Source organism: Numida meleagris, chromosome 5 (assembly GCF_002078875.1).
Source record: "Numida meleagris isolate 19003 breed g44 Domestic line chromosome 5, NumMel1.0, whole genome shotgun sequence".
NCBI lineage: Eukaryota > Metazoa > Chordata > Aves > Galliformes > Numididae > Numida > Numida meleagris.
The window spans coordinates 18,643,703-18,714,991 of record NC_034413.1 but is presented as its reverse complement, the minus strand read 5'-3'; the positions used below and the strand labels follow the sequence as shown (position 1 = coordinate 18,714,991).

The window sequence follows — 71,289 nt, the reverse complement described above, 5'->3', positions numbered from 1 at the left end:
TAACTGGTGCTGACTTTAGAAAGGCTTTCTGTGCCAGGGAGCAGCACTACCTTGCACCAACACTTCCACCTTCTCTGCTGATGGTACCTCATGAAGGAAGAGAAGCAGGGGGAGGAGGAAAGAGAAGTGTTTTTTTTAACTTAATTTAAAGCTTTTTATGAGATTTTCACAGCTGTGATCTTATCAGGATTTGGCTATAGAAATTAAAGCTGCAATTATATTTTCCCCTTCCTGGAATGTAAAATAAAGTCTAGTGCAAAATGCATTAAAAACTGGAATGTAAAAGTGTAATTAATGTGGAGCAAAAAGCACATTGCGTCATTAACTTTTTTATTAATATTCTCACGCAGTGCAATTTCAAAGCTCGGTGCCACTCCATTTCCCCCAGTGAAATATCTCCCACTCTTTCATTGCTGCTACCTTTAACCTCATCTTTAATGGGATGACAGCAGCTTTCCTCTGGAATTACTTCTCTGCTCATCCATCTATCCCACTCGATCTTTTCCCTTTCCATTTAGGATATCTGTGCTAGGATACAATTTAGCTACCACTGGAAGGAGAGAGGAGCAAACACTCGAGGCATTTATTTGGCATCTGCAGAGGAACAGAGGAGATGCTTATCTGGAGGAAGGCAGGGGGTCAGCGTTCTTTCTTCAGCTGAGCTTGAGAAGCAAGGCTTCGTCTTTGAAAGGCATTGTGAGATGACTTGTTTGCACTCAAATCTCTAGAGTTTGTAAGCAACGCTCATTCTAGATCTGTTTACTCTTGCTGTGTTAAGGCCTAATCCTATAAGTAGTAGTTGCTAGGCACCATATGGGTACTGACTTCATTTCCCTTATTTTGTTGTCTCTGCATGCAGCAAGTATTTTTCACTTGCTGCTGTGTAAACCAAGGACCCCTGCTTTCCATGAGACGTCAACCCAGACTCTGTACTACCCATGTGGCATTGATGGGAAGGGTAATAGATAGTCTTTTTCAGTGTGCGACATTTTCCCAATGCCAGCCAATGCAGCAGAAGGTAGAATAGGGCCAGAATCAATTATTGCTGAAACCACTGGTGCCCTGAGTGACAGAACAGTAGTCCTATGTGCAGAAAGCAGACTAATGGCTATACTGCAGTGAAATCAAATGCTCAGCAGTCTTGGTGTGGTGTGTGCTTGCATCATTTTACAGGAGGGGACGAAAGATTAAAAGAACGTAAATTCACCTCTCAATTCTTTCTAATTTCCTAGAGAGTGTCATGGTTTTATGATTTTCGGTTATTGGTATTCCACATCATAACATCATGTAGTGAATGTACCTGGTTCTCAGAAGAGAAGGACTACTACAGTCCCCACGGCACTTTGCTCCTCTGTTACCATTTTCCAGCCGGAGGGAAAAGATAAAAGCTCGCAGTATAAAAACTTGCAGATCACGAGACCTCGTCCCTTTTTCCGCCGTCTCTCGTCTTGGCAGTACCTCGCTCTCCAGCCGTCTTATCGTCGGTAGTAGAGTAAGGCCTACCTTGATTTTGGGACATTCTCTCTCTCTGTGTTGGATTTATCAGCTTAAATTGTAATTATATTGTATTATAGTGTGTTGTTTTGCATTCCGATATTTTATTTAGTAAATTAGTTTGTTTCTCCTCAGATTGTTGCCGCTGTTCTTTGCTCTCAGGGCCATCTCCCTACCCTTTTCCCCTTTCCCCTTTTCCCGGGACGTGGGCCCTTGGGTCCCCCGTCCCCTTTGTCACGGAATTGGGCCTAACGCCCGTAAACCGTCGACAGAGAGTCAGCTTTTCTGGACACTGGTCAGTTCCACAATGGGCACAGACCGCTCAAGCTTGGCCTACGAAGAGCCCTGACAGCTTGTCTGTCCCAGGTAGTGCTGTTGTGGTAGACACTTTGTTTTCTGGTTCATAAGCTCATCACGTAACTTCCTCTCCTTTCATTTTCGTTTGATGTCAAATTGTAACTCCCTGTAGTTATTACTGGGCTTGAAGAAGAAGCAAGACTTCAAGTGCTGCCAGCTACTTGCTTAGTTTTGAAATGCCTATAGGAATTCAGCAAAGCACTGCGTGTGCCAGGTGTATATATTCACAAGTGACCTGCGGTGTCAGATCCAAAGGGCATGACACTTGAATTACACAGAAAAGCTGGGATGTAAACAAAGCCTAGACAGTGTTGAGAAGGATCGGACACTTACTGCATTGGATAATTTCATCAGATCCCTGATGAATACTGTAGAAGGGGATTATATGCTCACCCATCCATCCGTGTAGAATTCCAGAACTCAGAAGTTGTTCTGACCTTATCCTGATCCTAGGAGGTGGTTAACAGTTTGCTTGCGTTTCATCTGATGGGCTCACAACTTGGCTGTGGCACTCTAGTAGTTAGAGCATGGCCAGTGGAAGTGAAAGTATATTAGTCACCCTGTGTCAGGAAGAGGAGGAAGGATTTTTGGAGAGGAACTGGGGACACCACAAGTCAGCGGATGCTGGGTACAGAAAAGAGAGCCTTGGGGAGTCTTCAAATGCATTCTCAACTATGCTGTTATGAAAGGCTGGGTTGCAGAGTCTTGGTCATGGGTTCCCTGTTGCCAATACTATTTGGAAACAAAATGAATGTAGAGAGCCCGTGATCAGTTTTTTACTGTTAACTGCACAGTCTCCAAAGGTATAAGTAGCTAAGTTCTCTATGTAAGAGAAGTTGTCTTTGTCTGCCTAGGGTAGAATCCTAAAACCCACTGGGTATGAGCTGATATTTGTTGTGATCTGCTGTTTGTCTGAATAAGACATCTGATAGTGTCAATGAAAGTTCTCATTTATTGATTTTTTTTTTGGCTGCTTTCTTAACAAACTGATGCATTTCACAATGCATTGGCAGTACTGTCAGCACTTTTGTGTAAGCTGTTGTTCACATTTTGATTGAAATTATTATTGAAATTGCTTTGAAATTATAAAAAAATTCATTTAATGAAAACCATCTCCCTGGAAATCATACTGGGTTTCAGATTAATTATATATGTATTTCACACATCTGTGATTCTGAGGTCCTGTAGTTATCAATTTCATCACTCATTTTCTTAAGGCTTTCTTCTGCATTAAATGTCAGGAGGTAAAATGCCATGTTTACCAGTGCTATCTGGTAACATACCAAAGTTAAATATAGGCTGGTGTCAGTCTCTTCACTCCCTTTTTCAATAGCTGTGTGATTAGGTTAACGGTGTTTTCCGCCGGGACTGGTCCAGGGATGAGGACGATGCGTTGTGCTAACATGCCTGGCACTTCTCTGCAAAGTGCTTGAATTCTTGCAGTTTCTAGTTGATGAGTGCCAGCTAATTGTCAGATGTTGCTATGTCATTGGGATTAGAGAAATTACTTACGGCATCTGTGTTTAGTTTTGGTACATTCTCATACAGCTAGGCTAGGAAAGTGGAAATATTTGTCTTTAAGTGCATAACTCTTTCAAGATAGAAAAGTTCTTCCCTATCATCTCCATGAGCTCTTCTGCTTGTCACAGCTTTTTGTCAGGAAGTTCTACTCACCTGTGGCTGATAGATAATAATCCAGAGCCTTCCTCAAGATTATTTTAATTTCTCGATGACCATTACAGTCCTTACATTGTGAAGAGAGCATCTTGGGAATCATCATTTTTCGAGAATCTCCTCTAATGCTGGAGGTGCTCCACTTAAACTGCTAGTGGTTGCAGGTGTGCTTCCCAACCTCTGTATTAATGATCTCAGTCAAAATGCAGCCTTACTAGCAGTCCTGGAAGTAATTGTCTAAAATTCGTTTGAGATGATGTTGTTAATTTTAAAACGAGACTCATCAGCAGAACTCTCCACTGCTTTTGTTTGAATGCCTTTATTTTTAAAGGTTTTCCCAGACAATGACAATATGGAATTATTGGTTATTTCAGAGAATGCACAGGTCTATTAAAAAAAAGAAAAGAAAAAAGGGAGAAGAAAACTCAGCAGCATGAGTGCAACCTGTCCCATTGTCCCTGTGTTGCATGCAATGTAGTTTCTGTTGGTGCCAGAGGTAAATGCTGCCCCTTTTGATTTTGAATGTTATTCTGTAAAACAACAGCCATTACCATCTTTGAAATGTCCACTGAGATTAATTCTGTGCTCACTGTCCTCGTGCCTAGAGGTGCATTTTCTTTAGCTCTTTCAATTTCTCATCATTTTTATTGAGATTTGCACCCTACGTTTATTGGACATTTTTGCAGCTGTAAGGTTGCTGGCTTAGACAGCAAGTTTAGGCGTGCATTCCTTGTACAGCTTACCCTGTCAAGGGATGTTGGTACCCCTTCTTTGTATGCTGAAGGGTGGATATTGATGACAATTTCGACATTATCGTGGCCTACCTGTGTGCTTTCTGCATTAGCTTTTGCTGGAGGGTATGTTCTCTCTCTTAAAAGGGATTTACATATTTCATGCCCATTCAGCCCAGCAGCTTTTACTCTCTTCATAATCGCCTTGAGCCTTTGATCATTTTCTTCTGCTGTTCTAGCCCAGCTTAAAATGCCATCTGTATCCATACCATCAACAGTTTGTTGTTCTAGTAACAACCCAAATGGCAGTCTGCAGAAACAGCATTTCTCTAAAGGACTGTGCAGTCTGTGCAGATGAGAGCACTGTGTTTTGAATCCTGCTGATGTAGCCACTGTAGAAGATTTGGCAATCTCTCTTCAGTATTTTTCCTTTTAAAGACAATAAAATATGTTCCTTTTTACATTGCTAGTTACCTTTTAGCTCCAGTACATTAGTAATACTCTTCATCGTTTTCCTGCACTAGCCAGTGAGTTCCTTCATTTGGATGATTCTTGTTTACATTATGTTTTGCAGTTTATTTTAGCTTTTGATGCCATGAAATCTGAGACAGTTTGGCTTTTTTGCACGTTTCTTTCTCTGTTCATTCTGACTCTTTGTAATACATCTTCAGACCTTCTTCGGTAGTTCTGGCCTCCTGATTCCCCAATGAATAGGTTTTCTTGATGAGACACAGAGCATAACACTTTTCCTCCAATGTCAGTTACTCATTTCCCTTATAGCATTACAATTATTACTGCAAATTGTTTCCCCTTCAATTTATGTTTTTTCTTTAAAAAATCTACCTTCACTTTTTTCCCTCTCTTACTTCATGGCTTTTAAAAGGAGTTATCTGTAGTGGCTTTGACAACGTATTGGCTTAAACCCAGACATCCAACTGAAGATTATTAAATTGCCTCCATTGTTGTCAAGCTGGCAATGCATTCATTTAAATGTCCGTACCAGCTTGGAGGAGTTTGTTCTGCTGGTGGTGCTGATGGCTGCTTGCCCTCCTGCAAGGACTGATCCAGGGCCACAAAACAGTTCTGTGCCTTGGGAGGTAGCCTGGAATCTAGCCAACTGTCCCCAATACTTGTGGCTTTAGGTAGGCATCTGGCTGTCACTTGCAGGAAGGCAAGGTAGACAGAGCTCATCACAACAGAATCTGATCGCACCTGCCTGAACCAGCATAGCAGAACTCTTGGTGCTTGTACTGGGATGCGGTGGTGACCAGCTACTCTGCCATTCGTTCTTCTTTCTCCTCCTATCCATCACTGGAAATCACTTGCTTAGGTAGAGGGCTGTCCAAAGAGCAGCATAATCACCTGCTTTAATTGCATATCACACCTCCACTGACAGCCATACCCAGTGGGTGTAGAGCCTGTACAAAGGGAACTGTTCTGACAAGGAGAGTAGTTGGGGATGTGCTAGCAGAGAGGTGGCCTTTTACACAAGTAGTCTCATGCTTACTACATGAAGACAACCACCTTCAGATGCACTTGGGAGCAGATGGGAGGCTGGTGCAGTACCCAGAGCACAGGTGGCTGTATTTGTGCCAGCCTGCTCTTCGAAGCAGATGAATTGCTGAGGTGTTCCACTGTTTCCCTTGTAGCAGGAAGGAAATAGAGCCCTGCACATGCAGCGCAAAGCTGCAGTATCAGCTAGGCAGGCAACTGCCTGTGTTCAGCCTAGAGCTGGCCTGAATGTATTGGTACTGTGCTTCCAGTAGAGCAGCTGGCCATGGAAGACCTGGTGCTGCCGAGTGCCTCGTTGGAAGTGCTGTGTGTCCATACTTCTTTTGCCGGGAGGTAAGACAAGAACAGCAAAGGCCTTGGAAAGAGCCCCTCTTTTCATTGCATGAATTTTCTGTGTAATGATTTATCAACTGCCAACATTTAGGGCCTTATTCAAAATCCACTAGGACTGTAGGAATCTCGAGCATTTTGAACTCAGTTTTTATTCTTCCTCCTACATGTGAAGCTTCCCTGGGGAGAAGCAGAAGTGGCTTTCAGTGTTCCCGTGTGCGGGCAGTGCATTGGCTGCAGAGCTGCCTCCTGCAATGTGCCCAGGTAGTTCCGCATGCAGTGCTCAGATGGCCCGGGGGTGTTAAGCAGAGCACCATCAGCGGTCAGCACAACCCAGATAAAGTGGTACCTCTTGGCCAAATCACTTGTAGCTAAACCTACCCTCTGTTAGGAAATACATAAACTTCTGAAGCCAAGTGCTGGCTTCTGAGCAAAACCTATGCTCCAAACATTTGAAAAATGCCTGGCACCTTGTTTTTCATTAGTAATGGAGTCATAATCCCTTCCCATTTATACCATGCTGAGAGACATATGCTCACTTCAGTAGCCTTATGAATGAGCGTAAGAGATTTAGAGGTGAGGAGAGATTTGTATTTTCCTCTTCTGCTGCATCTTCCCCAGAGAACCTTCAAACTGGTCCAGGTTATGCAAGAGAGATGAAGAGATTCACAGAGAGGGAGCTGGGTCTCTTTATAGACTCTGCTTCATCTCTTTGTAAAAGATTGCTGAAGGCTAGGTCTTGTTTGGGGTGGAGGGGAAGTAAATGTCCCCACCCTCCTGTCACATTCAGATCTACAAGGACAAATACTAAGATGCTATTTCCCTCAAAGTCTAGGGATGTCAGGAAAGGAAAGGCACCCATTAGACCAGTTCATTTAAAATGGCAGCGCTGTGGCTTTTTTATGACTATTAGCCACACTCTGGTAAGTGTCTGAAAACATTTTCCTTGCTTGACTGCCATTACTCTCTGAAACTCACTGGATAGCCTTTGAGAGCAGACTTGATACATTGATCTGTTCGGAATCAGACCAAGTTACTGCCTGGCCCTCTCAGTGCTCACCATGAGGGTCCACTGCATCATCTGCTTGACCAGTGATATGAATGAGAGAAACCTGGGTGCAAAATGTGATGCAAATCAGGGAATTCTCTTTCGAAGAACTTGAAATAAGCTGCTCTGCTGAATCTTCTATCTGTTCTGGCTGAATTAGTAGAGCCAGTATCTTCTACACTTTTGAAGGAAGGAGATAAACATTGTTAACATATCATCTCTTTGATATCTGTCTCTAGTTGCTTCAGAACAGCCTTTAAACTGAGGATTAAATTCAGTGCACAGGATGGAGAGCTTCTAATGGCTTTCTCCTGTGCTACACTTGCTAGAGTGGTAAGTAGGAACTTTAATCACGCCTTCATATTCTTACAGAGAACAGGATGGCTAATGGATCTTCAGGTCAGCCTGTTATTGGTCACAGACACATCTACCTAACCTTAAAATAGCCTATAATCTGTGTGGAGACACAAAAAGTAAAATAAAGCAAAGAGAGTTTGGCTGAGCAATTGGCGTAGCCTGTTCTTCTCTTGCCCCTCCTCAATCTCAGCTAGGCGTCAACAGTAATACCCCTTTGCTGACCACTGCTTGTTCTCCCATCTCTTTTTGTACTTCCCTTGTTCTGTTCTAGTATTTTCTTCATTTTCCTGTACAGAAATGAACTTTGACACTCTGAAGGCAAAGGATTGCACCTCATTCTTTGCAATAGCTCTCTTGATTGTTGTGTTGTGTTTTTTTTTTTTTTCTTCCTTTAACTCTCTGCTGGAGTGGAGTAGAATTTGTATTTGGCCAGACTCCAAGATCAAGTCCCTGGTGAATGTGGATGGACAGAGATTGGAAGGACAGAAGGAGGGACAGAGGAAAGGAGGAAAAGGGAGGCACTGTGACCCCTGTGCTGAAGCCTTGTGAGCATGGCAGAGACTTCTGTGTGTTTGTGTGGAAAGGGGGCTGTTTAGATAAACAGATGGCAACAAATGGCATAAAATTATATACCCATAATGTCAGTTCATAACATTTTGTTCGACATACTTGATTTAATCGCTTAGCTGACGATTTTGCTTTTGGGCCCATATGGTGGCAAATGGCAAATGAACCCTCTTTACACAGCAACTCCAATCTGGCACTTTTATCACCGAGACTTAGAGAAGAATCCAGGAGGAGAGAAATGCAGATGGAAAATGAATGAGCAAACAGGGTGGGGTGCATGTGTGGGAAAAGGAGGTTTTGAAGGTGCAGCCAGGGGAGTGTTCTTGGGACACAGAATTTGGAGGGGATTGAATTGGAGAAGAAAGGGCTGGGACAAGAGGAATCGGGATCTTCTATTTTTTTGTCACCATCTAAGGGATGAAAAGGAATTTCTTAGCAGCAGGAGTTTGAGAGAAACTGGAGAGAAAACAAATACAGGGAATGGTACTAAGGGGGAGGGAGAGAAGAGGACACCAATAGGCAAGGTGGAGATGGTAACAAATTTCAGAGAACTCATTCAAATCTGATTTACAAATAGGGGGAAAAAATGTGAAACCAGAAATAGATTGTTTCACTGGTTTCTTCAAAGGTCCAAGGAACCTCGTGTGAAATGTACCAGATGAAAACTAGGCTCTCCTGTACTGCTACAGTGTGGTGGTGCTTTGAGAAGTGTGTAAATTGAAGAGGGCAACATTTAAAGTGATGACCATGCTCCCATGGAAGATGGCTTTATTGTTACCAAAATTTTGATAGCATCTGACAGGACATCCTGGTGGTGAAACTGCTTCCTACAACCTCGCTTTTCCTAAAGCTGGGAAGAGGCTGGACCTTCACTTTGGATAATTTTTTGGCTAGGATGTGATCTTGCAAAATGTTGAATCCCCTAGGTTTCTCTGGCAGTCTGTGTGCAGGCCAGTTCTGCCAGACACATACAGCGTACCTCCATAGATGTTCTGTGGTTAAGCACAGTCTTTGCATGTGCCAAGGAGAGCACAGAAGAGGCAGCTGCCAGGGAACACCGTTTCAGAGATTAGGACTTGATCCTCAGTAGGATGGAGGTAACAAGTTACGGCACAGCCGTATCATGGCTGAGGCCATATCAAAGCTTGGCAAGGCTGAAAAGCTGCTAGGGGAAGATAGGAGCTGCAAAAATGCTTTTTGGCAAGATATTCCTCCTAATACAAACATTGCCATCCTCATCACTTACAGTTTGGACAAAAATATTCAATAAAGCACACAGTCAGTTGAGGTCACTGAAGCTAGGGAAATGTATTACCTGTGATTCTGAGAAGTATGTAGCTAGTGAAAAGTCATCATGACAAGATGCTTTGTCTCAGCTTGGTAATACTAAGCCAAAGTCATGGAGAAATTTCTCACAGCTTATGCAAGATTTCTCTAACATCCTTTTCCCCTTCAGGCTCTGCTTTTTGTATTCTTTTCCCTGCCCTGTTCAGTCAAGGAATTCCAGGCTAGTTCCTATGATCTCAGTGTGTTGGGCAAACCAGCAGTTGAAGTGAACCTGATTTGCATTGTGCTGAGGATAATGAAGACTGCCATGCAAGAGTGCTAGGTGCTGGGTACTTCATAGCTCTTCCATGGAAAAGCGGGGTCTCTCTCACCTGCCCTTATGAATCTCTAATTATTGGAAGATCCAGCCATACAAGCAGAACTAGGTTCTCGTTTCCTCTAGGATATCCCATGCATGCTTTTGGGCAGAGACGGTCCTTCCATTAGTGCATGGAGCTGTGGCTGGGACCTCCTCATTGTGTGGCTACTATAGTTTCTGATAGACATGGCTTAAGGCTAGCACAAGAGTTAGCTATCTCCAGTATTTGTGGTGCCTACTAACAGTCCCTTTCTGACATAAGCACTGCCCCTTTGGAATAGACCCTTCTTCCCGGCTTTCTTCCTTTCTTCTCCTGAACAACTGTTACCTCCCAAATATCGCAGCCCAACAGGCAACTGGCTGGTAACAGTTGACCGTGGTCTGTGCTGTTCCCTGCCTTGTGATCACACTGCCTAGTGCCGAGGGGTGCTAGGTCGGTCCGAAGGTTGCTGCCAGAATTCACGTGGCAGGCTGTGGGGTGTCCAGGGTAAACCTCAGGTTGTGGTGTCCTGACCCTCTCCAGCTCTTATTAATTCAGTTTCAAGACTGTGTTTCATGAAACTGACTTGAGACAGCTCTCTCCTCCTCCTCCCTCCCCCATCCGCACCCCCCAGGCTCTTTACAACTAAACAGTTTGTCCTTTTCCCGACGTTTGGGAGAATCTGGGAATGTAAGTGCTCCAATAACTCATGTCTGAGCTCTCATTTACCCCCTGCTGGCATGGGGATGCTGCGCACCAGCCTCTCAGAATGCCAAATGAGTTGTGGCTGCTGCCTTGTCCCTGTGCTCCCCGAGGCCAGTGAGAGGGACCCTTGGTCTTGTCTGGGGCTGCTCAGAGGGAGCTGGCCAGGCATCCTCACCTGTTCCTAAGTGCAACAGCTCCAGCAAACCTCTGGAACTGGGGGGGGCAGGACAGGTGGCTCTGTTTGTTTGTTGTTGTTTGTTGTTGGTGTTTTTTGTTGTTGTTGTTTGTTTGTTTACATAGTAAGGGGGAGGGAGAGGGTCAGATCTCAGAGCTTAAGAAATGTGTAGCTTGGGTCATGAGGAAAATCTGCCTTCTAACTTCAGCTTTGCCACAGATATATTGCATTGTTTTAGCTCAGTCGCTTACCTTCTGCCTGTCTCAGCATTTTCTTACCATCTCCGGGCAACTGCAAAGTTCAACTGCTGGGAAATGGTGCAAAATGTTTTGAGATCCTTGGTTTGAGCAGAGCAGCTTGTGATGAAAACCAGGGTGGTAAAAAAGATCATCAATTCCAGCCTTTGGAGAAATGGAGATTCTTCTCAAGTTCAGGACTTAGCAGTTACTGAGATGGGCACCTCCCAGATACCCTCTCAAAAGAGCTGTTGATGATTTAGGGTTCAACTCCAGTCAGGGCAAGGCCTATTTCTAAGCTGCAGGAAAAGTTTGTAAAGTTGTCACGGGTTTTCCTGAACACCCCCTCTCCCCCCTGCCTCTGTGGCTACATCTGCTCATTTCGTTGGCACGGTTTTTGCATGCTTCTGCTTCCCCTTATCCTTGATTCTCTTTCCCCGCACTGTAGTTGTGTTCTCTCAGATGTTTCCCTAGTATAACCAGTATGGTTTCACTACCAGCCCAGCTCTGTGAGCCTGCGCAAGGGCTGTTATTCCCATTCTGCAAAAGGGAGCGCAGCACAGTGAGCTAGGGCCAGAAGTCTTTCCTGGTGCCAGCCCAAAGACAAATTGATTTGATGTCAGTGCTGATGGTGCACAGCTCTCATTGGTGAAGCTAGAAGCTCATGATGGTGTTACCTTCATTTGGTGACTGGGAGGGGCAGGACGGCTGGGGCTCTCCTAGGCAGAAGTGAGCTCTTGCTGGGGCCTCAGGAGAGAGCAGCCCACGTCCCTCGCTCCCTGTCTCCCGGCAGTATTTCGGTGAACAGGGTGAAAGGCCCCGGCCCTAGGCGGCTGCAGGCCGTGTTAGGCTCTCTCCTTCCTCCCCCTCCTGCTCTGCCCGTGGGTCTGGCAGGCGGCAGGAAGCGCCGAGGCTGAGAGCAGGTCCCCAGTGCCTCCTTTAGCTGCCATTTCAGTTAAATTAGAACAGAGACCTGCAAATAGAGCCCCCCCCTTCCCGCTGCCAGAAGCTCCGCATTTCACTCAAGTGCCCCCCAGGGACTTTGCCCATTTACTCTTGTTATTTGCATGATAAAAGCTGTTCCACTACCTTCCCGCAGCCTGCCGCAGCGGAGCCGGGAACTACCGGGGTGCGGGCACCCGGCTCGGGGCTCTGCGGTCCTGCTTCCCGAGCCCGCTCTCATCAACAGCTCCATGCCAGCCTTTTGCTCTGCGCAGAGAGGCTTGTTTTGGTACTGGGGTTTGCTGAGAGAAAGCAAAAGATAGGGGAAAAGAGATGTGCAGATAGACAGCGGGTCCTGGTTCTGTGCGGCGTCCAGGAGGCGGTAGCTGCAGCTCAGGGTGTGAGCATGGAGGTGGCTGGGAGCCCTTCAGGCTGCATCCGGGCCTTGGTCCCGCATCAGTCATCTGCAGGAGCTGCTGGGCTTCTCGGGCTTCAGCCTGGCACCCTCTGCCTGAAGCTGGACAGAGTGGTTTTGATTAAATCCTATTTCCTCAAAATAAGCTGAAGTGGAAGTATTCTGTAGCAATAAACAACTTTCAGTCCAGTTTTCATCCTGGTTCTGATTTAAATTAAGAGCCCAATGTACCCATTGACTAAAGAGAAGATCACCTGAATGAAAACATGACTTCTTTTTTTGTTATTTTTCCAAATGACAATTGGATGTTTCTATTTGGGATGAGAGTAAATAAAAGTCTCATTCAAAAGGTTTTATTTTCATTCCTGGGAAGTAGAAACACGTATTTTGAGATCTTGAAAGCAGTCAGGAAATTATTCTCTGGAAACCTTCTATCTCCAAGTAGTGCCCTACCGGGTGAGGATGACTGGCGCTTGGCTGTTTGGGTTTCCCAGCCCAAGGGGTCTCCTGGTATCATTCACCAGGAAGGGGGGCACACAGGAGCTGCAGGAGTGCTCCCGTGCTTCTTGCTGTTTGCGATGGGAATCCTCTGCTGACCTGCTGAGCTCATGTTGCAAGTGCTTTGCCACTGTGGAGCCATCTTAGCCAGGCCCAGGTCACCCGCCGAGGCATCTGTGCTAGTCTTTGTGTCCCTCAAACATCCCATTGCAACTAACTTGTCTAGTTACCTTCCTATCAGCAAGCACTGCCAAGGCCTCTGAAACATCGTGTTGGCAACAGTGGTTTTCTGCCTGCTCCCATGGGTTGCAGAATTTGGGCACTCAGCCTTTGCAAGCAACAGAAGGAAAGGAGAGAGGAAGGTGAAACAAAAATGTCCAGAGATAGCAAGCCCCCTCTCTTGAACTATGTCAGATGCCTTTTACGGTGGGGTTAGCTTTTGTTGTTGTTGGGTTTTTTTTTTTTGTTTTTTTTTGGTCTTGTATTTTAAGTGGCTTCTCTGTACAGTTTCATTGCTGTGTGAGGGTTAAGGATGTGGTGAACTTTAAGTAGGCACAAGCAATGGTGTGTACCGTGGCAGTGTCCCCCAGGAGAGGTTTTCTGAAGAACTAGCAAGAAAAGCTTGGAAGCCATTCCCATTGCCGTGCTCCCTGGGCTTGGATGGAGTATTCCTTGATGGGTAAGAATGTATAATGGGTTAGGATGTAGGACTTCTTATGACTGGTGTTGGATCAGAAGGGTGCATAGGGGAAAAGACAATAAATATCCGGAGTCTTGGGATGCAGATGCAGTAACATCTCTGCAAAGAGACTAAGCTGTAAGTTTCAATTTTTGTGCTCTTTTCCTTTTGTCCTTCTTTTCTCATGATGCTTCTTTTTCCCAATGCACATATCAGAGAGAAACCAACTGCCCCGGAGTGACAGGCCACTAGCCTCTGAGGATTTCTGATCTGCGTGCAGACTCCTTTTTTAATAGACTTACACCTCATTTGGTCTCTAAAGCCTATTGAAGAGGCCCCGAGGGCTGGCAAGCCGGGTACCTACTGGAGCAATGCAGTCTGCTGTTCTCTCCTTTAAGCAAATTTAAAGAGGCAGTTGCAGATATGTATGTGAGGTTCTCCCCTTTGACCTCAGCTGGAATACTCTACTGAAGGAAGAGTCACTGGATCTCTAGATTTTTGCAGTTTCTCTTCAATATTGATAAGGAGTGTGGGGAAAAAAATGCACTGCTGTGTATTGCAGCCTCCTAGAACTTCTTGGAAATGTCTGGAGATGGATTCCAAAATAATGATTTTGCTGAGTGTGGATGTCCTCCTCTGTGTGGAGGGATTTTCTGATACGGGATTTTACAAGCAGAATTTGACCTGTTTCTACATTTCCCAGCAGAATACACTCCGCATCCACAGCAGGCTCAAGAACCAGAATGCTGCTGGTGTGTGGCCATGCTAGAACACAAGAGTGGGACAATGATGTTATAGAGCCTGGCCCTGCTGCAGTTTCTGGCTGTTGCTCAGGATGGGTTCCAGAAACAAAACTCGACAAGCTTGCATTAAATTAGGGAAGCAGGTTTCTGCAGGCATGTGGCAGGCTGCGCAGCCAGGATTCTGGCATTCTAAGCGAGTTCTGGTGCCAGCAGTCTTGGAGCTTGTGGCAGCTCCTGGCTAGTGCTTGGGAAGAGTTCCAGGACTGAGGACTTAGTGGCATCCTATTTCTTCAGTCTTGATCCACAAGTTCGGAAGGGTTGTTCTCATATCTAAACTCCACTGTCTCTGAGAGACCGTTTGCATTTTCAGCATGAGTAGCAATAGTGATGCCATCCTCTCTTGCCTGCAGGAAGCCAGATCTGCAGCCCTACCTGTTATCTGCTCTTTTGCTTCCTAGTTGCAGAGCTGTGAATCCTCTGCCAGTCTGGAAACTTCTGTGCTCATTGTCATTGTAGCTTCTCTGCTGCTCAGGCTTGGTTTTCTGCTGTGTTGATGCCAGCTCTGCATCTGAGAATAAACATTCCTTTTGAGATTTGTAACTTGTTTTCGATGGTATTTGCTGCACTGTTGACCTAATGGAGGCATTGTTTAACAAGCAGCTCTTGAGTAGCAGGCTTCTGGGAGTCCTGTCTGTCTCTTCTGATGGCTTTCATCTTGTACTGTTTGTAGATTAAAATTCATTTGAGATGGCTAGCAGGGGCTGTAGTCACTTTGAAAAGGCATGATTTACTTGTTGGGCTCCCTTGGCACCGAGAATGAAGAAGGCTGCATATAGAGAGCTTGGCTGTGACTGCTCACTGCATCTGAAATGCATTGCGGTGATGAGGAGAGGTGTCTGGCGGGCACTTTCAGTAATACCCGTAGACAAGCTTGGGTCTTTCAGTTTGGTGCTGTGGCTGAGAGAGGCACCCCTGAGTCAGGCAGGTCTGACTAATGACATCTAGAAAGATGGAATCAGAAGGCAGGGATTGAAACTAAACAACTGGCATCTCCCGCTATGTGCTGGGGGCCAAAGAAGAAGGTTAGCTGTGGTCAAGATGCTATTTTCGGGTAAAGAGAAGCAATTCTCTACTTGAGCACAGACTTGCTATGCGATTTTGAGAAAACCCCAGCAAGTTTTTTCTCACCTTGCTGTAGGTATGTGGGAGTCATTCTTTTCTAAGACGCTTACCTCCAGTAAATACAATAAGTTACCATCATTGCCCTGTCTGCAGGGGGAGCCTGTACAGATGAGATTATGGCTATTTTTTGTGTGGCAAAAAGTGAGTGAGATAAGTCCCTTTCAGCCTCAGTTCTTCTTATGCAGTGAGATGACCACAGGGTTGTACAGTGTCAGGATTCTGCACTGGTGGAAGAGGCAGGCAAGGAGCAGAGAAAGAGATGTCTGACGAGTAGTTTACCTGACAGTGTGTTGAGTTCTTCTGGCGTTTGGCCCTGTGCAAATGGAAAGGTGTTTAGATTATTCCAGTATGCTTCACAAAATCACTTTCTTAGAAAGCCGGGTTCGTTGTTTAACTTTCATTAGTCCCAAACTACCTGATGTCTTATCCTGAATGATAGACATGGTTATATTGCTCGTTGTGGAAGAATAAAGTATTTCCATCATCTCTGTGAATATCGGCGTCATAGATAGCTCGGCTTCTGTTTTATTACTGTTTTATTAGACATCTCTGAACCATTCTCTTGGGTGATTTTTTTTTCCCGGATCTTCTTGAAGTTTTCTTTGCTCAGATGTAACAGTTCTGGGCTTCTGCTCTTTGTCCTGCTTTTATCTGTTTAGATGGAAAATGTAAAAAAAAGCAGAATGAAACTAAGAATGAAAGCATTTCTAAGAGCCTCTTCCTCGTTGCATTAAGATTTTGCAAGGGGAGTTTATGCTGAAGAGACTCTTTGCAAGCTCTCTGAAGCAAGCATTCTGCTTTTTATTACTAGTTTGAATTAAGATTGATTTTTCCTGGGAATCTCGGTCTCCCCCTTGGGACCAGCTCCAGAAACCCTGAGGCTCAAATGAAAGTGGAAGGTGCTAATTAAAAGCACCGTTTATCTCTCTTTGAAAATAGACCCCAAGAGTACGTGGGGATTGGTGAGGGCACTCCTGGAAATAAGCTGCTCTCCTGCTCGATGTTGAAGATGTTCAATGCCAGTGGTGTAGTTAAGTGATATGCTCTGAAGAGCTGCTCTCACTGGGAGAGAGATGTAAACTCTGTGTGAGTTCTGCTTCTGTCCCAGCTCACCCAGAGATGTGGGGCCTGGGGCACTTGGGACCTTTGGCCTGTTGGGCAGGAAACACAGGCACGGTCTGCATATGTGTGCAGATGAGTACTTGTTATGAGTTCCTCGCTCTACTTATCTGTCAAGTGTCAAGAGTTGAACTGGGTGCTTTCAGTCCAATTAATTTGCTAGGGTATTGGCCTAATGAGGCTGTTGCACACTGACATCTTAGGACTGAGATATTCTCTGTCGGCCTGCCTTGTTGTTTTCTGCCTTTCTCAATAAGTTGGGTTGGCACACTGGTGAGGAGAGGGCATAGTCAGGGACTGATAATGGGGGAAACTATCCAAAAACTTCTCCTTTGCACAAAGCTGAGTGCAACCATATTGGTCAGTTCACTTATTCCTCTATCAAGTAGGCCCGATCGAAACCACTGATCAGGATTAGGCTGCTATCACTGCACAAAGAACATAGCTCCAGGGCCATATTAAGTCCTCATTAGTAACAGGAGTGGGAAGCCTACTATGTACTGAAAAAGATGCATGGGAAATTGATACAAATAGGAGCAAGAAGCCAATTTTACATTCATTTTGCTTACTCTAATTCACATTTTATGTACTCAATATTAAGAGACAAGAGTTTGTTAGAAGGGTGAAAACAATAAAGTCTCTTTCTAGCCATTTAATGGTATTTTCAAAGGGAGCTCTTAAGGTTAGAAATGAGAATTCCACAGGAGTCCAAAGGGGATCTGTATGCTTGCATATCTTTGGCTTCATGGATATTCCTCAGGATAAAGTTTTGGATCTTTTGGGTTTTTTTTTCAGCAAGTGCTTAAAGCAAAAATTCTGTGCTTGTGAAGTTCTCTGCTCAGTTAGAAAGGTTTGGAGAAAATGTTGTACACTAAAGGGGAAATACCATCCTTTACCTTCTGCCATCTGCTTCTTACCGTAGGTGCTTGCAAGTCTCCTGGAACTGGTGATGGGATAAGGAGTTTTTTGGTTCTTTTAGACTTACAAAATATCCTGAGCTGGAAGGGACCAATAAGGATAATCGAGACCAACTCCCTCTTGGAAAGGTAATGTTAATGAAGAAAAGTTCCCCGTTTCTGCAGCCTAATTGTTGAAGTATGAGGAATAAAGACCTAGAAGCCGAGTTTATTTTTTTGATAGATAAACACGACAAAACCCATGTTTTTGCTAACTACCATAGAGGACAGGCTGAGATGTGGATTACCCAATATTCTGCATCTGAGGGGCCAGTATTGTATTCCAGGTGTAGGAGGAACCATATTCTCTGTCCATGCTGGGCCAGTGACCAAGCAACCAAGTCAGTGTGTCAGTGACCAAGAGAGAATTGGAAGAGCTAACCAAAAGGAGTCCTTTCACCACTGCAAGGAAAAGCTTCTCTCTAGAAATGTGGCAAGGTGGTCGGAGGAGAAGTGAAGCGAAGATCCCAGTACCTGTGAGATTTATGTCAGCAGTCTCTCAGGTACAAATGGCACCCTGCAGGTGATGCTGAGATGCCATATGCCTGCTGCTAGTGGCTGAGCTGCAGTCACCACCTGGATACATGGCTGCCCGCATTTCCCAGGTCTCCACCAGCAGCGGCACGCTCGGCACTGACCCTGTTGCTGCAGAGTTGATGCAGAGTTGATGTGTTCCCAGAGTATGGGCGTGTTCTCCAGCAGTTTTACCAAGACAGTCCAGTGTCAGGTATCAAACTATCCACCTTGTTTTATGCAGTTTATTTTTCCTACTTGAAAGCAAGGATAAAGTTACTGTTGCTCTTTGCAAAGCTGCTTCTTGTCCTGTGGTGGAAGGGCTTTCCAAGAGCCCCAGGGAGATACAGACCCTAGATGCAGGATGCACACCCCAGGGTCATCGGCAGCTCAGATGCCATGGGAAGCACCCTGGAGAATTCCCTGCCTGGTGCCAGTAGGGTGACACAGGTGGATGACACAGGTGGCACTCGGTGAACCAAGTTTCACGGTGGCTTGGCATGGGGCAGCACAGGAGAACGCTTCCTTGGGTGCGCTCCCTGGTGCTGTACCTGAGTGCAGACCTTTGGCTGTAGAAGGCAGGTCTGGGCAGCACCATGCAGCCAGCCAGGAGGTGGCAAGGGTGGGAGGAGATGGGTGCACGTGAAGTGCCCATGGGGCTGCCAGGCACCTCTCATTAGAATGCATTTGTTCCACAATATTACAGCCGGCTGGTTCATCCCTCAGACTCTTTGCGAGGCTGTCGCATACAGAAGGTAGAGGCAGGGACTTGGGCAGGGTCCAAACTCTGGTGCAGCTCTGTCTCTCCTCGCCTCGGTGTCTCGCTGTGCAAAGAGCCGGGCCCCCTGCTGTGCCCTCGCCAGCTTTTACAGCCACCCTGCCTGTCAGAACAAATGGTACGGCTCAGAAAATAAACTCATCTCATTTGTATGACAACACAGCCCCTCCGGTTAGAATGCTGCACCATTGCTTTTAACAAGGCTTTAAGCTGTTCAGTTCAGAGAGTGTTACAGCCTCTGGTTTATGGAAATAAAAACCTTCTCCTGCGCAGCCATCCTAGGTGCATTCCCTAGTCCCTAACCTACACTGCGATGCCCCTGGTACCCTCTGCCTTCTTTAAGGCTGACCAGGCTGAATTATGCCACTTTTCTTCCCCTATGAGAATCCTGGGTCCTGCATGCCATGTACTATTCCCTACTATGGAGAAGGAGAGAATCAGAACTGACCTTTATTCCTAGGTTGTGGACGTTGCTGTGAATTTCTTGCTGTGCTTGCTACATTGCAACTTGTTCATTGTCAGTCAGTGGTAGCTTTTCCAGGGAAATGAGTGTCACGTATGTAGAAAGAATAGTTGTTTGTCGGGTAGAGATCCACATGTGTGCCTGCAGACTGCTCTGTGATCCTCCTTTCAGCCTTGCTACAGGCTAAGGTTTCTCTGCATCTTCATACTCTTTTTAACTTGTGCAGGACCAAACTTGCAACTACTTCATCTGCTCATTGGAGCAAGTACTTAGAACTAGGATGCCTGAACCCTTACTTTGTCACTGGTTTCCTGCATGACCTTGTACAAATTGTTGAGTGTTTATCTCTGTTCCTTCATTTGTGCAAAGGGCAGGTGACAGCAGGTTACCTTTCAGAGATGCCACAGGGCTGGCATCGCTAATGTATTTTGAGACCCCTGGCTTAAAGTGGTTCTGGAAATCAAAAAATACTGATTCTTTAGCAATATTAGCATTACTAATAACCGGACATGCAATTCATCCTTAAGCATGTGGCGGATTTCCCTTAGATTTGAGAGCGTCTCTGGGGATCCCAAAAGCAAAACACAGGTTTCCAGTAAAGCATGGGGTCTAATGGTAGGCTCTGCTCTCCTGGCTGGACAATAGACAGTGCCTGCTGCCCTGCCTGATGGGCTGGGCACCGTGAACCCAAGCCTCTGACCGCCCTTTGTTTGACTTGGGGTTGGAGGTGCCCTTTGCATAGCCTCTGCCCACGAGCAGGGATCTCCTCAGCAAAGAGCCAGTGCTAATGGAGTGCACAGCCATTTGTTAGCTGAAGGCTTGGGGTCTGCAGGGCTGTGCACATTCCTGCTGACGAGCACATAGACAGGAGTAAACAATGGCAGCCAGATTTACAGCTGCAGCAAAAATAAGCCATTTGTCAAAGAGAGGATAACACGGGGATGCGAACAGCTTGAGGCCACGCCACCTTTAGATGTGCTCTGGTTAGAGCTTGCAAACCAAGCAGGGTGGGACAGAAGTCTAGTGAGATTTGGCTTAGAGTGCGTTCAGAAGAGCTGCATCTAAGGCTGTAGAGGAAAGTGCTGGGGAGTCAATGGGGGTGCACGAATTATTTATTTATACAACGTTAACAGGTCCTGGCTAGGTGAAAAACAAACAGTACAGGTCTGGGCTCTATGCTCCAGAGCATTACTGTCCCATAAATCTGCTGCTCCCAATTATAATGTCAAAAGAAGATACCTTTCAGTATATGCAGAAGATGGTCTCAAGGTTTAGCTGGACACTCTAGGCTACGTTAGAAGCACTATTCTTTGCGTACAGAACAGGAGCATTGATCGGGTCATTTGTAGTAATGACAAATTTCATGGTGAGTTTCATCAGACAGGTCGGCTGATTATTTTTAGGAAATGAAATTCCCTCTTCAATTTTAAACGAATTTTATATTCCTTTCTCTCTACAGATAAAGTAAAAGCAAAATTCTCTTTTCTCAGGGATGAAGATGGCGTTGCCATTAATATATGCTTCCTTTGATATTCAGCCAAATTTCAATGTGTAGAGTCATACAGTATACATTATGTGTTTATTTGGTAAGAAGTTAGCAAAAATTTGTAAATAATTATTTAACCTGGAAAAATGAAGCCAGAACTACTGCAAAGGGGAAGTGAAATTTAACTGAAACCAGAATTTTTAATAGCAGGACTAAGTCTGGAAAGAAGCTGTGTGTACCAAGATTTGTCCTGAACTGAGGAGGCTGAGGCCCACGCTGTCCTCCCCTTACAGATTTGTAATGTTTTATATATGAGTGGCACAATATTGCAGAAGAAAGATTTGTCTACTTGCTTTTTCCCTGGAGTTACTGACTCCTACGTTGACAAATGAACGAGGTAGAGGCCCCGTGAAGGACTGGGCTGCTCGCCGCAGGGTGCTGATGTAATGCCCACTCCTTGCACGGTCCTGGCAGACCCAGCATAGCTGCAGGACAAGTGCAGAGCAAGGTAGAAGCAGTGGTGCAGGAAGCTGGCCTGCAGTCCATAGTGATCCTTGGGAGCACCGCAGGCATGCAGACGGTCTGTCTGCATTAAGGATGAGCTGGTGTGGGTGGCCCTGGCTGACATGCCATATAGCCCATGAGCGCTGTTGGAGGGGTGGCTGTTGTCAGCTCCGTGCAGTGACCTTACATGGAGCACCAGAGACCTGCTGGCACCACAGGCGCTTCCCACCTGATCAGATGCTGGCGGGGTGCAGCGCTTGCTGCTGAATCGTGCGGCTGTGTCCCAGTTGTCTGTCATGCCCAAGGTTGCCACGTTTGGTGCCATAGCATCCCCTTTCACTGTAGACAACCTACCACCTCTACCAAAATCAAGAAGGAGAAAAAGCCTAAAAGGGTGAAGAAGGATTTTCATTATGAAGTTAATTAGCTTCTGAGCCAAGCTGCACCTTTTCAAGAGTAGGAATTAGAGGGATTTAATTGCTTTATCAGCCTTCTCTTTGATTTTCAGCAATCAGGCCGATTCCATTTAATTTAACTGCCACAGATGAGAAGAAAATTGATGCACTCACCTGCCTCGGAGCAGAAAGAGAGAGTGAGAAAGAAAAGTTGGAGAAATTGGCAAATATAGTGTCTGCAGATTAATGAAAACCAACAGCATTTGCTCACAATTGGAAATGATGTGCCTGCCCTGAGGTGTTTGGAGCTGTGCGTGTGCTGCTGTGCATGGTGATGTGAGAGCCATCTTAATGGCAGAGTACAGGGAAAAGGGGGTGGACCTGCCCTGGGGAAAGAGGGAGATATATTCGTGAGATGATCAGGGATCAATTAAGGAATGGATAAGCAGAGGGGTGATGAAGAAAGGGGGAGGGAAGCGGACAAAGCCTCATGCTGGCATACGAGCAGGCAGAAGTCACTGTGCTAGGTGGGCTTGGTGTGCTGTTTTCCTCTGCTAGTGGGATGTATCCTGAACTTCTAGGGATGAGGTTTGGTTCATGCTATCAGTAACTGATAGTCTGTTTGTTTTGTCTAGGTTGTTTTGTCTAACCTCTCTAGGGAGAGGTTGGGAACCGCAGTGCAGGCTTTTGCTATATAGTGTGTCTTTGTTGAAATGCTTCCCCTTCTGTCACAATGAGATCTGCTGTTGCTTCTTTCCATTTTCATAGAGATATTTAATGAGGAGAAGAATGACAAACAAAAACAGCTTGTTGAAGAGGAAGAAGGAAATTAGAAGTGAATGAGAATGGCTGACGATGGCCCAGGAAGAAGTGATGAGGAGAAACTGCTGGTGGGAGGGAAGGCTGGGACCCACACAATAATGGGTTCCTTTTAGTCCTCTGGCTAAGGGTTGGCTTTGCTGGGGACCTGGTGATTCTTGGTCACTTAGCAGAATGTTCATCTGTCTGTAGTCACATCAGCAGTCTGAAAAAGCTGACTGCCCCTTGCTCCTCAAAAATGGGGGCTTCTGAAGGGGTCTGTAGACAATCCTTCAAAACTTGCCTTTGGGGATACATGAGCCAGCCCCCAGGTTAAGTCAGGGTCTTTCCTCACTTACCCAGGACCTTCATCTGGCATCATCTGGGAGGCTTCACTGCCCTCCTGTTCCATCCTGAGTCTTCAGGGCAATTCTTTGTTTGAGTGAAGATGATGAGTAGCTGGATAAACGAAGCATTCAAGAAGGTGGCATTTTTAGTCCAGTGTCTGCTCCAAAAAGATGATGTGTGGAATCGATTGTTTTTAATAGTGTTGTCCAACAGAAGAGATTGTTTAACTGAAAACAAACTTATTGCCAAAATGTCAGTTTCACTGAATTTTTTTCACAAGTTTTTGACATAAGCCACTTAGTAAGATTGACACCTTCCATTTCACTACTTCAAATGTGAATTTTTTTTTTAATTTCAGAGTACCTTTTATTCAAAAACATATTTAATTTTATAATATTCCTTACATTCTTTAATCAAGAACATTAAAACAATTCTTTCGATTCTATTGGAATAAAGCATGTTGACTGACCCAGATTCATTTCTGCCAGGTAACTCATTCTATGACAAATTTATTTCTGCGTAGATTATATCCAGCTCTCAGTTAATCAAATTTCAAAAGGGGAAGTTTTCGAAAAGTTGGAATTTTCAGTTTCTCCACAGATCTAATAAATCCAGCTCTGGGATTCTGAGTGGGTTTTTTTTTTTTTTTAATTTTATTTCAAGACTACATGTTTAACAAATCTCTTATCAAATGGTATTTTTCACGTTATTTAGATTTCATATCGCCTTTGGCAGAACCTGACTCTGACTATGAAAATGATCCCTACTGAATTGCAGAAGGTCATGAAGGTTGTGAAGGTTAGATCAGGCTTCCTACATTATTCTAAATACTACTAAAAATGCATATTGAGGAATGGCTCTTCCTCAGACAAAAGAGGGAAGATAGGGAGAAAGCATGGGAAGGGAGGAAGAGGCACAGAAGGTCGATTGGCTGGACCGGAGATGGGGACCAGCAAGGAGCAGAGCCACGAGCTCGGTCTGCGGCTCCCAGCATGCAGAACAGTGCTAAAGGCATCCACCAGCACTGCTCCTGGGTCAGATCTCTGAGCTCCTGACCAGTGACCAGCCTGGGGTAGAGGCAGGAGCACTCTGAAGCCGTCACCTCAGTCTGTAAGTCTTTAGCAGAGAGCCAACTCCATTTCTTGAATCCAGCACTTTTAGTTGTGGACTTAGAAAGGAGCGGCTTTGTGGACTCTAATTCAAACTCTGGAAGGGACTTTTTCCTGGTGATTCTCTGCTTGCCCACAGCAGGTTAGATGAAGGGGTTAATAAGATATTATTTCCCCAGAAAAGCCCTGACGGTGCATTTCCTCACAGCTTGCCTGCCAGGCTTGGCCCAGCTCTGTGGATCAAAGGCTGGTTATCACTAATATTGAGCTGTTGTAACCTCTGTCCCCTTTGATTAAAGCGGCGCTGCTGTGAATTTCTCAGTTAATCACGCCTTGGCTCGTGGGGTCAGCTTGCAACTTGGCAAGTTCAGAAAACTACAGCTGAGGAGAGAAAGGTAAAATGTATTATGCAAATGTGATTATGATTGAGTCCGACTCCACCCGGCCCTGGCCTTGTGCTGCTGGAGGAGAGGAGCAAACAGCCCAAACTGCTAAGGAGGGGAGTACGCAGCTGGCATGCACAGGCTCCTTTCCCCTCCCTGGAGCTTTCTGTGATGCTGAGGAGCGTGGTGTCTGGGGACTCTGTGAAGCCCACTGGCGAGGCACGGTGTGTTCAGAGGAGAATTCGACCCCCAAGATGTTTTCCAGCCCTGAGAGCTATAATTTACAATTTTCCCTTGGATCGCATTAAGTGGGAGCTCTGCCAGTGGGTTCAGGACCACTAACTCTGCTTTCCACTCCACATCACTTCCTTAAGCCTCAGGATGAGAGAGAGCAGCAGACATCACAGCAATGCGGATCTGATTTCAAAGCCCCCGGTCAGGTAGGCAGGTGTGTGAGTCACAGGGTGTACGCGCAGAGCCAGCAGGAAGGCTTCAGCCCCAGGAAGGACATAGCGTGGGATGGGAAAGTGAATGTAGCTGGCAGTGAAATAATTAGTGGATTAATTGTGTTAGTGAACATGGCAGCCTAACCCTGTTCTGAGGATGCTGAAGGATGGACCTGCTGAGTAGAAAAAGGAGGTCAGGAGAATTGAGTTTTGTTACAGAAATTGCTCTTTCCCATTCAGTGTTTTGGTTTCCCTGGTACTGCGGTGTAGTGGCAGTGCCGTGCCGTGTGGAGGTGAAGCTGAGAGTTCCTCATCACTCAGGGTACATCTCAGTAACCCCTGAAACTGGCGGTCAAGAACTGGGCTATCTATGCACATATGGTAAAGACATATGTACACGTAGAGATTTTAATGTTGTAGAAATACCAGTAAAATATATCAGTGAAACACTTCCACTGTGGTCACAAAACTGAGTACTTCCCTACGGAATGCAAGCAAAATGAGCTATGGCTACAACTCTGTTGTTGCCACTGTTGCAGCACATTCAGGTGTGATTTTCCCAGCTGCCTCTTACTCTCTTGCTCAAGGTTTAAATCCTGGCTGTCAGCGTTGCATCTGGAGAGCCAGGCCTGTGCAGAGGTCAGACTGATGGCTGCTGTGGCTGGGGCCAGCTGGGAGCAGCCGAGCAGGGAGCAGGTCCGTGGCCTGGGCACCTGGCTCCCTGTGCCAGAACTCCTGCTCCTCCCAGCTCTGGCTGGCTGCTGTAGCAGTGGTTCTCAGACTCAGGATGATGGTTACGGACAAAGGGAGTTTGCTCTTTCCACTGGCCTAGCAGAATGTTTCCTTATCTGTTCGCATTCTCACGGGATCTCAAACTAGTTTGCTAAGACACCGCATTCCTGTCTTCCTGCTTACTCTGGCTGCTGGAGGAAAGGGGTATCCTCCTGCAGCTGCTGAAACCTGTTGTACTTTTTGCTATATCACTGAGAGGAGGGAGGGGAAAGAAAGGTGTTTGTGGAGAGACTGCAGTTCAGGAGCGCTGGTGAGAGCGGCACAGGCGGATGCCGACTCCAGCTGCGCTGCGGTCGGAGCTGTGCGCAGAGTAGCGGGCGGGCGGTGAGGCAGGGCTGCTGCTGCGCTGTGGGTCGGAGCCCAGGGCAGAGCACGGGGGGAGTGGGGAGCGCTGGAGGAAGAGCGAGCACGGCGGGGCATTCTTGATCAGACCCGCTAATTAACTGCTCGCTCTTATTTTATTTACCCCAATCTTTCAATTTTTGCATCATTTGTTTCCTTGTTCAAGCGAAACAGCAAGAAACTTTTTAAAATTTAAATTCAGAAGTGCTGGAACTGGGCTCCTGCTGGGGAGAAAGTCCTGGAGCTCTGCTCCTGATGGCTTTTGGGAATGGATGGCAGTGTTTCACTGTCTCTTGCTCCCTTCCAAGAGCAGGTACCATTCTGCTCTTTGGGGGCATGTGGCTCTCATTATGTTATCAAACCTCACAAGCATGGGAATGGAACTGCAATGCCTGCTGCTATTTGAAAGACCCCCAAGCTTGAATTTTAGTAGGTAACGCATACAGACGTCTTCCCATCATGAGATTTTCCTCCCTTTACATCTGTCTTTCCCTTGTAAGCTTCTCAGTCCTTTTGCACTGTTTCATTCTGAAAGATTCTTAATGCATAATTCTTCCGAATTTTTTAGAGATGGCAAAACTGCTGTCCAGATGGCTCACAGGACATGGTCCTGGGCAGGATTAAATTAAAAATCACATCATACCTGCAATCTCCCCTTTTTCCTTTTTTTTTTTTAATTTTTTTTTTGTCAAAGCGCTTTGGGAAGATGAAGCAACGCTGCTGTCCCCATTGCACAAATAAATCATGACTGGTGCCCCCAAGCTCATGGGAGAAGTTGATGCTAGAGTCAAGAAGTGAGGAAGTGTTCCTAGTAGTCTGTTGTGTCATATGCTGCCTCCCTAGGGAAAGTGGCTTTTCCTCCAGCTTCTGTTTTCTTATCTCCTGAATCTCCCTCTGATTTATTGGTCAAGCCTAAGAGAAGAGACTGTCATTGCACCGTGAGCTGAGAGTTGACAGAGTTTGCTCTTGGAGAAGCTCTGCCACACCAGGATACTCCACTGGGGGCACCTCCTTGGGGTTGGGCTGAGGACAGACAGCTTCACTGCCCAGGTTGCTGTCACCAAATGCTGCACTCGGCAAGACTGCTCCTTAGTTCTCAGTAAGGCTCTGCAGGGCAGGAGCTGAACCTCGAACTTCTCTGTAAACTGTGAACTAATGTAATTGTGAAAGAAAGGGCGTGTTGGGCCAGAAACAGATCTGAGTCACTTAGGATCTCACTCCAGAGATTCTCCTTAGAACAATGAGGACCTTCAGCCTAGGTGAACCTTCCAGCATCCTTTCTGTGGTCTCCTTTGCAGATATGGATCACTTGGTCTGTAAAGGAGCTAAAAAAATTGAACTTTCATTGGATTTCAGAAGAACCTGAAAGTTGGACATTTTTCTCCCTTCAGTTAGCTTAAAATCTCTATCAGTGACATACAACAGGTGAAGAGCGGGTTTCTTTAAAACACTTAAGGCCATATTTTCTAGTCATTAGTACATGATTCATGCGCTACTGGATATCCCAGCAATGTTAATGCAATTGATTCAACCGCAGGTACTGCTGGAATTTCTATTTGATACGATGGTTTTTATGCATGCCATGTTTTTATGCATTACAGGGCATGAAGGAAAGTTATGCCAGGGCAAACAGGAGTCATGGTGTAATGGGTCTGCAATTCAGGCTGTTATAGATGCTTCAGAAGAGATGTTTCTGTGGACAGTCTGTGCAATAAAGTACAGCACTTCTGAGGCTGCTCTGATCTACGTTCCAAATTTCCTCCTGCAACAAGCCAGTATCCCAAAGTTACAGAGGGGGCAAATGCTAACCCCCTTTAACTTAAAGGTCCAGCACAAAACCTTCGGTCTTACTTACTCATCATAGTCAATTGTTTCAGCAGTGCCCAGTACCCTCATGTCCTGCTTTCTCTCCCTGCATCTTCTGTCCTTCCTTCTTTCCTCCCCTCCTCCACTTGCCTCTTGCCCTTCCTTTCCCTCTTTTCTTTGCCTCAGCCCTCTACTTCCCTGCAAGAGTTTGCTGCCTCTTGATTAAAATGTTGACTTTAACTTGGAATTAACCTGATTAATGTAATTGAAAGTAAAAGTCCGCTGCTCAGCACTTTGGGTGATGAGTGGAGATGGATTGAGAAAGAAAGCTTTCAGATTGAATACACTTCTCTCCTCTGGCTGTTAATTGCACCGTTTACTGGTACCTGACTCACTGACCGTCAGTGTTTAGTCCAGTTAATGATGATACACAGTCCATACTTTCCAGAGATAATTAAAAAACATTCGAGCAGACACTCTGCTGCAGAGAGCTTTCCTATCTGTCGCAGTCAGCAGGCCCTGGGGTTAGGGGTTGCAGGTTGGAGAGAGAGGGAGAGAGAGAGGGCTGCTCTGTGGGTGCACTGAGTTGAGCTGGCCTTGGCTACGTGGCTGTTTACGTAGCTGTTTCGAAGAGAATAAGGAAGAAAAATACTGCTGGCATCCTTCTGTCTGGCTTTTGACTGCACAATATTGTGCATGGAGGAGCACGAAGGCTCTCTGGAGTCGGGTCTGTTTTTGTGCTTGCAAGGCACTTTGGCTAAGCCATAGGATTTGTAAGTAGAGTTCTGTTCCTGCAAAGTCATTTGAGTTCTTATCTGTAAGAGTAACTCAGCACTGAGATCCGTGACAATTAGGCATTTAAAGGCTTTTTACATCTAGACATTGGTCTCTTGTGGCATACTTCCACATCTGCAAAGTAGAAATGCTCAGACTTCCTTACAGATGGAGAACTCTCATGTTACTGTAGACGGACATGTAGAGAAAATGCCTTGGCTACCGTATCCCAGAGACTCCTGTATATGACAATGGTGGTAAAAAAACTTTTTCCTCCAAATATAAGAATCCAATTGGAAGCAGACTGAAGAGGGTTGTGATGAGAAGTCATACATTCCCGAAAAGAGTATTCGGGCAAAACAGGCCATTTTGTAGCAATGCTAGGATTCGTTAACATATTTGCTAATGACCTGAACCAAGATAATGGGAGCCTGTACGTGTCACAGAGGTAGGTATGATGATCAAGTCCAAGAAAAAATGACAAAGAACTTATGAGAGACCTGACAAAAAGTAGATGAATATGTAAGACTGCATAGATTTACACGGGGAAGGAATCCTGAAAACATACACTCTGCCTTCCTGAGTCCCATGTTGCGACAGAAGTCATTAAGAGAGTAAGAGTTCATTATATCCAATAGCTAATCACTGTAAGTTAAAACTGTGGGCTGTATTTTTCATTTGAATTTGTCTGCATTTTAACTTCCAGCCACTGTTTCTTGTTTCTCTGTTAGACTGAAAAGCTCTTATACCTTGCTCATACTCAGTTCTGTGTTAGACTCAGTGCAAAATAATGCACATCAAAATAAATTGTTTGCATTTCTCACGTGCCTCATGCTGTCAACTCAGGAAAATAAAGCTAGGTGTCACTGTGACCAACTCAACAAACATGAGTGCTCAGAGTGTCCTCAACCACCCTTTCTTGTCCTGCTGCCATTTTCCTTTCCACACAGGCGATGTGCAGTGACCTGACTATGAGCAGTGATGAAGCTCTGGGGAAGAGGCTGGGATTTTAATGAGAGGAGTGGGGTGAGTGTTTATATTACAGTAGTGATGAAAAGCTCTCATGAGATCAGAGCCCTTGTCATGATAGGTTTTATGGGTTTTTTTGTTTGGTTTTGTTTAAAAAAAAAAAAAAGAAAAAATGCAGATTATATCCCATGGGATGCATAATCCAAATGCTCTGGGATCTGGAAAGCCTGTATCCTCTTACACATGGGAAGTCGAGATGTGAATGGTGAACCACAGACAGGAGCAGAATGAGGACTGGAGCCCTTACCTCTTGCCCCTAAGTCCAGTACTGGTATTGTAAGAGCCTCCTGCACACTGAATGACATTTTAAATTTATTGTTATACAAACAAGATGGAGTGATTCTTTTTCATACCACGTCTCACTCCCACGAGACTAGGAGTGTGCATGTAGCAGTGGCATGTATCTATACATTGAAATAAAATCTAAATAAGGATGCTAGTAAATGTTGGGGCTAAAAGATCTCCCCTCCCTTGAGCAGGGAATTTTCAAGTGCTTCAATCTAGCTCTTTCCAGGCACAGTATCTGGTCAGACACCTCTTCAAGACGCTTAGCCTGGGCATCCAAAAATACTGCCTCCAGGAGAATGTCTTTTGTCCTACTTCTCTGTCTAAAGGCATGTTGGGTTTTGTTGTTTATTTGTTTTTGCTTCAAGCAAAAGCTTTGAAAATCTCTGGTAAATCCTAGCTGTAAGAAAAAAAGATGAAAATTACTAAACTCTGAAATATCAGTGGAAAGCTTTGTGCCCTGACTCTGTTCCATTACCCTTCCCTTTTCACTTTTCACTTTTCACTCCTATATCTGATTTAACCTTTGTTCTTTGCCATGGTTATGACATCTTCTCTGACCCTTCTCTCTGCGCCACCAGCTGCCAGGTCACTCATCTTTGTCTATAACACAAGGCTGTCTCTATCACCCCTCCTAAGCTATCCCATACAGCATGGGGATGCTTTCATCTTCAAGGAAACCAAGACTTGAAAGGGCACAGGGACTTGGTCAGGGCCACCTTGCAAGTTTTCAGCACAGCTTGGTTTCACCAGCTCCAGGTGCTCCCCAGTCACCTAGGAGCTGGGTAGCCTTCCTCTTGATTTTCAGTGAGATTTTTTTTACATAGAAAAAATCTCCCCTCCTACTAGTAGTGTTAAGACCTGAAGAGGGAACATTTCCTCACAGTGGGCCAGCTTCTGCCCCTGGTAGATTTGTGCCTCTGCAGGTGGCAGATGGGTGCTCCTGGAGGTACGGCTGGGGTTCCTGTGGCCTGGCCTGCGGGCTGCTGTCTGAGCTCTGAAGAGAGAGAGGCCCTGCTGCAGGCTGCTGTGGAGCTGGCCTTGGTGGCACCAAGCATGGCCATGGCTGAGCCGGCAGGGCAGAGCACAGCAGCATCCCCTTGCCACAAGACGGACTGTGCTGGCACCTGCAGAGAGGCTGGGCCGGCTCTCGTTTGCTATTCCCTGCACACACTCAGGGAGCCTCGTGCACTAAGTGACATCAAGGCTCATTATTTTCATCAGATGCCACATTTGTAACCTGTTACCGAGTAAATTGTGATAAAATAGGCTGGAGCAGCCCAGGGTCTGACTCTGTGCTGAGATGGCTGCTGTGAGTGTGGCAGGCAGACACGGAGCCTTGCAGGGCTGCTGGCTCCAGCACTATAATGGAGCAGGGAGCCCCTTGGTGGCAGGGCGCCGGACCAGAAGACACCTATGATGCACTGTGTTGGCAAACCGCATGCTTCGGATGAAAGGGAGAGGAGACCCTTCCAGTGACCACGGGAGGTGGTTCTCTATTTACCTCCATTCCTTTCCTTACTTACCATTGCGTAAACTGAGATACGGAGAAAGAAAAATGGCTCACCCAGTGTCACATAGTAAATGGCAACTTTATCTCCTGGCTCTCCATCCTGAGCGGTCCCTCACACATTGCAGGGTAGGTGGCAGCGGGACAGCGGTTTTCACATTTCTTTACCCCCATGTCAGAGTCCAGCTGACGTGTGTGACTTGCTGTGGCAGTTGTGAGAGCACGGGAAAACTGAAAGCTCTTTTCCAGGGCTTAGTTGTCTCTCTTTCGAGGTTCTCAAGGCTGTCTGGGATATCCCGGTTTTTGAAGGAGGCCTGCATTTATTTCCATGCTCAGAGGCACCAACTCTACTCTAGTTGTGTTTTGATTCCCTTCTAAGCTTTCCTTATCCCTGCAGCTGTAAACATGTTTGATCCAACTGCGTATCATGAGGCTGGATTAGATTCTTTCTTCAGTTTGTATGTGGAAGATTTGAGGCAATGAGAAGGCAAGAAATTTCTACCAGGACACATCTGTGTCTTTGAGTCAGAGGGCCCTAGAGCAGCTGACTCTTCAGTGCAACCTCCCCTGACGTATATTCCCTGCTTCTGACATACACTGAAGTACCTGCTGTGGGTTTAAGGAACAAATGGAACTTACAGGAGAGCTCAGAACTTTTGGTGCTGTGTGTATATGTAACCACACTCCATAGCATATATTAAAATAGGCTTCCAAATAATTTTTTCACAGGATTAATAAAGACTAAATAGCAAATAAAAAGATGCTTTGGGCATGAATAGTGCGTGTTACTGCTGGTGCCACAACTGAATGTGCTGGAGATGGTTATAAATGATGGTTTAAATATAGGGTTTCTTAGGAATTTTAAAACATCAGAAAATGTGCTGAGATCTAAAACAAGAATGGTTTTTGAGAAGTTTTGGCTGAAATGAATGAAGCTATTTGAGGGCAGTATAAATATTTCACTTTGGCAAAATCTAATGCTGTGTTTTTAGAGCCTTTCTGTATTCTGATCTTTTACAAAAGAAAGAAAATGTTGCAGTGAAAATGTTTTCAATAAAAATGCAAACAATTATAGCTGGAAAAAAATTATATCCGGAAGAAAAATATTTCAAATTTTTAGAGTTTACAAATGCCTCTGATGTGGTGAAACCATGAAATACTTCACTGATATCAAAGGCAGATTTACTGGGGGAGGAGGGAAGTGTGCCCAAGCTTTTTTTCCCCCTAGCTTTAGGTGTATGCACCTACTGCTGGACTCTGGTGACCAGCTCTTTACTGCAGCTCTCCTTTAACGCTTACTGATCCCTTATAAATATAATAAAGTGTGTGCTTTCCTCTCTGCCCCAAAGGTCTTACAATTTAAATTGGCAGTTCAGAAAAGTTATCTCCCTGTTTCAGGAACCGGAGCATAGCAGGATCAGTGATTTGCTCAAGGTGACATGGAATTGTAAAGATGGGGACCGGCTCATTCCCCTGTTGGGATGCGATCTCTCCCCCAAGCCACCCCTGGTGCTGGGAGCCCTCTGGCCTGGGAGCTGGCCTGTGGCAGGAGGTGGCCACGGCTGGGGACCCGTGTGGACGGCCATCTCTGCTGCAGCTGTCACTGCTCTTTGCTGACAGTTGCTGTAATCCATGCTGCCTGCTTTTATGGTGCTAATTAATCTCCTGTAATTAATGAAATCCTTTTACCTCACGTTCCTCCCATTTCTTTCCTCTTTGCCTCTCTTCACCTTACGCAGCTGAAACCTACAGTCCTCCTTGAGCGGGGCCTGATAAAATCTCAGCCTTTCAGCATCGCTGTGCGCTCCACTGCGGCAGCACTGGTGCCTCCATCTGCTTTTCTCCTTTGGTGCGGTAGCAGCTTAATCTTCGTGGCCTGTTATCTTTGAAGCACACTTGATTTCTCCAAAGAAAAACAGCTCAGCATTTTAGTACCCGCTGCTTTCCCTCTTAGCAAAGCTGCACATCGTTGCTGTTTAACCATGGCCTCACAGGCGCTGTGTGTGGAATGGCATTCCTTTGGATAGACTCATGGGCTTGGTTGGGAGAGTGCATTCAGACAGCATTGTTTGTATGTGTCTTTGCACTCCAGGACTAAGCTATAATTCTGTCCCCTAACTCCTACTTAAAATATTTTCTCTCTCCTCCTCAAGGGATAGAGTCTCATTCTGTGGAACTTGTCATTCTGTGATAGGTAACTTGAGCAGAAAAAAGGCTCGAGAGGTGTCTGTCTAGATGTACCCAACCTGTCCAGCCTGTTGTGAGTTATCATGTCTGGTATTCCTGAAAGAGCAGCAACTAGAGCCCTGCTGTACAAGCAGTACACAGAACAGCAGAAATCTAGTCCTGGTCCTGAAGGATGCTCAGTTCAGTCCTACTTCTGGACTCATAGACACATGTCACCACTTGCCTGAAAGGTGATAAAAGTTGAGGGAGCCAAGCTATGAGCATTACAAGGATAGGTTTCCATACCTCTGCAGCTAATGACGGTGTATTTTCCCCAGTGCAGACCGTGCCAGATACATTGCTCTCTTTGTGAGTCTTCAGCAGTTTCTTTCCCGCTCTCAAGATGTGAGTTTGCAGTGCCTCTCCTCCAGCTGTATGGCTGATTTACATACAGAAGGGTGATCAGCTGTGGGAAGAACAGCCTAGCGGATCAAATACTAAGTGACATTAAATGGCATACAAGTGACATTACTTCGATTCTCTGCTGAGCTATGAGCTGCTGTGTAACGGTGCACACAGTAATTAATTCCTATGCCTCAGCTCCCCAGCTGTAAAATGGGCCTGGTTCTGTGTTCCTGGGAAGTCCTTCATCAGCCTGAGGCCAACCGCAGCAATGCCTGCGGAGAGTTTGGAAACTGCTGGTGAGGCCCATTTAGACATGCCCTTCGAAAGCTGCCAAAAAGGCAGTTACTGTGGTCAGGAGGAATTGTACCATGCCTTGTTTGTATGGCAGAGGTGCATGGGGACCCTATAGTTACACTCTTGGTATTTTTCTGCCCATCCTCATCCCTCTGAGTGAGAACGCACACACAGTCTAGTGGAAGGGAGAGTTGCAGACCAGCTCCTTAGCATGATATACTGATCTAAGCATACAAATTGGTAGAGGGAGATATGTTGACACTGGAAAAACTTTCACGGATGGTATTTAGTTTATTGTTTAATCAGAGAGAGAGAAAGAAGTATGCTTTATAGACGGGTAGTAGGGAAGTGACTAAAACATTGCTCTGTCTCACTGAGCAGATGTGTTTACTCACTGGGATTCTCACTTTGCTCATGATGGTGTAAATCAGTAAGTATTCTGCTAAAGTAAATGAGTAAAGGAATTTTTGTCACTTTCTCTGTGTGTTCAGGCAAAATCAAGGCGCTGGTGTAGCATCAAGTCACTGTTACACCACAAACTGAATGCTCTGTGAAAGGTATATGCCTTGCAGCTTTACAGGGCCAATTCTGCTCCTGGTTGTGCTGATGTAAATCACAGATGGTCCGCATCGGATCAGGATAAAGTTCAAGTGGCTGAACAAAACCTGACTCAATATGTAGAATTATCTGGGAAAGGATGGGAGCAATGGAGACCGTATAGGCTTATCAAAAGGCCTTGTGTTCCTCTCCTGGCTCCATACAGAAGGCCTACCCTGCTTTGGCTCTGCCTCAGCTCAGAGTCAGACCCCTAGTGCTCCTTGCACAGATCTTTGCTTCTGGATTGGAGAGGATTGCAGCTGAGCTGTGGGGCACAGAGCTTTCTCCCCCCAAGGGCAATCCCTTCTGCCTCTGGAAGGAGGCCTGTGGAGCAGTGCCTGCTCTCTTGCCCCACTGTGCTGATGAAGTGGTAAATGAGTAACGCAGGCTGTGAGGTACAGGGTCTGCACCAGCACCACGCATGACACTGAGCTGCAAAGCAAGGGGAGCTAGGGCAGCTGCCTCTCTGGGATCAGGTGTCAAGGAGAGGTAGCGGGAGGTGAGAAGTGCCAGGAATGCTGATTCCCAGCTGGCTCTGGAAACAGGTCATGCCGGTGTCCATCCCACTCAGATCAATTATTCAGGTGCTCTTTGAAAGCACACATGCAGAAAGTGAAGACAGCTTGGCTTCACCTGCTGGAAAACAAGCACTCCTAAGCTCCAGGGCCAAAGCAAGGCTCCTGCTGCATATAGTGCCTGCAGCTCCTGCTGCCTTTGTGGCAGCAGGTCTCTGTTACAGCAGGCTTTCCCATACAGGCCTGGACTATGTGGGCCTTCCTCCTTTTCAGGCTTCAGGAGGTTCTTTGCATCCCAGGTGGGCAGTGCAGTCCTGATGCCATGGGTTGGTCATGTAAAAAGAGGAACCTGAAGGACAGCTGCCGAGTGCCCTCTGGGCAGTGTTGAGTGATTTCTGCATATCACTAGGAAGAACATTTCACAGAGTCTGAAAGAACTGAATAAGGTAACATAAACTTGAGATTTCCAGGACAAGGGCAGTGTGTGCTCTTTTGTGCCGTGGTGCTGCAACCTCTCTGCTGAAGTGATGCAGTCCCAGCACTGACTCCTGTGCTGTGAGAGCAGTGGTGCTTAGCACTCAGTGCCACGCAGCATCTTCAAGCAGGAAAAAGGCTGTGCAACTGTTGGTGATGGTGGTCTGTGCCCACCAGTCTCCCCCGATCCCTCTCCCATGAATTGTTATCGACTGCAGACCCATCAGGATGCCTGATGGGCAGTGAAGTGGTGCGGTAATCTCAGATTGAGAACTGAGAGTTGTTGGTTCATTGTCTTTGAGCTCGGAGAGGCAAGTTGCTACATCCTGCCAGGAGGTGATGCTTTGGGAAAGAAGCGTGCGTAGGGAGGGACAGTACAAAGCGTTGCCTGCTCTGCAGGTTCACAGCAGAGCTGCAGAGCAAGGACTTGCTGAGTTCTCTGGCCTGCAAAGTGAGCTCTTTGAGGACAGAGGGTGGCACAACCTTGTTACAGCAGAACACAGGGCGATCCTGCAAGACGAAAATATCCTTCTGTTCTGCAGAACACGTTTTATCTTTATTAACTGTCTTATTCAACAGCAAAGGCAATCAGCGGCTCCCTAACAGTCTGTCCCAAGACAAAAGTAAATTTTCTGACCTGATTATTCTTAGGTCCTCTGTATCAAAACTCTTTCATATCTGATTTATCCTGTCATCTCTGCTCTGTGAAGGTGTAGATTATTTCTGGCACCAAGTAGGAATATTTAAAAATATTTATCTGTTATTATGGGTTTTTTATAGGATGGCCACAGAGTCCGAGTGACCTCAGCATTACTTGCAGTATCTGGGCTCTGGGGGCTCCTGTTCCAAAGAAGTTAAAGTGAGGTGAAAGTTATGATAGTCCAGTATACAAGCTGTAATTGGAGAGGATTAGCCTGTAATGTGATTTCCATTCTGAGTATCTGAAATGAGCTTTTTAAAGGAAAAACTGATAATTGTATACTGAAGTTTCACTTTTAAAATTCATTATTTTCTCCGTCATTTTTCAGGTAAAGCATAAGAATGAAACGAACAGAACTAGCAGTGATCTCTGGGGTTATCAAGTCTGTTCTTTTCCACTATGAAAATGGCTTCTTTGGCTAAGTGCTGTACTGTAATGACTACAGAAATTGCAGGGAGCAGCTCCTGCTTCTATGTGTGCGCCCGTACCCTGAGTTGGGGTACAGGTACTGCCCACACACGCCCTGTGGGTCAGCTGTACACATCTGTGCCTGTGTGCATTGCTCATTGGCTGAAACGTGAGAGTCTCTTCCTCTTCTCATGTGAAAGCAAAGAACAGAAAACATTTTCCATCTAAATTTCTCTATGAAATAGTGGTTAGTAGTAAAAAATGAATGCTAACGGGCTCCTTAAAGCCTGACTGAGAAATGCTTGGAAGGGCTTTGTAAGGTCCCATGTGGTTGGAATAGTCCTTTGTCAGCTGAGTTTCCTCATCAGGCTCTGTCTTCCATAACACGCTGAGATTTATCCCTTACTGAGTAAGTACTGGGAGAAAGGAGTCATAAATATAGATGCAGATAGATACATAAATACAGGCTGTCATTGGATCAGGTGTTCACTTTGAGCCTTTTGTTGTTCCACATGCACTCTTTAGAGGTCTCGTTAGGTCTTGAACACAAAACAGGATCTTCCTGGGCTTACGTGAGGCATCTCTATTCTGAGGAAGCCAGCACAGGTGTTCCCTATGTTCTGGAGGGCTCACAGGAAGAGTGGGAGCCAGTGGTTGTGGAGCTGTGACTGCGTCAGGCTGCTCTGGGAACTGGGGGGCTCAGGGAAGCTGTCTAGGGAGGCTTTGACTGGTAGCTCCAGCATGGCAGGGTGCACTTGTAGTGTGTCACAGTAACCTATAGCTGATGTGCTGTGAAAAACCAGAACCTCTCTTAGAAAATTGAAAGACGTGTCTGACCTGCTAGCTTTTCCTGCCCCGGGTTTGCCATGGCACAGGACAATGCAAGGGTTTCATGCCTTACAGCAGACCATGCTGGGGCTGGGACAGGTGAAGGCAATAGCTTTTCACCAAGATGGAACTGCAGTGTTTCCCTCAGTCAGGCTGCTGCTGCTGCCATTTGTGTGTCCCTTGTGCACTGATCGGCATGGAGGGACAAACGTGCTCACAGAGAGACACTGGCAGAAGAGGTGCGCTTAAGCCCCCTATCTGAACACTCCCAAAAGCTGAACAATCCAGTCTGGGAACCCCAAATTTTGAAGCACAACTCGGTGTCTCCAGGCACTGGAGCAGATAAGGTGTACTGGAAGTGGCCAGACACCACAGCTCTTCTGGGCGCTGCTAATCTGGTAAGAGGATGAGAGGTAATGGCCTTAAGTAGCACCAGGAGACGTTCAGGTTGGGTATTAGGATATTTCTTCTCAGAAAGAGTGGCAGTGCACTAGAACAGGCTGCCCAGTGAGGTGGTGGAGTCACCATCCCTGGAGGTGCTCAAGAAAAGGGCAGATGTGGCACTGAGGGACATGGTTAGTGGGCATGGTGGGGGTGGGTTGATGGTTGGACTAGGTGATCTTAGAGGTCTTTTCCAACCTTAATGATTCTATGAATCAGATGTGGAGGGAGAGAGTCTCTTTTCACTGTGCCGTATGGATCGGCCATGCCAGTGCGACATCACTGCCAGGATTTCTTTGTGTTCTTGAGCTTTTAAATGGAGAATTGGGAAATACTGGGAGATACATGTTATATTGAATTACTCCAGAATGCATCTGACTGTTTTCCAGCCATCAGGAGAATGTGAAAAGCAGCACGTGCATCACTTGTACATCTCTGCCATATGGTGGGGACATACTTCTGTCCCTTGCTTAAAGGTGGAGATACGTCTCGCGGCCTGGCTTCATGTTTTTTTTTCTCAGGGGGAAATGAATGTTTTCAAGTCCTGAAGGCACAGCAGGGTGGAGAGGGGCATGACAAAAAGGCTAGACAAAAATATTCAGAAAGAGTTTAACTATGGTTGATCCTGCCTAGGCAGGGACATGGTCTGGATGGTGTTGATTTCCTGCAGTCCACTCTAGCCTTATTTTCTTCGGTTCTGTAAAAAGATAGAATAATTATTTCTGTTACTACTGAGCACTTAAGGAGTGCTCCTCAGAGATCAGAATTGGGTGTTGCCTCGTGCTGTACTGGCACGGAGGAGAAAGATGGTCTTGCCCTCAGAGAGCTCACAGCTATGAGTCAAGCAGCAGCGGATAGCAAAGACAGCTGAGGGAATAGAGTGCGGAGCAGTGAGACGCTATTGATCAGCAGGATAGGCAGTACTCATAATACATCAGCAGCCTAACTGCTGTCAGATTTTTGCAGGCATCATGGCTAAGGAGAATGTGAAGGAGGATAATGAGGAAGCTTTGCAAATGAAATCTCCAGGCTCCCACCACCTCTGCTCCAGAGCCGGGCAGCAGCAGGATGATGGCTTGCTCCCACTTGTGCTGTTCTTGCCGCCCCGCCTGCCGCTGCCCACTCGTGCTGAGGGCACAGGTGTTGCTCCTGCAAACTTGCTTCAGGCTGTGTCGTAGCGGGGTGGCAGAGGCAGAACCGCGATGTGGCCCGCTGTCCCACATGCTGAGGGACCTCCTCCGGTGACAAGAAGTAAAGTTGATGAGTCTGTATCGAGACAGTGAAGTGACCCCCGTGCTGCTCCACATAATTAATAAATAAAGCACTGGGGGAGTTTTTGCCATGCCGGCTGCTATGACAGGGCTGTCTACGGTGCACTTAAGCATTAAATGACCAATTTCTGTCAGACTAACTTCCCAAGCCTCTCTCTCTCTCTCTCTCTCTCTCTCACAAAGCTAGCTTCCTCGCTCCCTGCACTTGGAGTTTTTCAGCAACTGATGGCTCCTGGTTCATTTCTGTGGAATTAATTGGTCCCTGAATGAATTCTGTTGACAGGGCAATTTATCATGTGTTTGGGTTGACAGTGTTGGATACCGGTAAAGGGGGGGAGTGGTGTGCGAGTGGGATGAGGGGAGATGGACAGGGTGGGGGTGGGTGGGAGGATGAGGAAGAAGAGGAGGAGAAGAAAGAGGAGGTGGAGGAGGAGATTGTTTTAAAAAAATAGAATAAGAGAGAGGTTAAATCTTGTTCCTCCTTGACTCCCTGAAGTCCAACTCAATGCAGTGGCTCACTCATGAGAGGGATGGGGAGAAGAAGAGGGGAGGCAGGGAATGCTGCTTCTCTTGTGACAGGAATCAGGAGGCTGCTTTTCCACAATTTGCACCATGGCTTGGGAAAAAAATGACACAAGAGAAAGCAAGTAGTTGTATGTTATCTCTGGGGCTCAGTCTCAAGCCTGCATATGTATTGCTCACATCCCTACTTTATTCTCATAATAGAGTGGGTTGGAAGCTAGGAACAAATCCAGTTAACCCTCAGCATGCTGAGGTTCACTGTTTCACTGAATGCTGTTCAGCACCTCAGCGTGCACTGGTGTCTGCTGGTCAGGAACACCCAAGGAGTCTCATCCTACAGAAAGACATCAGCAATTTGGGTCTGCAGTTTCCCTCAGTGTGTGGCTTTGACAGCCTCAAATTACATAATTTCACATCTTCCAAGATGGGGACAATGAAGAACTTCCTGATATAATTAAAATTACGTTGTAACTGCATTGTCTTTACAATGTTGTGACTCTGGCTTATGGATTTAGTTCTCAGCATGGCCTAGATGCTGACAAGATCTAGTGCTAAATGGGAGGAGGCAAAGCGAGAGATGTAGGAAGCAGGAGGGTGGCACAGGCAAACTTTAGAGGAGAATTTGAGAGATGCTGTTTGTAGGACCCCTGCAAGTCGGAAAGCCAGTTATAGTTACTAGCACTAGGAGGAAACATATAGGAAAAGGTAACCATGCAAAGATGTTGTGGGTAAAGAGAAGACTTATTTTAAAATACTTTCGTTATCCTTCTCTTGGTACGGCTACTCCAAGGAAATGGTGCAGGCAACTCCTTCTGAAGGCTTTTGCAACAGGTTTCCATTGCAGCTACACAGGTCAATAAAGCTGTAACTCATCTGTGGTGCAGACGGTCCAATCTAGAAATAGTTCCATTGGAGCTGAGAGGATCCAGAACAACAGTCAGGACTTGAGGTAACTTGCTATGGAGGCAATACATGAATGTAGCTATTTTTGTTGTGAGATCCTAAAGTATAACCTGTTTAAAGACAGGACCAGCATGTTGTTGTAGTTTGGTAAGGCAAAACCCAAAAATGCACATGGAAACTAACACACATTGTCAATGGTGGCAATAATATCCGAGCAGTGACTTTTCTGCCTAGAGGTCAAGCAAACAGACAAACTTAAATCAGAGAGCCTGGGAGATGTGTACAGTGCCTGGAAAAGACTAGTCTGAATTGGGGATGTCTATGCAAGGAGATTCCAGTTAGCTAAATCCCACAGAACAGAAGCATTCTTGATTGCTGATGAGAAGGTGCTTGTGTGGGAGTTAAGGGTCTTTTTATAAAGACTAAGACATGAAGTCTAGATACGCATTACTTGTAAAGTGCATTTTTTCTCAATAGAAACAAGATTAGCAATGTTACAGCTTATAAATGCCAAGGTGAAGAATATAAGGGTTGATAGTGAAGGCTCTGCAGCTTGGTATACACAGATCTGAAGCTCCAGCAGCGCTGCATTGATAGTAGGTATATTCAACCAGAAATAACGTGTTGTGTTTTCAGCAGTGCAGGTAATCACCTGTCAAAATATTTTAGCTTGGGTTCAGTATATTTTCCAGCACTAGAACCTTTATATTTTGTAGTGAATGTTCCTCTGAAACAGATTCCCCAGCTCAACCCCAGCTACAGAACCTGAAGCAGGAATTAATTCAGAGCAGCCCTATGGGTATCTCATATCAGAGGCCAGACAAGATGATCACAGTGTGCTAGGAATCTCCTCTGGGGTAGCTGTGGCAATGAACTTGAAAACAGCTATCTTAAAAGTCAGTGCCTGATTCCAGTTTCACTTATACACTGTTTACATGAGTGTAGCTCTTCCGGCTTCAGACTTCTGATTGACAGTAGTGGATGCAGAAGGCAAATCAAGCTATGAGAAAAGTGATTATGATCAGGCTGTCCTGAGCCAGTCAGGTGAACATGACACAGGGCACATTAATAGAGCAAATGAGTGTGTTTCACTTGTGTTTCTGAGCCTCTGGGACAGAAACAGAAAAGTTTTTATAGGATACAATGGCCAGATAGACGTGATGGCAAGATAGACAACTTAAAAATTAATCAACATACACATTTATCAGAATTGTAGGCCAGAGACACAGGCTGATTCCTCACTTTGAATGCTAAATCCATGGACTTAGGAACACAGGGTTTGTAAGAGTGTGTCAGGCTCATGGTTTGTAAGGTCTGTGATCTCTAGCAGTAGTCTCAAAGATTCTTAAGAGGAAGGCTGAAGAACCATGCAATGGGCAGATGTAGGAGGAATCTGCAGGTTATTGGGAGCTCAAGCGGCTTGCAGTTGGCTTAATCCCAGAAATGCTAGTATCTTTCCAGAATGCTTGTTCAATGCTAATCTATAAAACTATTTGTGTTTGGTTTTTTTCCTGGAATCGTGGTGACTTCCTGTGGTTATAAATTCGGTTGGTCAAAATAAACGCTATTGGGGAAAAATTTTAATCTGCTTTGAATTTGCTGCTTTGTAATCTAATCAAGTGTTTTCTTTTTCTTGTGTTCTTGTGACCTGCAGGTTATGGTTTTGCTAAGGAAGTCTCTGGCATGGCTTTAAGAGAATGTTCAGGAGCCATTGTGATGAATTCCAATTAAGAGTCTTCCTGACACCAGAGGATACAGAAGTCAAAGAATGCCCTCAGCAGCACAGCAACAGACTGCACAGAGCACAGATAAATGTAAGAAAATGGCATAATTGTAAAACAGAATAGAAAATTCCTGAAGAAATGAAAGGGCTTTGAATTTGGAAGACTCTCCAAATGAATTGTTCAGCTAAGGTTTCTGCCTGGAGCCTGAAAGAACTTGATAGAAGATTGTTGTATGCTTGATGTGGAAAATAGTGGAATGATAAAAATACTTTGCCTTGTTTTGAATTGATTAATCTGGAATGGAAGTTTGTAGAAAGTTGTGGATTGGGATCATGAACAAGAGTTTTTTATCGTTACATGAGACTTGTAAGGAAAATTTATTGTTTGATCAATGGTAAGAGATTCCTGAGAACCTTTGCTGTGCTCCTTATTTTAGTTGAAGGTTTGGGAAGTCTGTTGCTCCTAAAGATCCTTACATGTGTTCTAAGATAACGCCAGTGCCTGATCTTGGAAGAGAAGTAGGAATCCTCAGTATGTTGGGGAGGTGGTGATAATCTGCATAGCAACTTGTCTTTACCTGGTTCTGTGTATTACTGGTTAAAGGAAATTCTGAGAACTGACCTCCCAGCCAACTGGATACTCAGTCATGAACAGAGCTGGCCAATTCTCTCTTTGCAGAGAGAAGAATTTGCAGTTGGTTTTTCTCTTTTAACACGACAGAAGTAACGTGTCATACCGTTACTGTGGCATTAACTGAGCTAAACCGGAGCTAGCCAATGAGTCTGAGGGACTTGATGTAAATAAATATCCATGTGGCTGTAGTGTTGAGAAAATGTAGTAATCTTGGACAGAAAGTTAAATTGTCCTTGCTAGAGCTGAGAGCTGTAGATGACTGCGTCAAGTTGGTTGCTGTCAGTATCATGCATTATCTAACGCTGGGGGCATGCCGGAATTCAACAGCAGAGACTACTGTGAGTACTAATTTACTACTTTGAGAGCTTGAAGGAACCGTCTTTGTTCTAGGAATGTAATATCCTCCATGGAGGAGGTATGGGTCATGATCACAAAAAGGTGATACGTAATGTTTTTGCTTTCAGACTCTCTTACTAAAACCCACGTTCTTCTCTTTTTGACCTCTTCAGTCTGCGCTGTAATTTAGGTGAATTGTTCACCATAATTCCCAAATATTCTGATGTCTCCTTCTCTTCTGAGAGAACAGTTGATGTTTGTTCTCAGTCTCAGTTTGTGAAGGCAAATAGGTCTCATATCAAATCAAAATATTATTGATTTTTTGCTTTCACTGTATCAGACAAACAAAATACATATGAAGAGGAAAAACACCTGAATAAACAAACAGTAACAGATCACAACGAGCAATCCATACCCAAAGATAAAAATAGACACAGAGCAATACTGGAGATACTGATAAAAAAGCCGTTTGGTTTCTATAATCAAAGGCTGTTTCAAGTTCCCTTTAATTTTGTTTCTACTCCACTTCCCCTCTTTTTGGTAGGAATTTACTTAGTGGAATCTTGACATGGAGCAGGATTTTCTGGGAAGTCAGTAATAGCGGAGAAGTTACCTCCAAGGAAGAGACATGTTTGACATCACCAGGATGTTTCCCATGAATGAATTTGTGGCCTTTTCCAAGAAAATGTTTTCTGTTTCTGGTGTATTTTGCTGTAGCTCATAGGGGCCCAGCCCCTGGTTGGGGGCCAGCAGCCTGTTACCGTACCTGCTCTACAAAAACAAAACAGTAAAAGAATTCCTGCTTCAGGCAGCGATAACCTGAATCTAACGAGTAATCACCTGATGCAGACAGATGGGGAACACAATGAAATAGCTGGGGAAAGGGTATTTGAAGTCCTTTCTGATTTATAGTAAAACTTAAAGGTAAAAGTAGTGAACTACACATATTTACATACTGAGCTCAGATTTGGAGCCCTTGAAGACCAGTCAGGTCCTCAGCTGAGGACTCAGTTCAGGAAACAGAGCTTCTGAAATATTCTGACAAAGGTGAAACTAAGGAACAAAATACAGTTCAGAAGGCGGGCCAATTTCTCCATGATTACTGGCCAATAAATCCTCAAAGCAGAGTACTGACCTGGGAATAAATCATGGAAAGAAACTGCACTCCAATCCTGAATGCATCTGCAAAAAGAACAAATAGCTCATGAACTGGGAAAGTACTAGGCTGACAGTGATTTGGGGAAGTTGTACTCTTTGTTCAGATCTCTGAATACAGATTACTTTTTAGAGAGCTCCTTCTGGGAATCTTGGCCAAGCCTCTCCCTGTATTAACAGCTTTATGACCTTTCTTTAGGCTGTCAGCGTGCTTCTGTGAGCTGTCTGTCAGCGCTTGCTTTCTGCTATGTAACAGTCTGAAGTTTCTCTTATGTTTTGTCACAGCATTTCCAGTGGATTTGCTTAGACTTTCTTTACATTTTGTGCAAGCATTCCTCTGCCATAAAAGGATGCAGCAAGTAGAAAACCTGTTCTGAAGATTCGTTATCTTTCATTTATTTCCTCCAGGATGTGGCAGACATTTCAAAACATGTCAGTAAGGTGAGTATAAGAAGCCACCTCTAGTCCCTTCAAAGAACATGATCACATCCCAGCAGCCTTCTGCTGAGCTGGTAGTGGATGTCCCTCTTTGCTTTTCTTCCTGTCTGCGTAGAGGAGGATCTCTGACGAGATTGATGTGTCGTTCTCGTTCTGTCAATGATCAGATGAGCAGCACTGAATGAGTCACTTCCCCTCTCTGTTTTGTCTAATTATAAGTAGGCTGGTCAGGACAGGAATGATGTCTTAGTTTGCACAGTACACAACACATGGACTCTTCTCAGTATTTCTAGGTGATCTTGTAATATGGTTCATAATGACAGTGCCTAAGGCCTGTAACATTTCCTTCCATGACGGCAGCCTGTGGCTGTACAGCTCTGTGTACTCATTCAGTACCGCTGAAGCTGCCTGCTAGCAGCAGTATTTCAGCAGTTTTTTCACGATCCTGCGCAGCGATGTACAGATCATATTCTGACCTTATGCGCTTAGCCCAGCAAATGTGTCTTTGTATGCTAACTGGCCTAATCCGGTCAGTGTTTCATTGCATGAAAACCAGTACTTTGTATGCCTAGTTTGGCAAGTCTCAAATGCTCAGTAAGCAAGAAACACTGTCCTCCACCTGCAAGAATAATGCAACGAGCTTAAGTGTCATTAAGAGATTTTTGGCTTTTTGTCTTGTCTTTTTGAGCCTGTATTATTTGAAACTGGTTGGTGAAACCAATGAACTCACAACTGTTGAAGAAGGCTGAGATTTTCGTCTTGTATCATATATCTTCAACTGGAGCAAAAGCACAAAATTTTCACGACTTGTACAACTGTGAGAATCAGTAATGTACCAGTCTGGTTTTAAGGGAACTGTCTGTTTGCTGCACTGCCAAGAGAGTTACGCTGATATCTGCAAGCAATGTAAGTGACGTACGATGGCAGAGCTGTTCTGAGCAAAACAAAGTAGGGAGAGAAAATACAGGTCCATGAGATGGAGTTTGTGATGGGGTGCTTAGGAGGCAGCATAAATCCGTCATCAGGCAGCAGCTCTGTGGAAGTACAGGTTTCTGGAACGGTTCAGTGGCAACCTAATGCAAATGATTATACTTTGAAAAATTAGGCCAAATTCTCCTTTTGAGTGCAAAAGAAACAGTAAGTAAAAATTTGGTACCCTTCTTTGGTGCAGACAGTAGAGTTCAGAATTTTCTAGAGAAAACTGGGCATGGAGAGCTTTCCTCTGAGCCTGACCTCTCGGGGGGCTATTCCTACAGTACCATCAGCTCCTGAGCTCATCTGCTTCTCCCAGGGCTCTGGGTGAGCTGGTGCTGTTTGCTGCCATTTTTCTGTCTCTCTCGTGCGGATGTAACAAACACTTCCCTTGACTCAGTCGATGCACCCAGCTACAGTCCCCTCCTCGCTGAGCAGAGATGTGGGAACACATTCCCTGCACGATGCTGCTACATGCAGCAGCTTTGGGATGTCTTCGGGTACGTGCCCTCCTCTTCTGTGGCATTACAGCTCAGTCCCCAGAGAGACAGCATGTCATTTTTAACAGTCTCACTTTATCCCTTAAACCACGTAAAACCTGCAGAACATAAGAACACAAAGTTCTTACTTAATACGTGGGAAAAAACGGCTGGAACAAAAGGTGATGCCAGTTCCTCGCCCCTCACCAGAGCTATGAGGAAAGAGCCAAGCTGCAATCTACTGCAACTGAGGAGCTGAACTCCCCCTTCTTCTTCTCCTGGCCCAGCCCAGCCCCCAGGAAGGGCTCAGCGCCCCGTGAACGGAGTCCCCCCGAGCGCGGTGCGGAGCCGGAGGAGTGACAGGTGCCTCCTGATATGCCTAAATGAGAAGAGCCAATCGGAGGAGCCTGCCCAGCTTTTGTTGTCATCTGGCTTTGCTCATGAAATATGAGTTTGATTGACAGATGCATCAAGGTTCACAGTTTATTGGTTTTTGCAAAAGAGCCAGATCTGCCAATTTAGACAGGGGAGTGACACAAAACTTTCCATCTAAATGGACTAATTTTACCACAGGGAATTCCTAGGCAGAGCGCGCCAAGGCAGGCGCAGTCCTGTTTTATTTTTTAACAAGGACTGAATGACAAATATAAACGACAGTTCTGGGCTGACGGAACATCAGCATTTGACACTTCACAGGGGAGCGGTGAAATAAACAATAGGCAGAGAAATTGAATTAGAATCAGATGAGAGTCAGCTAGAGGGGGAGAGGAGGGCCTGATTCTCTACTAGATCATTTATAAAAGAGCAAACTGAATACTAAGTAGGTATAACATGATCACATCCTGGTTTATTAGCAAATTTAACCTGCTAGCGTGTTGTACTTGTGTGATGTAAATTAATCACTGGACAAAAGTGGGTTGTAGGGGAGAGCAGTGCACGGGGGTGGCAGTGTATGCGGGGTTCTGTTCGTGGTACTGCAAACTTCTGTGTTGATGGTACTCCGTGTAACTTACAGACTGCGCAGAGTTACAGAGCAAGAAGTATGACAAGTTCATGCAATTTCTCTCCTGTTGCCACTGCCCATTGCTCTCAGAGTTCTGTCTGGTCTGCCTGTGTTCTTGCACTTGATAACTTTTGGGTGCTCAGCTTTGTAGCTTTAGCTCAATTCTTTTACTACTGTTTTTTTTTCTATAGGGCTTTTCAATTTACAACAGGCAATCTTTGACATTTAAGAATGATAATTCTGTACACAATCAGTCTGGGGCTTCTGAGTGCGGACTCTTTCTGCTTGAGATAAGAGGTTGTCTCAGCTGCTAGCACAAGCAAGCTATTATCCTATTTCTGCTCAGCTTTAGTAGGGGATAGGATACATAAACTTTCCCAGTGGGTTAGGCAGCTAGTTTGTTAGCTAGGCATTGCTGGGAGAAATTTGGATTCCTGGCTTTTATGTCATGCTCTGAGATTTGAAGCGTGTCTGGAGAAGTGATTTTCAATCTTTTTCAATTAGCAAACAGTAAGAACAAAAAACAATCAGTAGAAGAATAACTGCCAGTATAGGGAATCTAGATCCGTAAGCTCACTTTTCCCATCTACATTAAAAACAGTTTCTGTAAAAGCAAACTAAAGTTTTTAAAAACAATTTAAAAGCACTGATCTTGATATTAGAGGAAGGGGCTTGAAAATAAGGGGCTCTGGGTTGACTTGCTGCTTAACGATGATTCCACTGTTGTATGTAAGTCTGAGAAGCGCTGACATGGCTGGCACCTTACTGCTGTGCACCGCGGCTCGCACAGGGGCCAGGTGAGGTCTGCGGATGGAGCGCGTGCTGGCGGGGCTTCTGCTGAGGAAAAATGCTGCTGCCTTCTACAGACAGCGGCACAGAGCTGCGTGAAATTTCACACTGCTCAGTCTTATACCCCTTGGGTTTTCTGTGTAGGTTTTGAGCATTTTCTTTTCTTAAGTGTTCAACAGGGTGTGTTTGAAATTGGTCTCAGGCTGGAAGTCACGATGTTTGTGATATTTCGTGTCAGCGTGTCTCTTAAAGCAGAATGATTCATTTCCTTCTGAACAGGCAGAGAGGCAAAACCAGAATGATTCTGATGTAAGGAATGTGTTTTGGAAAAAAACAATTTAGAATTGAAGCCATTTTTGTTACATTCCTCCTAGCTGAAGGCCTATCCTTCTGCAAAGACTGGTGCGTAGTTCTGGGTGAAACCCTGGCCGTGCGTTGCTCTGAGCCAAGGCAATCCGTTAATGCTTTTCTCACCCGCGCTGAAGTCACAGGTGCTTTCAGTTCAGGCTGCTCAGCATTTGATAAGCTGTGGCCGCAGCAGGTCAGGTTGCCAGTGGTGAATGGCTTGCTGCCTCTGCACCAAGGTCTGGTTATAGAGAATGTGGGTTTTCCATGTGAAGGGGCCATGCAGAGGAGTCGTGTCTGCAGCAGGAGACCGAGCAAGGCAGTGAGAACAGTGCTGGAAGAAAGGACAGAAGAAATGAAAAGGAAGCAGGAGCTGTAGCAAGTGGCGAGGGCTGACAGTGGGGTTTCTCCTGCTGAGGGATAGTGGGAAAAGGACCTCTCTGACCCGCTGGCATAATGTGAATTTGCACCTCCGAGGTAGACTTTTGAACTCACACTGATCAAACCTGCTCTGGGTGGGCAGTTTCCACTAAAACATTGCAGAAGGCAGGAAAAAAACGCAAACCTTTGCTGACAAGCTCCAGTATCAAGCCAGCTCTTGTCAGCCTGCTCAACATGCAGTGGGCTGTTGCCTGGTCTTGTAACCTTTGATGAGGTGAGATGCTCACTTCTTACTGAAATAAGTACGTTTCTGGCTCTTGTGTACAAGGGGTATGGTTACTGATGTAACCATAGTGGTCTGGAGACTGATAAAATCAGAAGTCAAAAGTTGTTTTGTTTTTATTTTCTATACGTGTATATTCATATATACAAAATAGTATTGTGTTATATGCAAATCAGGCGATTTCCAATCAATCTTGTGATTTTAGTGTACTTGGTTCATCATTTTTGAGTACTAGGAGCTGGCAGTACGGGCTCTAACAACCTTCCTTTGCTCCACTGCAGACAGCTCCTGAATCACAGAAGTTAACTGTCCTGAGGATATTCTGAGCTTTTTCTTTTCTTCTAAAGCAGCCTAGATTTTATGTACTGACTGCTTACCATACATATCTTCATTAATGGCTACTCGTTCAGTGACCGCATCTTCCCTTAATATTTAAAATACTTCACTTCGGATACAAGCGTCAAGTGTGTTGATTTGCTGGATGGTGACTTTGAGGATCATTTTTTTCCCTTTAAAACAGAGGTGCTGTGTTTGCTGTTCTCCTCCCTGCCATTTCCCCAGGTCCTTTGAGTTTTTCGGGACTGACTGTGAGTGGTCCAGTAAATTCATCCACCAGCCCACTTAGAATCTGTGGGTGTGTATCATCTAGGTAAGTTGCTGGCACTGTGAATGCTTACACATTCCAACACTTTCCTTGTCTACACCTTACTAAAGAATTTATTTTCGAAGATAATTGTCAAATCTCAGAATGTTCAAACTTCTTTATTTTTTCTTGTCAGAGTAGTGATAAAGCGGGTATCTTTTCTTAGTGTTGCACAATCTCTTACAATGTAATTTTCCTCCGTCGCAGGCAGACTGGTGATCTTTGTAGTTTTATCACACCGCACTTTCACACTGAGATTGCCTGTTGATTATGGGAGGATTGTTAAAGGAACGTAATACAAGTTGGAGTTGCAGAACTTGTTCTTTTGTGCAAATATATATTTTTGGAAGGTACATAAATTCTTGGAAGTTGTGAAAGTTTTGCTATAGTACAACTACCTATTATGGAGCCTTATGCAGAAACCTCAGGGTGCAATTTTCTGAGTCATATGCATCAGGATTTCAAATGAGACGATCATGCTTACTTCTCAGTCTTTCTTCTAATACTGTTTTACCAGGATTAATTCTGAAAAGCCATTTTGCTTTCTTCTGGTGCACGTGTGTGGGATGCTTTGCCTCTGACAGGGAACATGCATAAGTAAATTCCACTCAGTTTAACATCCAGAATGTCATATGTTAATCCACCGCTGGACTCAAGTCACCTAAACTTTGGTAGAGAAAGGAAATCCTGGCATGTGGGAGATTTCAGAATGTGGTTTTTGCTCAGATTTGGAGCCTGCTCTGGGCCTGTCTGCCTAGCGGGTGAGCCCTACAAGACAGGCTCCCTGCTTCTAGAGAGCTGCCAGGCAGTTTTACAGCAGTGTTGTGAAAATTGAATTGCTTTTACAGACTGTTTGGATTTCCACAAATTGACTTTCACTTATGGAAAATGCCCTGTTGGAGGATTTTCAGCCCATTCTATTAATATTGAAAGGGAAAGTATAAACTGAAAGAAAAGGAAATGTTTTAACTGTCTGCTGAACGAAAGCTTTGTGCAAGCGTTTGGTTTCCTGACAGCGTTCCTGCACAGATTTCCTTGCGATACACGCTCAGCAGCAGAAAATCTGGCCCTCTGACTTTCATGGGCTGTTGTGAAAATATTTGTAAATGACTCAGAATTGGAGAAGCAGAATTGATTTAGCCTTGCCTGACTCCTCGCTACATTTTTACTCCGCCTCTATGACCTTAAACTGCGCTCGACTTCCTGGAGAATTAATGCTTGACTGAGGAAAAATCGAGCGAATACCTCATTACTTGGTGTGTTTACAGCATACCTTAATATAATGTCTAGCTCTTTGTTAGGCGAACAATGAGTAGTTTGGAGAACAGGTTATTAATGACTTTGCATTTGGCTTTGCCTTGCTGCTGACCAAGACAGAAGTTCAGCAAGAGCAAGCTCTAACAAAGCGTCAGGCTAGAAGGATTCTTCTAATGGAGCTAAAAATGGGGCAGCAGAGTAGTGGAAGTGAGACCTGAGAGGTGCTGGTCACTCCTCTGAGATGTCAGAGGCAGGCAGAGCAGGTATTGCTCATCCCAAAGTGGGCTATGGGGAAACTGGCACAGAGTGGCAGAGGGCGTTGGGTTGTCCCACACCATGATGTGGTGGCTACCCAGCAGCACTCTGAGTTCTGAGCTGCCTGGGGACACCAGATGTGTTATGGATCACTGGGGATCAGCTGAGTGAGATCAATATCAGACAGAGTCCCGCTAGCAATGAACCGGAGCGAGATGGCAGGTGGGGGCTCAGAGGCTGGCTTGTGCTGGGAGGGGCTGCGTGCATGCACCGTGCCTTGCATCACATGGTGTGGTGCTGACTAGCAATCATGGCGTTGCTTACATGGTGCCTGAAGGGTGCTAACTATGGCAAACATAACATCCTGGAGACCTCAAGGGAATCTGCTGGAAAAAGAGGAGTGCTGAGGGAATGAGAGAGAAAGGGGAAGAGAAACAAGCCAGAAGCCACCAAAATGACATACAAAAAAAAAAAAAGTTTTTATTTTTCATGTGCACAAAAAGAGAAAAGAAAAGAGTTGAACAGAACTGAAGCGATGAGGAAAAGCCAAGAGTGGCTGCAACAGCCTAGAATGGAAATGACCCTGCACCTGGCATTGGTCCTCTCCATAGGCTCATGCCTTGCTCAACCTGGAGAGCATCAGCAGAGCTGCATAAGGTTGGATCTGCTTTCAGTTCTGTAATTGCTATTGTTTGTTCCCTCCTTCCTGCTTTGCAAGTTTTCCACTGTCTTGGACCCAGCCAAGGAGTACAACATGGTATGTGTGGGGTCCTCTAGAAGCCCCCATTCTGTCAGACCCCAAAGGCAGCTGTAATTCTCTTCTTTTCCGAGAGGCCTGCTTTTCCTTAGGGAAGAAAGGGTATTTTTTTCCAACAGTTCAGTAAACCAAAAAATTCCTCTAGGACAATGTTGATGTGCATATATTAACCTATACTCAAGAAGAGAAATAGGTGCAGGGTTTTTTGTTTTTCTTTTGAGGTTTGTTTGTCAGCCTCACATTCATCTGATCAGTTCTGAAGTCTTGTTCTGAATGTGACCAATCATTGCTGATGGGTCACAAAGCATGCAGATGTGGCTCCATTTCCAGACAGCGGGGCTCGTTGCTGCTTTACCTCCCACCCCAGGTTTTAACAGATCCGCCCTGTGCAACCCTTCCAGCTTCTTGCCCCACATCCCGTTGGGCCAAAAGGACGAGAGCTTCAGAGAACAGGACTCAAAAGTGCTGCCCAGTTTTTAATACCGTGGTCCCTGTTCCTCCCAGTGAAGCATGACATTTGAGAACTCACAAGATTCCTCCCCTCAAAAAAAACTGTGACAGGAGAAGATGCAGTTGCACAGCATTTCTGCTTGGTCCATTAGATGAAGCAACCATAGCAGAAGAGGTAAGAATGATGTGAAATGAAGGGAGAGCTAAAGAAAAAGAATGAAGAAATGAATAATTATTTGTGAGAAAAATAAAAAAAGAGAGAAATGTAATGGAAATGTTCATTATTATTCAGAATAACACTTAGCACTTCAATAGAATTTTCTTTCCAGGATCTTAAAGCGTTGAGCCAGTGCAAATTAATTCAGCTGCACCATACCTCTGTGGACTAGGAACTACTGTTATCCCCATTTTACAGAAGATTGGAGTTGAGGCATAGGGGAGCAATCGGACTTGACAAAGGTTCTCTGGATCCAGGTGGAGAACCAGGGAGTCTGAACTCCCAGATACCTGCTCCCATACTGGTAATACTGCTCTGGATAGAAAAGTGCCCTGGGAATGAAGAACAGTAAAAGAGAGGGACTGAAGTGGATTAGAGTATGAGAAAGAGATGAGAGAAATGGAAGAGACAGCAGAATGGAGGAGAGGGATGTGAGTCATAGACTTCACTGGTTTTGCATAGCAATTTCTTTCCTCCAATTTTTTTTCTTTTCTTTTTTTTCCTGTAAAACTGTAAAAATAACAATGAAAAAGAATCCATTTATAATAAAGCAACTGTTGGCCAGTAGGGGAAGGGGTCCTTCCAAGGTTTGGCTGTTCCCTCAGGTTCTGGATTTGTGCTGTGCTTTATTGAACACAGTGTTTTGTTTTCAGTGAGCACAACAAGACTTGCACAGTACAGACAGAGTGTTCCTTATCTACAGGATGAGACGAGGCTGTTTTAATAACTACCATGATGAAGATGGAGATGAACTTATATACAAGAGGAATTGCCTTCACATTACACACATTATCTTCCTACAAAGCAGCAATTGTTTTTGCAAATAACATAATATTAAATAATTGGTAAATTTCTGCGTTTCCTGCATAGTCCAGTCTAATGGAATCTATATGAATATTGATGGTTTTCTTCCGCGTAATATCACCACATAAATCCCTGTGTCAGCTACTAGACTTCAGCTATAATACTGCTTTACAATGCATCCACCGACTGTAAATCAAAACAATCAACACAAGAAACTCTTTGGCAAATGTAATTCAGTACATTCGCATGGGGGTCTACAGATGGTGGTGGAAGAGGATTAGACTGCCCAGTCCTTTGCATAATTCTGCTTTCCTTTTGATTTTCCTGATCAAACTACTTGCACTTACGTACTTTCCAGACCAACTCAACACCTGCTGGAAGTCCTCTTTTATCAGCAGAGTTACACCAATGGTGAATTTGTCCCTCTGAGGGTCAGATCAAGCCAGCCATGAGTGAGCCAACCGAATCCAGCTTTTGTGTTCTATCTCGTGTCTCACGTTTGGTGAAACATCTTTATGGAAAAGAGCATTTCTGAGCTGCTAGCTTCAGTTAAGGTGGCCCCTGGGCTGCAGGTAGCTAAACGTGAGGTGTGACAATTTCCTTTTCTGGAGCCTCCTCAGGAAGTTCTAGTGGCGAGTACCGGGACGTACTGCCTGTGGCCCTGAGCACAGGTAGAGCAAGGGCTGTATTGAGGAACTAAAAGGGAGAGCATGGAACAGGGTCCAGCATCTGTCTGTGTCTATGGAGGAAAACAAGGAGTGGTACATTTTTAGACGTTACTCAGATTTTTGCTTCTCATGTAGAATAAAATGAGATAATGGGTCAAATTGTGGTCTCAGTGACAGTGAAACAACTCTTCTATTCGCAGCAGGTTACTCAGAGGTTAGGTGTGCAGAATAACACTTTAAATAGTAGATCAGAAGTAACCTCTTTGACTTTATTCTGTACAGGAACAGATTGTAGCTCTTTATCTTCTATGTAAACACCCCCCTCCCCCCAGTACCCTTTTCATTTGGGCATTCCGTTAAAGAAGACACAGACCTATAATCAGCTAGAGCCATGCAAGGGCTACGAGTGTTAGGTGAAAGGGGCCTTCGGGATCAACAGCTGTTTACTGATGGTGGCTTTCATACATACAAGTTAAACTTGGAAACAGAAGGCTGAGTCCACAGCCACATCTCAGTGGCTGGGAACTTTGGATTTTATACACAATGTTGGCTGTACGGAATATACCATTTGCTTTTATGCCCTTTGAGGGTTTGATCCTCAATCCTGTCTTTGTCCATGGACAGTAGCCCATTCGTTTTATCAGAAACCTCTCTAAAACAAGAATCTGCTTTGGCAGACTTGATGCCCTGGGGACAGGCTATAGCTGCCTTCATGTTTTCATTGAGTATTTTTTAAGAAGTGTCAGTGCAAGGAACAGTTTATGAGTTTGCTGACAATACAGGAGTAATAAGCATTTCTATTGACAGTTAGCCTTTTGCAGGACAGTGTTTGCTAGTCACTTGGGAACCAAAAAGAGCAGAAAATCCCTAGAGAATCATCAGGTGAGCATTTGAGATAAGGGGTAAATATTAGGGTGCACAATATAGGGCTGAATATGAAAAGATGAGGTTGCATGTTGGGACTGGCTGGAAGGCTGTGAGCATATGGATTTGAATGTAGGCCCATAAATTATCAGGCGTACGAGCAGATGGACTGGAAATTGAAGAGGGGCCCATATTGCAAGGCTGCGGTGGTTAGGAAATTAGGTGTTGGATACAGATAATGAGGCTGTTGTCACCAGGCTATAGGGATCTGGAGAATGGGTGCTGGACGTATGTAAAATCGCAAAAGTTGGGATGTGGATGAACGGACATAGGCATGGGTACAGGGATTAGGGTAAAAGGAGAGGAGCCTAAGGGCTAGGGAACCAAGCAATAATCCCAGCCAATCCTGAATTTGTCCATCTCAGTCTCAGCTGTCCAGAGGGCAATCAGATGGGCCCACGTGAAGCCCCACTCTTTCCTTTCCACCACAAAGCGCAGTTAGAGTGCAGCTGGGCTTGTTTTCTTTGTTTGCCAACCAGTGACATGGAAAACATTTGTTGACTCAGAGAGCTTTTTGTCGACTGATGTGTTTGGTAACTTTGTCAGATGTGACTTGTCCACACTGCTCCCCAGAGACAGGATTTGGGGAAGGGGGAGGAGTAGGAGGCGACAGGGGTGGAGCTGGCATCCAATCCTCTCCAATACCACCATCCCATTGTAGTGCAAAACAGAAAGGAAACAAAACCCGAGAGTGAAAGAGGAGCGTCAAGCATCAGAGGAACTGGTCTGCCATTCGGGTGGAGGGGAGGGGTGAGACTTGGAGTTTTATTTTTGTAGGGTTTTTTAATTACTATTTTTTTGTTGTTGTTGCTGTTGTTTTTGTTTGCTTGGGTTTTTTAGAAAATTGGGAATTTGTTCTTTTTTTTTTCCTTTTTACAGACCTTCATGACAAAGCATAAAAACACAGTTATATTTATATATCTATTTATATATTTCTTCATTTTGTCGGTTGGTTTGTAATTGTTGCTCCATCCTCCTGTCTGAGCTGATTGTGTGTCACAGAAGTTGTGGGTGCGTGTTGAGGTTCAGCCCAGCTCTGGCCTCGAGGGCACCGCGCAGGGCGCAGCCAGCGCCAGGAGCCATGCCGGGGGGTGGGATGAGGTGCGTGGGGAGTAACAGAAAGTCACTTGGTCCTTCTCTTGTTTGCCAGATGGGCAGGGCTTAGTGCCACCATCTCTGCTCTAGCCAGGCTGTTCCTTCTGTCCTGGGAAACAGGGCGATGGTCACCACAGAGGAGTGTATCTTTGGGGATCAGTGTTTTGTGAGCAGCTGTCTCCCTACTTCCCCCTGCCCATACCACTCCCAGGAGAATGGGGTCCCGCAAGGCTGCCAGTTCCCCTCAAGTCTTGGGAGCGCAGGAGGTCGAGCTGTGCCGAGGTGCTGTGGAGGGCTCCTGAGGTGCCTCAGGGTGCAGGGGGATGCAGGGAGAATGGGGTTCTCAGTCTGGCATGGTGAGCACTCGGAGCAGTGGCGAGGGAGATGTGCTGCGGGGAGGCACGACGAGGCTCTCTTCACCTTCCCAGGGGCGGAGGGATGGGTCAGACAGGTACAATATGGAGGCCTAAGCTGTCACCCTGCAGTTTCATGTGGTTTCCATGGTAGCTAGTGGCGGTCATAGGCAGCGGCAGCAGTGGGAGGTGCGGAGCCCCGGGATGTGGCACTATAATAATAAGGGGAACCTGAAAGTTAACACAGGAGAAGAATGGACTGGTTGAAAGGACAAACAGTAAAAAAAAAAAAAAAAAAAAAAAAAAAAATCAAACGAAGAAAAGAAACAAAGGAGAAATTAAAAGAAAAGGAAACAAGGAAAAGGAAAGGGAGCAAAAGAAGGAACGCTGGGGACTCAGCTGTAGCAGGGGTCAGTGGGAGGCAGTCACTGGAGGCTGGCCAAGGCCATGCTTCAGAAAAGAGAGGTTACCAAGGCCCCTGGGTGAGTATGAAGACCCTCTGTGGGAAGGTGCTGCTGGTCCTTCTGACCATCAGTGAGGAAATGAGAGGGAAGCGTCAAGCACTGAACAGAAATACCCCATGCTTGCTTGAGGGCACCAGGGAGGTGCTCAGCATGTGCTGAGTGTGTCTGGTAAGGTATGGTGGGCCGGTTTTAAAGGCAGGAGGGGAAAGGGAACAAAATGACTTTGTTTAATGCTTGGGATTTTAGTCGCATGTGGAATGAAAGCTCTCTAGATAGTTATTGAATATATGTTAAATAGTGATCAATTATTAAGATTGCATTTACTGAGGTTTAACAACATTGGAATAAAACGTGCATCTATTATCCAGTTGTTAAACCTCAGTAAATATGTAGTTAATAATCACAGCTGATTTATTTTACATATAATAAATATCTTCCTGTTTTCTTGCAAAGAGATGTTGTGTTAGAAGATACGGTATTATGAGAAATTTTTTCCCCTCTGCAAAAAAAACCTGACTTTTTCTGGTCATATTAGAGTCACTACAGATGGATATATTCCTGCAAGGAAACTCTGCTGGCAATTACAAAAAAAAATCTGAAGGCTGTCTTCCATTCCGGACAGTGTTCCACCTGGTCTTATAAGAACTCACACTCTCACTTTCCAGGCCTCCAGCAAAAGCCTCTGGGGTTAGCTTGGGGGAGGAGTAAAAGCTCATCTGGGTTTTTGATTGGACCTTGAATGGATGCTGATCGCAGCTGGAGAGAGTAGCAGAACTTGAATTTAGCTTCTGATCTGATCTGGGTTAAACTATGGATGCAGCCCAAGAAGACAGAACCGAGCTGGAATTCTGAATGATCTCATGAAAGAGTTGGCTTCAGAACAGATGCATGAGATCTATAATACCCATCAAGACTCAGGACTAGAGAGTGAGGAAAAAGGCCCTTCATCTGGCCAAATACTTGAAAGCCCTTTTCAGAAACAAACAAACAAAGAAAAGAAAACAAAGAGACAAACAGAAGGAGCGCGAAGCTGGGGGTGCGGTGGGAAAGAGGTACTCACTTAGTAATGCAGGGTTGCTGAACCGCCAGGCCTCATTGTAGGTTGTGTATTGAGGGTGGCTGTAGGGGTTCCCTGAGAACTCGCTCCCTGCAAGAAATCAAAAAGTTGTTAAATACAGTTAAGAATGAAGATTTATGTCTGCTGTTTCATCAAGCCAGTGTTCGTGCTGAATCCATATACCATCAGGTAAACTAGTGTATGTAGCTTCCTTGCCCAGCTGGGACCGTGCCCTTCAGGTCACCATAGGTTTTGTGCACTCTGTGGGCAGTGTTGCTTATCTGTGCAATTAAAAATCAAGAGATTGCTCTCAGAATGAAGAAATTAGTTTTAAACAATATATTTCAAAAGTACAAATAATGATCGAACTGGTTTATTTTTCTTTGCCTCCTGATTTCTGATTCTCAGACTGAAGTATGATTGCATATACAAGCTTCTTCTACATCTGTCATCTTTCTTTTAAATAGAATCAGTGTCAAGAAATGGCATGGGAGCTTTAAGGGACAAGCCTCTCAATAAACTCCTCAGAACCGGCAGCGCTGTTGCTGTCAGTATGTATGGCTAAGTTTTGTCTTCGGGGTGCTGAGGGTGACAATGTATTTGCGCAGAAGCATATTGTTTGAGCTTGTTATTGGAGCTGTTCTGAGAGTTGGGGAGGATTAAATATAAAACAAAAGAGAAAATGTATGAATCACTCTTTCTTATTCTTTGATGATGTTAGTCATAAAAGTGATTCAGAGACCCACGTTTATGATTAATCAGTGAGTTACAGAGAAAACATTCTGTATTCCGGTTCCAGAAAAGAACTTTCCAATGGTCGTTACTTTAGGTGCTATCTTGAATCTGGAAGACAAGCTGGGCTATGGATCCCTTCTTTGCATTTGGCAAAAACGGGCCAAACCATGCTACTTGTGAACTCTGTGATCTAATACAACTCTGAATCAAGATTTGAATGTTGAAGAGTCTTCTTAAATATTTTATTGTGCTTAAGGAGCTGGGTCTCTTTGTTTTATAGATGTTTGTGCAGGGCTAGGGGAATTGTATTCGGGAACTGAGGAGGTATGGTATTGCATTCAAAATAAACAAATCTACCCAAACTTAAAAAAAACTATGATTCTGTTAAGAAAAAAAAAGTCATTATCTGACTCAATTTGATGCAGTACCAGTAGGCAATGGGTGACATCTGAAAGGCATTATGTGCTCAAAAGGCAATGAGTGAACAGCATGATATAGCTTCTGGTCTGCTCCAAAGGATGTGTGGAGAACAAAGAAGTGTTGGGAGAGCAGCTGGGGTCCCTGCTAGATGCCATGGAATGGGAAAAGGAGGCAGTGCAAGATGCACTGGATGCCTGTGCTACAATTACCGAAGAAATGTCAATTAATTATACTGTAATCTCTGCAAATCTCCCCTCACAGGAGAGTTAAAGCAAAAAATGTGGATTCTCAGATGCTAGAAGTGAAGTCTGTTGAAGCTAGTTATTTGCAGTGATTTAAACTCAAGGAGGATCGGTCCCACTGGGTCCTCTAAAGGTGCTCAGAATAATAACCAAAGTAGCATGTGCATGTTTCAAAACCAATTACCATCCAAAGCTCCTTTACAGTAGTTTTTACTTCCAGTATAAAAATTATTTCATTTGACAGATCTTAATAAACATTGTTTTAGTGACAATAACTCAGCATGTTTCCATATCTATAATCATTCTCCATTGAAAATCCCAACAGGTAGCTGGGAAGGAATAGGTGAAGCCTGTTATGGTGACTAAGATGCCGTGGGGTAGGATACAAAGGCAAAAAGCAATGCACAGTCCAGGTTTACCTCTACTGCTAATCGTGGGGGGTATAGTTGGAGGAATTTGACCCCTTGGGAAGGAAAAAAAAACAATTCAGATGAGAATTACTGCTTTGAAACACCTCACATAGAGTTAACTTCTCTACATCAAGAAGTTCTGATGTTTCAAGGCTGCTGTCTTACCTTCTTCCTGGTTGTCACCTTAAACTGTTTATAGCATTCCTAAAGCATGGGTTAAGTAGAGGAGAAAGAGCCCTGGCTATGGAGAGCCGGGGAGGAGAGAGGGCAGCCACTGGAAACAGTGTTTATTGACGAGGAGTGAAAGCATGCATGCAGCAGGATAATGAGCTTTTGAGCTCAACTGTGACCAAGAGGAACTGAGCTATCGCCTTCCCCGATCACTAATGAAACAAGTGTAATTTCCTCATCAACATTGGATTCTGTTTAACGACTCCCTGCCGCTGCCATCACCAGCCCTCTGCAGGCTCTGTGCTGCTCTATGTAAACTGCAGTTCCTTTCAGAGAATGCTCACTTCACCAAAACTGTTTGCAGAGACTTGATGGCCTTTCTGGGAAAGTGGAAGAAGTGAGCCAGGGATCAAAGCACTCTGTTACCTTTGCAGGAAGCAATTCTCAGATACGCAGATTTCATCCTTCTCTGAGTGACTAACCCCTGCTTTTTCAGGTGTGCACGCGGGGGCTGCTCGTTTCCATCCATGTCTGTCCTGTAACCTGAAATTACGGGCAACTGCAAATGCAGGACGTGTGTCTTACCACATCATGTGTGTAGACCTCCAAGACTGACCATGTTGTATGGACGTACAGGTACTGGAGACAAGCTCTTGTCTAGACTACATGAGGAGAACTCTAGTGAAGGATTGTCATGGGTAGAACCGAAATGCTGTGGTTGGCACTGGTCAGTCTTCTCAGAAACAGCTTTCTGCTGAAAAATGCTGTCTCATCAAAATGGAAATGTTTTGCATGAGCTTGTCAGCTCAATGGAATTTTGGAAGGAAAAGTTCTGAAATGATTGCAAATTGAAACAAAGTATTATGTTTCAACTTTCTTGTTTTGTTTCATTTTGCCTTTCTCATCTCATTTAATTTCCTTTCAACTCTTCTATTATTTTAATATGTCCTGACATCTAGAACATGTTGTCATTATTGAAATGTTTCATCCTGATGTTTGCAAATTGAACTATTTCAAGATTCTGACTCCTCATCCCAATGCAAGATGAAAACAAATGTCAAAAAATCAGAATTTTGCATGAGTTGGAAATTCTGCTTTCTGGCCAAGTTCTGCTTTTAGCTTAGAGCCTTTACTTAGGGAAAATAGAGCCTCTTTCTCATGTTTACTTATATCTGGACAATGATGTTTTATTACCTGTCTGTGTGTTTCTTAAAGATAATCCCTGGCGTCATCATTCTGATATACCTAAAGCACTGGCTCTTGGTCTTTTTGGCCCAGGGGCACATAGAACACCACTGGTGACGTGCTGCTTTGTTTTCCCTTTTCAGCATGGACTCTTAGCAGTAAGCACAGAGGATCGATCTCATGAGGCCCATATTCTGTGTACTCTGCACTCTGGGAACCTTTACTAACAGTATTTCTTCGTATCTGTATTTAAATCTCGGGACGTTCAGTCTTCTAATACAGAAACTATGAGGCATGAAGTGAGCCTAGCAGGTGGTGTGTTCAGAACAAATAAGGGAAGTAGTTTTCACACAACACTCATTTCAGCTACAGAACTTTTTGCCATAGGCTGCTACAGACGTTAAAAAGGCTTATACAGGTTCAAGAGGCACTGCTTAAGATTGTGGAGGGGAATTCTGTCCAGAGTGTTTAATGTTAAACAGGAAGATACTAACTGCCTTAGAAAGTATCTGAGCTGCATCTTGTTGGAGGCAGAGAGATCTTTCCAGAAAGTGCTGATACTCTTACACTCTTTCCAAGATTTACTTTTGGCCTCTGACAGAGAGCAGTGGCTGAAGAAACCTGTGGTGTGACCCATTAAAGCTGATCTTATGTTCCTCCCCAGGAAGCCTCTTTATCTCCAGCTTGTTGGCTTCTGTCACATAAGAAGACAGGAACAGAAGGGCTGCCAGGCTGGGGCTGACCAGTGGGGCCTGACCAGCACAGCCAGGACTCGGTGCTACGTAAAAAGATGCAGTAACTAATGCAGGATGCCCGAGCAGACCACAGGAAGACTTTCCATGACTGAATGTAGGCATCAGCTCCAATGTAAAGATGTCTGTTAGACTTGAATAATCTCTTTGGAGTATAACTCAACTTTCTTCTTCATCGTTCTATTTCTAGTTTTGTTTTGTTGGTTTTTTTTTCTGTTTCAGTATCTGTGTGTTTTAGCGACACTCTTGTCTTATGCTAAGTAGCCCTGCATCAAATCTCCTGTTGGATAAATAATCCCTGTGATTAGCAGTCTTAAAATCTTTGTCCCAGTTCAGGTGTCAGTATCATCCTTGTATTGAGGGTGTTAAAATTACATAGCAGTCACTGAACATGAGATCCTGCGTGTTAAAAGTTGAGAACAGCCTACGGTTTGGAAATAAGTATTCAAAGAGGCATCTATTTTAGAGCTACCAATCACTTCTGTATGGCATGACCTATGAACTATAACTGACATGTATGTTGTTAACTGAATCTGATTACTGTTACAGAGTGCTTTTTAAAATGGATTTATATCATTGTATTGCTCCTCTGATTCTGGAGCCAAGTGGAGTTGAAACCATTTCTCTGAAAAACTCAGTGTAGAAAAGGATGCCCTGAGTTTTGCAAACTTTGCAGCACCCCAAAAATTTAGCAGTCATCTATACTGAGGGACTGAAGGGGGATTAGGGAGGGTACCCATTCGCTATCTTTGCCTGATCTGGAGGTCACAGCATAGTCCAAGAGGTTTTTTTTATATGTCTTAGGAGCATATGCAGTAGGCATCTTGCTAGCTGTGGAATGTGACCATAGGCATTAGCCAGTACTTTATGGTATATATGCAGTGATTTGTCATTTAGATGCGTTAAGACTGACCTACAAACATTCCCTATCAGTGATATTTTCACTGATTAACTGTGCTTTGCAGCATGCACTTGTTTAGCTGGCTGTTTCAAGATTTGGATGAGGGTTAAATTAGACTCACAAACCCTGGAAATCATTTTGCAGTGATCTAAAAGCTTTCTGTTACCAGCTTTCTGCTGCTACACTTCACAGTTGCTGTCTGAGTCATTCCTCTGGTAGCAGAGGTTGCAGAACAGACTCTACCTGCTCATTAGCTATTGCAGCTCCCATACGCAGAAATCAGTGGCAGATGAAGTCTTGAGTCCTGAGCTACTGTGGCTGAGAAATGAAAATCCTGCCTCTTCATTTATCTGCTAGGGCTAGCTGTCATCTGAGAACTGGGGAGTAGAGACTGTGGGAATAACCTTCTCAATTTTTCAAGGGTAGATGGTCCCCTGAGCTGCCCATACCCTGGGCAGTATTACTCAAGACATTTGCCAAAAGAATGTATTTTTTCCAAGGCTTTGAGTGGCAAAGGAATACTTTGCCTTGCAGTGTGGGATTAGGTAGATAGCTTCTTGAGCTGGAGGCACTATCTTATAAATGGGAGGCGGGTAAGTTGCTGGCTGTTGAAAGTGAATAGTTAGTTTCTCCTGAAATGCTGTTAATCATTGCTGAGCTCTTAGCTAGTTCAGGCTGTGGACAGTAGGTCTCCAAAAACTGCAGGTATTAAACTACCATTAATGGTTTGCAGTTTGAAACCCTGCCTTTAGAGCTGTTAGCCTAAGTTAGTGAATAGCTGAATATCCCGACCCACGAGCAGTACATAATAATCTGCACGCATCATTGAAAAATAATTACATTAGTTAATGAATACTCAGGTTAATTAATTACCAATTAATTGGCACAGGTTATAGATAGCTAGTTGCGCATAGCAGCAGTGAAACAGTTACCAGGGGAAAGACGTACAGTACAGAATGGGTGGTGAGCTACTTTGGTTATAGGCACCTGAGATATTCTTAAAAAAAATAGACCTCAGTGGCAGCAAAGCAATAGCAAAGCCAACTGTGAAAGCTGTTACACTGCTGGTATACTGTTCAAACACGTGTGCACCATTACTGAATTCTGGACTTACCAGGAACCATTCCTGCCAGAGTTGAGGTTGGGTAGCTGCCTTGTCCAGTTGGGGGAACATGGGGTGGGTAGCCAGGCAAGGTGGTGCTTGCCATATCACGACCTAAAAAAGGAAAGAATTGGAACAGACAATCAGTGGGATGGGATGATTCAATATTGATTTGATATCATCTTTTGTCCCACCATCATTTGACTAGCAGTTTGATGGGCAAGTGCTGTGTGGCCTGCGGCACATGTATGCTGACCTTCCACTGAAAATTCTGGGGGAAGATTGTGGCACTTTTGATCTCAGGCTAGAAGGATGAATGTTAAGACTTAGCACTGCGAGGCTCAAAAGAATTTGTTTTCACTGACAATTTTTTTTAGCCCATTAGAAATGTTGGATCTATTTTAACTAAATCAAAATGGCCCTAAGCTGCACAGAGAATGGCAGCACATTAATTGCCAGTGTAGCTGAGGTCCCTTCTATAAGTAGTCGATGAGGTTCCAAAACTGTGGTGATGTTGCCTAAGGGGATGATCGATGTGTAAGGCACTAGAAAGTGATCCAAGAGTTTTCTGCGCCTGTCTCTGTTCCCACCTCTGCCGTTCACCTGCTGATGCTTTTAGGCAAGTCACTTCACCTCTCTGTGCTTCTTTTTATGCTGCAAACTCTTTGGTGCAAGGGCACGTTCCCAGTACATTTGCACAGTGTTTATCGTGAGATCAATACTTGTTGGACACCTTCCAGGTGCTGGTGTAATATATAATAATAGAATTGTGCAAATTAATTTGATTCTCACTTCATTTTTATCAGAGATATAAGTTTTTTTAGAAGTTCTCCAAGTCCTGGTATCTTCTCTCCACCAAGGAAGTAGAAAGGGGTGTGGGCCAAGTGGATGATTGTAGTTTATTTTTCATCTCTTAGGAAGTGCAGCTGGAGGCTTCTTGGTTGATGCCAGAGGCATTTCCTCATTTGGACTGGTTAGCCTGAAAATGGGCCAGCCAGAAGGGCATTTTGCTGTTAGTGCTTATTGCATTTAAATGAACTGAAATCATCTCAGAAGCTGCTGGGAGTTTCAAGCCAAAACCAAAAAAAAAAAAAAAAAAAAAAAAAAAAAGGCTAAATAAATTAAGATAATCTTTCCCCCGCAGCTGCTGGGAGATTTACAGCTCAACCTCCAGTGCTGCCTACTGAGATCGCAGCCTGTTCCAGCCATCCAAAGCCTTTCACGTTCCCTAGGTGAGCTGTAGCTCACCAAGAAGTTCGTGCCATTTGTTGCTCCTTTCTAAAGTGATGCCTATACTGCCTATTCTGAGAGAGCTGGAGTCTGATTTAACTTTGGAAGTGACAGTTTAAGGATGTCCCATTGACACCACTGGTATCAGTGGAAATGTGCTGGGATGTGTGATTGGAAGAATAAGAATTTCTTTAGCTTGAGTAGGGCAGAACAGTAACTGATAAGCAGGCCCTGGAACAAGCTTGGATGTTGTCAGGGGTGTCAGAAATAAGTAACAGTTACATGGCAAAGTGAAAACAAAATCAACCTGGAGAATTACCCCTGGGGGAGGAAATTTCTCCAGAATTAGGTAGGCTAAAGCAGTGTCGTTCCTTTTGTAGATCTTGACTAAAGATTGCTGAGGTGATTTGCTCAAGAAAAAAGAAATGCGAGTTCTTTCTCCCTGAAGAGATTCCTGAGCCACAGCTGACATTCCGAGCTCACTTTGTCTGAGATAATGGCCACAGAACTGCAAGGCAGAGATCAAGCCATTTTCCAGCCACGCCCCAGTATTGATAAAAATAAATATATAATACTTTGAGGATTTATATTCTACACTCTTCTACTCTTTTATCACCACCATTGCTTTAGTGATTTGTAGTTGCACATTAAGCTGTATGACTAACACCTTCTAGATGTAGTTCTTTTTTTCTCACATTCTTTTAAGGGAAGAAAATTTTGTGCTTCAAATTCATGTCTTTTTGGTTTCTTCTGTTCACTAGTCTGAGATGTAACAGCAGGTGATGAGTGAGAAAACAGTGTCACTGAAAAGTTAGAGAGAACATTATGTAGTAACAGGCATAATTAATTCATTTTGACACTTCCATTCAAGTGGGTATACATACACACTCACTCTGCTACCCGATCTGCGTGCATACGCCCCTGTGTTTTTATTCAGATGTGAGCTCACAGGGGCTGATATTCAAAATGCAGTGCGGCAGATTTGCTGGGAAGTGATCATCTGTCAAAATCGCAGTCTTGAAGATAACAAACAAGTACAGTATCACTAACTTGACTAAGAGTCCTGCAGAGGGACTCTTAAAGTACCGCTACATAGAAGCAACCCCCTTCCATTACCTCCTCTCATTACCACCAAGTAAACAAGATTATTAAATTCTTGTACTGGAGGGTTATGGCAAAACTAGCATTTGTCCTGCTTATAGCATGCTTCCAGTTCTAGTCACCCTCCTTTCTCCTACAGCCTTATAAGTGAGAACTGCATCTTCATCACCCTGCCTTTCTTTGAGCCTTTGAACACTTTCTTCCAAATCTAATTCTCCAATAAAGGTCCTAAGGCAATTTCCTCTCCTGAAACACAGTGCCTTCTAGCTTGAAGGGTGGTCACATATGACAGCATCGCCATTGAAACACACTGTGGGAGAGAATCTGTCAGCATAAGCCCTGGCTTAAAGGAATTCCTGGAGCCTGGGGGCTCTTATTGGCTACAGTAAGATTTGAACAGGGTTATGAACACAAAGTTCTGTTCTGTAGTTGCTTGCTACTGTCTTGCAGGGAGGTTTGGAAACTCAAATATCATCTAAGAAGACAAAGGCAGGATGTTAGGTCAAAAGAGAAAAAAACTATAGGAATGTGAAAGAGGCAGAGGTAAGACATGTTTCTTGAGCACTAGGAACTGTGGTCTGCACTCTGAAGAACTTGCCCAAATTATGTTCTTTGACAGTGGAGTGACAACACTCCGTCATCACCTAAAAAGATCGCCACTATTTCATCCAAGCCACCCCTGAGCTTCTGCAGCAATGACAGTCACTTCACACAGGAGCTTCCCTTGTACCTACCTTAAACTCCTCTCTCCTCCCTCCCCTCCAGCTTGCTGCTCCTGAGTGCTCCATTTTTGCCACCTACTTCTGTCCTTCCCTTGAAGGGCACCACGACAGGTCTCTATGCATTTGGCTATAAGACTTCAGAGTCTCTAACCCACCTTTCCTGATCATAACATTCATACCATGCCTTTTATCTTGACTGCCTGGTCTATCACGTGAAGGTGCCAGTGAAGCAGCTGCCTCAGTGCAGCTCACAGTGTAGCTGAGGCGCTGCTCACCTAATGACTACATTCTGGTCTCACTTGGTAGCTTTCGCAAGCCATGCTGAACAACCATGCTGGCAGTCGCAGGGCCGGCTAACTTACTCAAGCTGCAATCATCTACCTTAGGCTAGCACACAGGACCCTTGCTGAGCCCATGGTACAAAGGGACATTATGGTTATTGAGACAAAGCAGGATTTTGCTGTACAAATGTTTCCCTACTAAGCCCCAAGCCCATCCAGGTGGGACACTCAGTGACTTCTGTGCTGTTACAGCTTTTTTTTTCCCCATTTTATTCTGCAAAAATGAAGGACAGGCATGAAATCTCCCTGCGACTCTCCATGGAGCTGAGAACGCATGCTGCACACACAGAACTGGAACACCGTTGCTCTGCTTCCCACTTGCACTCAAAGAGCTTGCAGCATTTACTGGTCTCCCCATCAGGTGAAACTGACCCCCTTGCCTGCAGCATCCCCGCTGAGTTTGTGGCCAAGGCCGGTTACCTGCTATCAGAGGCTGGCTGCTGGACTGCCCAAAGTGGGCACCATGATGAAGGAAGGCACTGTAGCAAGGCGTGGACGCATCGTCTGAAAGGGTCATGTGGAAGGGCTGAAGCTCAGCCTGCCCAGAGCCGACCGGCGTGGTGGGGGTGAAAGGGGTGAGAGAGGCTCCATGAGGCTCTTGCTTTATACTGAGGGGAGAGGAGAGGTTTTCTGTGGTAGGGTAAGGGATGGACACAGACAGACAAAGGGAACAGGGGGAGGAAGAGGAGGGTGGGAAGGGAGGAGAGGAAGAACAAAATGGGTAAATGAAAATGAAGTGGTTAAAATCTACAGGGAAATTAATTTAAAAACAAAAATAAAAATAAAAAGGTTAGGAGTAGATCAGAGGAGCCAGTGCTGAGACAACAGCAGTAAATGCACCTGGGGGCTAGGCTCTGACTGCAGTGATGCCTCTGCAGAGCAGCAGGGTAGGAGAAAATGGAGTGCAGTGGCGGATAGGAGGAATGGGATGCAGGGAAGTGTGGGAGGGAACATGCGGGAGAGGGAGGATAGGAAGAAGCGTAGGGTTGGGAAGGAGAAGAATGCTCTGAAGCTTCTGTGCTCCCTTTCCTGCTGCTTTCTCTTGCTCACATGACGATGCTATGCTCACACAGTTTGGCCCAGGGAATTATACCCCTTTGTCTCTTCAAAACCAAGGTAACCTTCCCCAGGAGAGCAGCATGCTTGTGAGCATCTGTTAAAGAGGATGCTCGGTGTAATGGCCAAAGGTTGTCAAGTCAAGCTCCTTAAAAGCTTTGACAAAAGAGGTGCAGCTGAAGTTTGCGGTGGTTAAAATGAAAAATTGAACTGTACCATTAAATAGGTAAATAAATAGATAAATAATCAATGGGTCTTTTTTACAGTGGCATGCACTCAGTACTGTCTCTGGTAGTTCCCAAAGTACAGTGTTGCCAGATAGGCTGATGAACAGATACAGTGGAGGAGAGGAAATGTGGGAAACTTATACAAGGTCTCATTTTCATTGCTATTTGCACTGAACCTCCGTTTCTGATGTGCAGATTTGCACAGGCATGATAGATAAAGCTTTGAAGCTGCTACTAAATGAGCTCCAAAATAAGAAGTCTGGGAATTGTAGGACTCTGTGACCTAAAGCATGGTACTCCAGTACACCCAGTGTTGTTGGGTCAGCAGTAATGGAGTCCTCTATTTAAACACCTGAAAGAGAAGCATGAATGACATGCTCACATGTGGTCCAAATCATCTAGCAAACCAACCACCCTCAGGTAAACAAAGCCAATTAATAAAAGCCATCTCTCTGCCATGATGGCAAGTGTTGCCAGTGGCATATAAGTTAGTTGTAGTGATTTTGATTTATATGGAGATAGAAATGTGACATATAATTAGATCATAAATCTGGCCTCATTAAAGTAGAACTGGCTTTAACTGACTCTAGACACGTTATTGTGAGGCTGCAGTGCTCACCTAAACAATAAAGGGTGGGCAGTTTCTGTCTGTGAATGCTGTTTATCCTGAGGTACTTGTTTCCAAAGGTTTGTTACCTAGCAAAAATGATAATTTTCCATCTGTGTTCTCCTCCAAGTACCTCTAACCTGGATGGCCGACAAAGATCCATGAGCTGTGAGATTCCTTTGCAGCAAAGACATATGGTCATGGGTCAGTTTATTGGGAAGGAACAGTTCTGGCCAAAAGGTGTGCAGTTCTTCTTTGTTTAGATTATGTACGGAAAGCCTCTGGTATGCTCAGTGGGGGCTGTCATTTCTTCTCCCTTTTTGCCATTGGAAATTCTGCTGGGCATGGAACTTTTCTTAGGGATGTGATGAACAGAAACCGGAGTTTGTGGTGATTGTTATGCAGTTAATTAGAGTCACCCAAGTGAGCAGCAAGTCAGCTTCCAGGCACTGCTTTTTACTACTGGATACTGTCCTACAGTCCTACAAGTGAGTCTTTATAAGCCAGTGCCCAGCCAGTGGATAGAGAACCCCCAAAGCTATTTCTCTTCTGGCTCCAGTGTCATCAGATGGCAAGGAGTGTACAGATCTACTAAAATAAACTGGGGAGATGTTGGTTTGGGGCATTTTCCAGGCCCCTTGCTGCTCTCTGTGCTGTGCAGGAGAGGGCAGGTGTAGGGAGCTGCTGAGGAGAAGATGGACGCGGGAAATGTGGGTGGGCAGAAGCAAGAGGTGCTGTGGGCAGAGGTTAATCCTGTTTGCACAGCCCCTGGGCACACTGGGTTTCCTAGTCCCTCCCCTGCTTTATTTCTCTTTTAAAGCGTGGAATTTTCAGCTATAATCCTTCCTAAACCGTGGCATTTTTCAGGCGCTCTGTGTAAGTGAAACCATAATCTCTGGTAAAACAGACCGCTTAAGCTGCTGTAGCATTAGGCCAATCTGATCCAGCCCCTGGATTTCCGCTCTGCCCAGCCACCACAGAGAGGATTTCAGCCTGAAAGACTGCCTAAAGCCCTCACGATGGGAACAACAGTGCCAGGCCTTGCCTTGCAAAGCTGTGCAGGGTTAAGGGACCAGAAGCTATTTGTCCCGATGCTCTGAGGCTGTTAAAGCCCCTGTCAGGCTCGCTGCAGAGATGAGCCCAGCCTTCTCTTGAACACATCAAGGCTTATGAAGAAAAATTCCTCACACCTTGCAGACGCAGCACCACTTAGTGCAGGGGGATAAAGAAGTCAAGAGCAAGATGGCAAAGAGAACTGGGATACAGTGCTGCTGAGCACTGCTCTCTAAGAAGAGCAGAGAGGGCAAGGTGAGACAGCAGATGTTTGCACAACCCCCGCTCAGAGTTCTACGTGTCTATTTGTCTGTCTGTCTTTCAGTTTCCACTCTGCAACTGTGTGGACATAGTTTTTATCTCGTGCATCGTTACTGGTGGGTAGCAGTTAAGAATTTTACCCTTCTATTGTCCAACTCTTGGCTGACTGAAAGCACCTGGATTCTGTCTCTGATATAACTCTCACCGCTGCTGTACTGGAATAATTGCCCCAGCAGTGAATTATAGCTTCAAAGTGTGTCAGTACAGACGAGATCAATTGATTGATCTATCTATCCACCTGTGAGTGACACAGTCCCATTTTTCATTTTAACCACCTCAAACTTCAGCTGCACCGATTTTGTTTTCACTTCTGATTTTCCCCAGTCTCTAATTTTTTTGTGTGTATGGGATGGAGAACAGGGAAAGGAGTTCCGTACTTGGCCCTTCCTGTCCCAAGTCCTGCTAGGGCATGCAAGCCAGCTCTTGTTGCACATCCAAGTCTCACAGGGTTCCCTCGGTGAGATGGTACTGGGGAGCCCCAGGAAATATAACAGTGTCTTACTGGTATGGAAATGGACCTTCAAATGACTGGGGGATGGGATGAGGTGCAGCCCCTCTCCAAGGGAGCAGAAAGCTATTCCTGTTCCAGGCTCCTTTCTTC

At 45.0% G+C, this 71,289-nt stretch overlaps 1 protein-coding gene and 1 long non-coding RNA gene across 24 annotated transcripts in view; one reads left to right on the top strand and one right to left on the bottom strand.

Annotated features, from left to right (window-relative positions):
* LOC110399778 lies at positions 24,186-42,623 on the top strand. Its single transcript, XR_002439402.1, has 2 exons — positions 24,186-24,562; positions 42,285-42,623. It is a non-coding gene; the product is annotated as an uncharacterized LOC110399778 (long non-coding RNA).
* PAX2 (paired box 2) overlaps positions 53,354-71,289 on the bottom strand; it is a 91,675-nt gene continuing 73,739 nt past the window's right edge. For 9 of the 23 annotated variants that reach the window (XM_021399015.1, XM_021399018.1, XM_021399011.1 and 6 more), the window contains 4 exons: positions 67,845-68,054; positions 64,043-64,144; positions 58,116-58,202; positions 53,354-56,803 (listed from right to left, as the gene is read on the bottom strand). In XM_021399015.1, coding sequence (XP_021254690.1) covers positions 56,682-56,803; positions 58,116-58,202; positions 64,043-64,144; positions 67,845-68,054 — 521 coding nt within the window. In that variant the 3' untranslated portion in view covers positions 53,354-56,681. Of the gene's footprint in view, positions 56,823-58,115; positions 58,203-64,042; positions 64,145-67,844; positions 68,055-71,289 lie in introns of those variants that run through there. The other 14 variants (XM_021399017.1, XM_021399034.1, XM_021399032.1 and 11 more) reach the window with 7 other exon arrangements.